General features: G+C 35.7%; 1 pseudogene; it reads left to right on the top strand.

Annotated features, from left to right (window-relative positions):
- The first annotated feature begins 19,037 nt into the window (after positions 1–19,037).
- LOC100630342 (small ribosomal subunit protein uS2-like) lies at positions 19,038–43,687 on the top strand (annotated as a pseudogene).
- The last annotated feature ends 28,402 nt before the right edge of the window (positions 43,688–72,089 follow it).

Here is a 72,089-nt window from a genome sequence, read left to right as displayed (position 1 = left end):
TAGCATATTAACGTTGGAAACTATGTCAAAGTTGGTACAAAATCTTCTTCTTGAGAAGGCAAAGAAGGATAAATCCATCCCCATGAACAATTTCTATGGGGATTTATAGGAACCTTTTTGGATGAATCTAAAGAAATGCCTCATCACACTACTGGATTACCAGGAAATTAAAATATCGTTTCATGTTCGAAAGTCAGGAGATAATTCAATAAATCTCAGTGAGGGAGCAGCCTTTTTCACAGTGACCATCAGTCATGTGTGGCTTATCTTCACTTAGATAGAGAAGGCCCAGATAGAGGTGAACCACAGATCATTGATCTCATACATTATCACACAAACAATTGTAACACTGAATTTAAGGAGATGATGAAGATGAAAAATCAATAAATAATTCGTCTGTCAATTCTATAGGCCTAGAGATTAGATTGAATACACATCACTACTGGAAGCAAATTATCTTAGTTTAATTGAATAAATTTGAGTAGGAAACTAGTCAGCAAATGAGTGGCATGTGAAGGTAAAGAGCATAGCAAGAAGTAAGATGACGTTTTGTCCCTAATTCCCAGATTTCTAGTTCCCTTCACCATTCTTGTCCTTAAGGCAAGCACTACTTCAGTTACACACTTACAAACATGCACAGTCACATATTAATACACCATTTTAACCACAAATAATGGTACACTGAATATACTCTTCTAAAATATTTCTTTTACTTAGTATAATGTGAAGATTGTAATATAGTTTAAGGATTGTTATTTTTATTTATAATTCTATCTACGTCCTTCTATCTCACATTTTAATAGCTGCATAGTATTCTCTTGCATGAGTTCACAAAACTTTATTAAATCAATCCACTAATCCACAAGTACGTAATGACGTCCAGATAATTTGTAGAAATTTTCTACTATAAACAGTGCTGCAATTAATTTTCAGGTTTATAATACAGCACATTTGTAAAAATATATAAGTAAGATACATTTTTGGAAGAGAAAATAGTGGATCAAAATGAGTGAGCATTTCAAAATTTGATAGGTATTACTAAATTGCTTATAAAGATAATGTACAATTTAAAATCTTAAAATATTTTTTCACTGAAAGTTTGTGATTTATTATCCAACCTAGAATATTGCCAAATCTTCATCTTTGCCAGTGGTACATGATTACGATATTCTTTCTATTTATTTTATTCACGAGTTATATGGACACCTATGAAGTATTTAAAAGCCATTTGAAGGTACTTTAGCTTCTGGCTATGGAGGACTAACTTATGTAAGACAAATGCTAGAAAAGATATTTAAAAAATATATATGCTTGAAGACATCAGAGATCTAGTAAGACACTGAGGACTTAAGAAATGAAGATACTAGAAAGAAGGGACATAAAGAGTTGTGAGCCAAACATTTTGTGACATGACTCATATGTCAAAGCAGCGCAGAATCTGAAAAGCTAAACAGATCTTTCATTAGTCTCCAGGGCCAGGAAGACAGAAATCAATTTCAGATCCTGTGGCAGTGGAAGGGACATGGCAAATGCTCCAAACTTTCAGATATGACCAATTTCCCACCAGGGGTAATGATGCATCGAAACAGACAAGCCCTCACAACTAAAACAGAACTCCGGATAAGTTTAATTCCTGATTGGAGTAAGCTACACTTTCCTCTGGAGAAATCTGTTATTATTCAGAGCCACACATTATTTCTACATTTTTTTTTACGTAAAAATACCGGCATCCAGTAAAAAGTTAACAGTTATACCAGGATTTAAGTTTCAATCACTGAAAACTAAAAGAAAAGAAAAAATAATACAATAAAAATGTCTCTCTACAGAAGAGTCGTATATTACATTTATTAGACCCATAAATAAGTACATAAACAAAACAGTGTCTCATGTGTTCAAGAACATTGATGACGAGCTGGAGACTTTCATTAGAGGAATTGTAATCTAGAGAAAACACAAGGAGGAATTTCAGAAATTCCTATGTAGCAGTTAAAATGGATGTTGTGAATCCAAATACACTGATTTGGAAAGATCTCGTGTACATTATTCAGTATAAAAAGAAAACGAAAACAAATTGAAGTACGTTTGTTTGCAATAAAAACATACACAACAATGTTAAATGTTTTTGGCCAGTACATGGATCATAAATGTAAATATATAGAAATAGGTTTGCAATTAACATGCCACAAACCACTAACAATGGCAAGTATGGGGAGGGGCCTTCAGTTGATGTTGGTCACCTTATTTTATGATTGATTTGTTTACAAAGTAAATGTATTCACTAATCACATATGTAATTAAAAAGTAATTGTTATACTAGAAAAACATCTGAATACAGCTTCCCTGTACTTCATTTCAGTACCTGCGTTTCCTTAGTCAAGAAAAAGACAATTAACCATGACAGGTCATGTGTTGTCCGTGTTCTCAATTCTAGTATATCCATAGAGAAAGATCCATGAGGTGAGAAAGATTTATGGAGTTTCATAGCTATGGTTCTGGGTGAAGTCCTTTCTCCCAAGATGGCTTGCTGATTTAAATAGAATTAAGGAGACTGTAAATATTGGCAGAAATTGACAGCTGTAGAAGATATAGAAAAAGAGTTGTTACATTTCAAATACTTAAGTAACATGCCTGTGATAGGGATCTTTGGTATTTGAAAACTGATGAGTTTCCGTAGAATCGTATGGGAATCAAATTTTAGTCAATAGAGAATGTGTGACACCAGGGTGCCCTGGGAATGAGGGAAGTCTGGGGAAAGAAAATACATCCTGAGCATGATCTCTCCTTGAGTCAATTTCTTAGCCTTGGGCAAGAAAAGTAACCATTCTGGCCTTTGTTTACTCATTTATGAAACGAAAGATAATTTGTGTTAATTGAAAAAAAGTAGAATTTGGAACTGAGAAGGAGAAATTTGGTAAAGTAGTAATAGAGCCATAATCTGCCTTATTACTTCTTAATATGTAAGAAAACAGATATAAGTCTTGGCCCTGCGTTCTTTCCCACTGAGGATGAGGGAACCAAGATTTTGATAGGGAGAGTTTGCGGACCCAGCTCATTTTTTCCTGCCATGTTGTACTGTGCTCTGATATCAAGATATCTTGTGTAGAACTAATATGATAAAATCTGTGTGTTAAAGAAAACTTGTCTCAAGAAACATCCTAAGTCCACATTTTGGAAAGGATGCACTGTGAAATACATGCACCAGAAGATGCAATTAAAAGAAAAAGGAGGAGGGAGTTTCATTTAAAATAAATTAGGTACGCTTTGAATGAATTTTCCTATTGAGGAGTCATAATACATGATCATATTAAAAGAACTCAGAAGTACTTAAATAGAGAACATCCATTTAACTGTGTGTGTAGCCCATCATTTTCTAAACATTTTAACAATTGTCTTTTTTAAATTAACTTTTGTTGATACATAATCTGCAAACCTACTACTTCAAAAAATAGTACTTTGTGAAACATTGTCCTGGCACAAGAATGCAATTTTCCCACTTTTATTGAGCTGCACCTGTTAAGCAGCCTATTCTAATCCATTCTCTCGGAGACCCCCAAGTTACCCTGAATTTCTGAAACGAAGTGTAAACAGGAGATAGAAACTAAGAGTCTGTTTATTAGTTCCATCCACAAACATAAATTGAGGGGAAACACTTGACATAATAATTCCTTTCTTGCAGAAGCTCACATTTTCCTGCAGGACAAATATATATGCCAACAACTGAAAAAATGAAAATGGTACAAATGTGAGATTTGAGAATTTCTCTGGAAGCATTTCAATATCCTTGTTCCTGGCAGTTGCTCCTCCCCACACCCTGTCTCCTTTGACATTGACCTCTAACTGTGCCTCTTCACCCTCTTTGTAAATCCAGGCTGCCCAAATAATGCGATTCCCAAAAATGATTTCTTTATTCTCGATAACATCCAGACTCTCCAACGAGTGGTTGCTGTTCTACCACAACCATTCATTTTGTTCCTTCTCCAAAACCTCCTATACTTCAGCAATCACCCCTCTAGCTGAACTCTAAACAGCCTCCTGCTGCTAAAATCCAATAAAACATTTCACCATCCTTTCTCAAGTTAAGTGTTCCTCTGGAGCTTTTTATGTTCAGCTTTCTAGAATAAAAGCTTATGCTAAGGGTGCTCTGGTTGACTTTCTTCCACTAATACTAGTAACATAGTGTATTATCAGGGTATAAGGAAAAGACAGATGTTAAACTCTGCCTTGGGGAATCAGAAAGTCTCACTCGACAAGGTAATGTTTGAGCATCATCTTGAGGGACGACCAGAACTTCGACAGTTGCAACTTTTCACAGTGCTTCTGTTTGGGGAGGGGGATGTATTGTAGGTAGTTTGGATGTTTTAAATAATTTAATTTTGAAAACAACATTTTGAGGTAGATTTTCCAAATAAAGAAACTAAGACAATCTAAGTTCAAGTAACTTGTCCACGGTCACACAAACAGTAGAAAGTCACATGACTAATACACAGCAGAACTTATCTAATTTATTGTGCTGATTAAATAAGACAGTTCGATGCATGTGTAGTAACTGCTCAATAAAATTTATTTATCATTGTGTATTATTATTATGAGAGGAATCCTATGAGATCTGTGAATATTGATAAATTGATTCAAACATAGGATGTAGGTAATAAAGAAATATTTTTTGTTGTTCATATCTCTGAAGTGGGCTCCCCATTTCCAGAAGGTAGTGAATTTAGCTATATCTAGAATTCTAAGTAATATTTTAAGGTAATGGATGATATGAGTACAACCTAATATTAAAAGTGTGTTCTTTTTGTCAGTACTAGCCCCGGCTATATATTTTGAACTAGATGAGACTCATTTTTCTTCTTTGCAATATGGTGATAGCAACAGTACCAGTTGCATTGTATCACATTGAATGTTTGTAACTAAAAAATAACATATATAACATATAAATATCTATCTCACTAATGTGAAGGACAATTGTTGGTTGTGCAAAAGTGCCGTGTCCCTTCATATTGTGAGAGGCTCCCTGGGGAGAGGGTCACCCATTTGGGCTGCTTGAGGACACTTCTGGCCGTGTAGTCCAGAGCAGTGTCAGCCACGGAGGTGGAAGCCTCTATCTGGACGTGTCCATGTTCTCCTCTTTAGTTACTGCAGTGCTCAATCACCTTGTAAGCCATTTCCTTGGTCGCCAGCCGTGCGATCACCATCTTGAGCATGTCCCTCAGTAGGGGGCAGTACTTGTCAGGGTAGACAGACACAAGGTTGTACAGAGCCCAGGTGGCCCAATGCTGGCTGACAGGGGAGATGCTGTGGGGAATGAGGCGAAGAATTGGCTCAAACCACCTGTGAAGTTCCTGTAAACGACCTGTAAACACCTGCAAAGCACCCAACACAGTTCCTAGTTATAGTTAGTACTCAGTAAGGACTAGTTATGATAGTGATTATTTTCAGAAAAACAGTAATTGCAAATATTGTTCCCTTCTGTATATCATATGTCCCAAATATCCTTTTCCATTTCAAGGAATTATTTTCACAATGCAGGTGTCTCCTTTAAAACGTTCAACAAAAGAAGCATTTGCTTGGCTCCCTAGGGGCAATCTGAAATGCCTGTAAGTGGTTCTACAAGGTTAATATTCGTCGAGTGTCTCTTGTGCATCACATCTTCATGAGTTCTTGATGAAAACATTTACAAATGCATAGATAATGAAGGAAATTTGACACTATTCATTTCAAAAGTAATCAGTCATTATTTTGGCAGCATCCTTATTTTCCTATATCAAAGACCAATTTCATAGATGTAACATATGGCTTCTAGAAGATTTGAAACCATCAATGTGAAAGACTGAGGAAATTATGAACTGATTTATATTCTATATTATTCAACACATTACTGAACTTGTTGTATATTATTATATACATCACATATAGTAATGACAATTGAGAATCAACTTAAATATACAAAAGAGAAAAATGGTTAAATAAATTTTGGATCAAAGATCAACTTCTACGTAATCATGAAATTAATGTTTTAAATAATTATTGAATGGCATATAGAAGGAATCAATGGTGAATTTCACATGGATGATGAGGAATAGAGAGATGCCATGAGTAATTCCTAACTTATTGATTTTCAAACTAAATGGATTTGGGTTTGGAGAAAAAGTTCTATTTTGGACAAATAAGTGTAACTGAATGAATTACTCAGGAACTAGAGAAAAGATCTGGGCTAGGAAGAAAATTCATGTCATCAGCATATACAGGATAACTAAAACCATGAGCGTGAATGAGAAAATCTAGGAAACAGCTTTACCACGAGAAGGAGGCCAAGAAGTCGCAAAGAACCTCAATTTATGGAAAAATTGAATAGTAAAATATATTTATTTTGATTAACTGGCATGTTGTCATTCACAAAATAAGATGCATCATTTCATAATGGATATTTATCTACAATTAGTATGGAGTCTTTCCTGGTCCCTGCTTGGCATGAGTTTGCTGGTTTGCCTCGAATGGGATTGGGAAACTGTTGATACACATGGACATAAGTTCATATATGCCTTTAACATCTTCTCTTCCATCCATGGCGATATTCCAGGCAGTATGCTAAGAGATAAGTAAATACATGCCACATCCCAAGATCTTGAATTCTCTCCACATCTTGTGCTGTTTGAAACTTCTCGCCCAGGATTGTTTGTTCAAATTTCCAGTGTGTCGTTTACACATGGATACTTCATCTATGCTGGGCCCAAGGGTTGAAGGTTCACTTCAAATGTCGCCTGACTCTCTTTATTGTTTCCCCTAGACACGAATTTTCCAGAATAAATGATCTCATCAGTCCAAAGTGAACTTGCATTATCAAAAATTTCATTTTTTCTTCTTTTTTTTCTTTTTTTTTTTTGAGGAAGATTAGCCCTGAGCTAACATTTGCTGCCAATCCTCTTCTTTTTTGTTGAGGAAGACTGGCCCTGAGCTAACATCCGTGCCCATCTTCCTCTACTTTATATGTGGGACGCCTGCCACAGCATGACTTACCAGGTGGTGTCAAGATCCACACTCAGGATCCGAACTAGGGAACCCTGGGCCATCAAATCGGAACATGTGAACTTAATCGCTGCACCACCATGCCTGCCTCCATTTTTTCATGGTGTTAATCTTTCTGGAACTTAAACAAAAAAAAAACTGAAGACAACATATTTGGATTTTAAAGGCACTATTGAAGGCAGAGAGGAGAAAAGAGGGGAGAGTCCCTGTGGATATAGAATGCCCTCAAATCTTTCTTTGCTCACTCTTGTCAGATGCAGTCTTGGTTTCTTCTGAGACTTAAATCACCAGCTCCCTCTGGCGGCCACCTCCCACATCCCCTCCAGGTCTCATTCCTCTGGACACATGGGACCTTTCAGTCTCTCCTTCCTCATTACTTTCTTCTGTTTCGCTCTCCATGAAATCTCAAATATTCTGGATGATTTTGAAGGGTCTTTGTTTTTTAAATTTCAGGAGAAAAAGTGCTAAAAAGAAGAAAAAAGACACACTGGGGACATGTTATAAAAATACAAAATAGCAATGGAATTCTATTTATTTGCTTCGTTTCTTCTTGTCATTTTGCTCTTTCAGTAACGAATCTCTTGTTTTTATATCATAAATGAGGTGTATCCTTTCACAGCATCCCATTTACTCCTTAGGCTGGTGACCTTTCTAAAATGTTTTCGTAATCCACTGGATCCCCAACTTCTTCTCTGTTGCTTTTGACTGCTCAAACAGAAGAACAGATATCACCAGCTACATTTATGGAATGCTTACCATGTGCTATACACATAAAAAACTTTATATGTGTCAACTAACTCAATCTTCATAATAAACACATTTTGCAAAGAGGAAATTTAGGTCTAGATTAAATTGCCCCCATTCATATAACTAGTGGTGATAAAACCAGAATTCAACTCTTGACCTCTGACACAAGTGACCTGGATTGAACCACTGCCTTCTGTTGTAAAAACAACCACAGGCAGTAAAATCTGCTAATCAGCTTGCACGGCGGTCTCACATGAGGTTAAACCACATTTCAGAGTAAATTATAGCCAACTTTTCCAGTGTATTTCTCAGAGCACATTCCCGTGGGCTATTAACAGGTATTACAAGGGGAAAAGAATTGCCTTGTCAAATAAGTTTGAAAAACATGGGATTAATAAATACTAAACAGTTTGTTTTCAGGTCTTTTAACACTTTTAACATGATAAAGTGCATTGTGACTCTAGCTTTGGGATAGTTTATGCATTGTTTAACAGATATATTTGACAATGAAACACACTGTTGAAAGAACATATATTTAGTAGGAGTTTAGACACCCATTTTCAAAAACTAATGTAAATTGTTTCTCCCTCTCTGACTATCTCAAGAAACTACTGTTTCACTCTGGAATAAATACTCTTTTAAATCATTTCCTCACATCAGGAAATTTGGTCCAAGATTTGAGACTTGGTTAGCTTGAATAAGAATAAAAACTTTACTTTTAATGCTTCCTAATTTATCTTCACAATATACAGCCAGAGTGTCTTAGATACGGTAAAACTAGCTGCTCTGACATATAGACGCTAATACCTCAGATAAAATAAAAGTATTTCTTGCTTATGTCAGAGTTCAAAGTATTGCTCCACGTGAGCAGATAACTCCTCCCATGTGATGATTCAGATGCCAGGCTTCTTCTATCTAGGGTCACGTTTAATTTAATTATAGCTGATGAAAAACAAAATGTAGGGGATGAATACCAGTTTCTTAAAAATCTTGGCCTGGAAAGGACACACATCCCTTCTGCTCATACTTCATTGTCAAAGGAAAAAACCAGTTTTCTACCCACTCCTAGATGCATGAAGGCTGGAAAATGGAGTGTCTAGGAAGCTACTTTTCAGGCATATTTCTATGAGGTATAAGTGGAAATGTAAAACTAGGGAGATGTTAGTCATCTCTACCACAAGCATGGCAAACATTGGCCAATATCGTCTCAACTTCTACATTTCTGTTTAACATACCAGGTCCCTAAAACAGTGTGGCAATTCACAAAATTGATTCAATGAAATGTTCAAATTCCCATCACATATAAAATGACCAGTAGTTATCACTACTATAGTACTTTTGTGAATAATGGATCATTGCTGAAAGATTATTTCCATTATATAGGATTTTCTGTGTGTATATATATGTATTTCTTGTTACCCATTATCTTTGGCTCTAAGTTTCCCAAAACTTTCTTTACTTTTTCAAACTTTTTGGAGGTTGGTTAAACTCTATTTCTAGAGGTTACTAGTAACATCAAATTAGTTTATTGCATGGTAGAATTCACCAGGATGTACATAACTAGGCATCTGTTGGGGAAGAGTGGAAGTTAGAATGAATAGAGGAGAATGGAGAACCAATCTCCTGAAGTCAAGGGCAAGGAAGGAAACTAAAGAATGGCCAGGGCTGGCTCGGCCATAGTTTCCCAAAGAAAATTCACTTTGAAGAGTACAATTCAACCTCTAGATAAACAGTTGAAATAAGAGATCAATATAATCAAAATAATTTCCTTGTCAACCTTTCACATAACAACCTGTTCTTGCTCTTCATATAAGTTATGACACATTGTGGTTGAGCTAGGATCAGGGATCCTATTTAGTTTGTCATCACTACACCTGGTAGCTGGCATAGTGGCTAACATAAAATAGAAGCTTGATGAATATTCATTGAAATATGAATTATGAATAAACAAATGAATGGATACAGTGAATGTGGATATTTAGTGAGCACATGAACACATAACCAAGGATCTGGAAAAAGCCACAGTGATTGTCCCAAAGAAGAAGACAATCAGAGTGGGCTCATAGTATCCCATTATTCTCTCAAATAACATCTATAACTTAATTTTGTGTAATTGCCCTTCATTTCACATTTTCTTTAACTTAAGTAGCAATGGAGTCATATTTGTCTTATTCAAAGTTATGTCTATAGAATCAAACAGCATTTAGCACATAAACCCAATTTCTTAAACAAATAAATTCTGCCTTGAGGTGAAAGGTCCCCACCCCAGTCTTGGGACTATGGATTAGGTTCTATTCTATGGAATAGAGTTTGAATGAGACCACTGCTGGCTTCTAGTCTTGAGACAGAGGCCTGACGCTAAAATGGCAGAGAGGAAAAGAAGGAGGATTAAGTAAGAGACGCAGAAAAACTCTTGCCCATCAGGAAAGGACTTAGACCCAAGACTTAGGAGCCATAATCAGAACCTGGGACCCAGTTCCAGCATCAGACTGGCCTCAGGTGTGGTTGGACACTCAGGCTCAAACTATAGAACTGAGATTGTTGAAATTCTTACTGTTTCAGTTGTGAGATATGAGAGTGGAGCTGAGCCTGAATTTAGGGTATCAAATAGTGTTACCTATGAGCCTTAAATTTTAAATTTTAAATTTTAAATACAGACAGTGCCAGAAAGTATTAGCCATTTAAATTATTTTATCAAAATATAGTCTCGACTAGTTAATACATTTTATTCTTGCAATTTGTTTCAATTCAACACATGGTCTCCCCAGATGCTAATGCTGATGCATGTAGTGAAAGTCAATTCTAAAATTGCTTCAACGGGGCTTCTTCAAGCAAACTAAGAATCGAAATGCAAGTCTAGAAATGCAAAGGAATAAAGATATGAAAGTAAAAAATATTACTCAGAAAATAGGAAAGAAAGTGAATGCAATTCAAATATTTCCTTTCCAGCAAATTATTGATCAAGATTAGTCCAAGGAAGATGGGTGGTTTTGCCATCTCTGTGGGTTGGAGGAAATAGCTACCTCAACAGTCCAGGTTAGATACACAGCTTAGAAATAATATGCCCTGCACTTCTGCTTCTAAGCTTAACTGATGTCTCAAAGTCCACTCTCCCAAGACTGTTATATTAGAAGGGAAGATAAGGAGAGTGCATCAAGGCAGAAAAATCACTATGATATTGGAGAAGTTATTTAACTTCTCAGAGCTTCAAAATTCTCATTAAATAAGGATTATTAGGATTTTGAGGGAGCCTGATGAATAGTTAGTTCTCATCCCAAGTGAATTTGCTAAAATTGGTATCCAGAATTAGGCAGAGTGAAGCAGTTACAGACAATGCTGAACTAAAAGATAGTACTTGTTTCCTGTAGGCAAAATGCTTCTTTTAGCCTTTGGTTGACAGGATAGGAATTAAACTAAACATTAAAGTTTTCACATCTCCTCATTTTATTTCTAGGGTGTACATTTTTTTTTGTCAAATACCAACTGCTCTATGTAGGGATTTTTAATTAACAATTATTACATAACCATTAAATCTTTTGATAATAGCATAGATGATTGCACCCAAGATGTAAATCCATAATTATCACATCTAAAACTTTAATAATTTTATGTTTATTTCATAATTTTACTTTTGTTAATGAGGTATTTATTGTTTTTTTTGTCCTTGGCTAATGGAACTTAAAAGTTGCGGATGCATCATAGTATCATTACCCACTAGGTACTTGTTGGATTGTTACCTTATTGATGAAATCACCTTAGGACAAGGTCTCCATAACTATACCTCACTGGACACCTACAGGATAAGTCTGCCTTTTTCCAAATTGCAGCACATAGTAGATTGTTTTGTAACATATCTCCTGCCTGTATCTCCTTAAGGTTAAGTGTTCTTTTATGACAAGCCAATTTTACAAGATATTTTGGCTTCTGTTGTATCATAGGAAGAACTTTGCTGATTGGCAATTAGTGTTTTCCATTTTTGCAGTCCATTTTGTCTTTTCTTAAGATCGCTCATGTTGGAAAGTGAAATGTATGAATTTGTCGTTGCCTCAGCAATCATGTATTGATCTATGTGTTCTCCTTCTGCTCATTTTCTGTAAGTCCAAATTGCTCAAGTCCTGAAAGCTCTCAAGACAGTGACCTGAAATCTTAACAGGTTACATTACCTCATTAAGCAAAAGAAACTGCTCTTATTCAAAGTCTGCAGATGCTGACATTGCATTTATTCAAAAAATTATTAATGTTCGCATGGAAGTGTGGTAGGAAAAACATTGTATATTTCCAGACTAAGGATTCTCTAACTTTTCATGGGTTATAACAATTTCACCCATTAGTTATTGCCTTTTCCTTGAAAAGTAAAGATTAATGATGCTAAACTGATACATTTTAATACAATCAGGTTACACTTCTTTCTAACTCTACCTCAGATGTTGATGATCTGGCACTTTTTTTTTTTTTTTTCAGAAATTCCACAAGTTCATTTGAAGGAGAAAGACAACCCTTAAATAACAGGGCAATTATTATTTTAATCAATAGCAGTATTATATATTAAATTAATCTTCAAAAGTCCCTGAAGCTAAAATTTCAAAACTCATTAATCAATTAAGCAAAATAGTGCACAGTCTTTCACAGCAATCTATTCCTGAAGGTTGTTTGAACTGTTTTCTGAGAATGAAAACTTAACGCTTTATTTTCATTTCCATTGGGTAGTTTTATTTTCCTGATAAATGTAATTACCCAATATGTAAAAATAATATGATGGTATAAATATGAACATTCTCGTGTATTTAAATAGTTCTACGTTGATCAGAGCACAGTTGTAAATCTGTAAAGCTGCTTTTGTTTATCAACATGAAGGATGAGGTGATTAAAACATCCTTGCTTTCTAAAATCATAGACTATCGGAAACTTTGCTGTTGAAATCACAGCAGAGAGAGCGGAACATGACCTTCTTATCTGAAGCATCTGGACCCTGTGGACCACTTTGACCCAGAGAAGCAGCCTTGGTTTCTAACCCAGGTGCAAAGCTTCAACAGCTTTTTCAGACATATTCTATGTTTAGTTTCCAAGAACATAGCGTATTGAGTCTGTTTCACAGCTCTGCTAGCAATCAGATTACAATATCCCTATGAGAAACTGAAATATTGAAAATGGGACACAACCAAGGTCACACAACCCTTCAACTTTTTGCTATTTTCTTAGTAATTTCTTGGCATCTCATACTCAATCCAGAGTTAATCCTTGCTTTCCTGGAATCCCACTGTACAGTATAAACGCAAACCCTTTAAAAAAAATCTCTTCCTTCTTACTGAGAAATCCAGTCCAGTTTCTCATGATGTTTTCTCTTCCTTGCTGCAGAAAGTTATAAATGTAATAAACTTTGTTTCACCATAGGTGTGTCCCTGGTGGTCTTCATCTGATGGACTTTGTCAGAACTCTTAAGTGAGCCCTACAGCTTGCAGAACACTGCTAAAACTGTTAATGCCAAATGTTTAGAAATAAAGGAGTAATTTAACTGAAGTGAAGTGAAAGAAGTGTGTAGACCTGGTAAATATCAGATTCAGTCACATCTTTTGGAACTAATCAAGGATCATTAGATACTACAGAATAAGTTGCCAAGTAAGTTTTTCTGCCTCATCCAAACTATTTAATACATGTGTCTCCATTTTGCTGTTTCTTGGCTATGGCTAAGTGATCAGGCTGCCCTTGAATTCTTTTTCGTAGCACGCCACATAAACCGGCTCCCCTCAGAGATCACATTTTTGCTCCAGACTTTTTCCAATACTCCCCGTATTCAAATATGCCTACGTTACCTTATTCTTCCAGAATATTCTTCTTAACATGAATTAATTGAGTTAATGTTTCAATTTGGAACTTTTATATGTCACAGAACAGGAAGACTGAATGATTCACTATAAATAAGCTTTACCAAGGGACAAATGATGTCATTTTATCTAGTCATTTCTTTTGAGGAAGATTAGCCCTGAGCTAGCATCTGCCACCAATCCTCCTCTTTTTGCTGAGGAAGACTGGTCCTGAGCTAACATCCGTGCCCATCTTCCTCTACTTTACATGTGGGACACCTGCCACAGCATGGCTTGACAAGCAGTACATAGGTCTGCACCCGGGATCCAAGCAGGCGAACCCCGAGCCACTGAAGTGGCATGTGCAAACTTAACCACTGCGCCACCAGGCTGGCCCTGATGTCCTTTTAGAATTACTCAATGAATAGCACAAAATTGTCATTTCAGGCACATTTGAGATAATACAGATTTTAAATACTTTCCAATATTCCTCTGGAAAAGTATGTGCAAATGTGGAGGCAAGAAACAGCTTGTCACCTGCTGTTGCTGGCATGTGGTGTGCAGGGAAGTGGCTGGTGAGTAGATTAGAGAAAAGCATAGAGCATGCCAAAGCATTTGAACTTCACTTTCAGGCACAGAAAAATGCTATTCATATCTGTAATGTGGAGAAAGATGTAAATCTGTTTAATGCTGTTGCAATGAGCAGAAGTATGACTAATGGATAGCAGCTATAGCTGAATTCTTGTTCAATATAAGAAATATTTTTCTAATAATTAGAACTGTCCAGGAAATAGGATGGGCAAATTAGGCTGAGTGCTTCGTACTTCCTAGAAGTAACCAAGGAGATACTAAATGTCTACGCCTCAGGAAGGCTTAAAAGCTAATTTCTGTTTTCAACAGAAGGTGAAACTTAGCTTGCAATTCTATGATTCCGTGATATTCTCTGTTGGGATTCTAATAAACTAATAAGTGTGAATGTTCAGATGGACACAATTGCGCCAACTTTACTAAGCAATGAATTAACACATAATGGAAGATTTTTAAAGTTACACAAAACAGTGACTAAGAATATCTGCTGCCTTCCCATGTGGCAAGAGAATAGGAAAAAGATTTAACATCGGAGAGATTTTTAAATGTGATATTGCTTCCCATAGAAGATTTCTTAATTGCATTATCATAGAAAAAGTATAAATTATGTTAATTACATTTTAATCATACATTATATAGTAATAGCTATTCTATTATAATCCAACCATAGATTTATTATTCTATCATGTAATATCATCCATAACAAACATTTTGAATGCCTACTGGAAACTAGGCACTCCAAGACATTTTACACATGTTGTCTCTAATCCACCAACCAACCAGAAAGATAAATATTATTCTAATTTTACGGATCACAAAACCAAGGCTCAAAAAGATCAGGATCATCACAGAGCTAATAATGGCAGATTGAGAGCTTTGTCTCCCAGCCCAATGGCACGTGCAGATAGCAGAGAAACCACGTAATTGCTTTAAAAGTGTTACTTAATCTTTCAAGACTTTAACATATTTGCCAAGAGGTTAAGATTAGCCTCTTACTATCATCAAGGAAGTGGAATTTTTGTTGCTTTGTTCAGCACTTCCCTTTGTAGTTACAAAATGGCAATATCCTAAACTCTCAACCCAATCAATCAAACGCAAATTGACTAATACCTATGTTTGGAAATAAATATCAACAAAAGCTCTGGAAAAAGAAGTATAAGTTAATAAAAATGAAAATTTTTTTTAAATAATTTTGTTTTTAACTCAATAAATTGAAATAACTGACATCTGGCAAAATTGGAGTAAAGATGTTAAAAACTCTCCCACAATCATTCTTTAAGACTTGCTAGAATGGCAACTGCTGTCACTTCCAATTTTCTCTGCAATGTATCTTCTGTTTTTCTTTAGTAGTCACAACTTGCGCTCTGATCCTGTCCTAAGTTCACCAAGTAGCCGCCTCTTTCACTACTCTTCTGAAGTGTTTGAATTTCTTATAATGCTACTTTTCAGATATTAAAATGATATATCTTAGGGCTGGCCCCGTGGCCGAGTGGTTACGTTCATGTGCTCCGCTGCAGGCGGCCCAGTGTTTCGTTGGTTCGAATCCTGGGCACAGACATGGCACTGCTCATCAAACCACGCTCAGGCAGCGTCCCACATGTCACAACTAGAAGGACCCACAACAAAGAATATACAACTATGTACCAGGGGGCTTTGGGGAGAAAAAGGAAAAAAATAAAATCTTAAAATGATATATCCTAGATTCGATTGAAATTTAGCCACTTGCATCATTTTTCAGTGTGACCAGCAGTTAAGATCTTTTATATGAAAAAAATGAACAGCAAAATGTAAATGAAGAAATAGAGTTGATTCACTGTGTGTTAATACACTATTGCGTTTGCAGAAATAAGAAGTATTATTTTAAACGTCAAATGTTACCAGCATTATTTTCTGGTGGTTCGATGATTTCTATTTCTGCACTGGAAATCAAAGATAGTCACAGAATATACAATGTACACGCAGAAGCAAGAGTCAAGCAAACAGAAATGAGTAAGGATGCAGCAATATCATGAGATGGCTGTTATTATTATAAAAGGAAATTTTATAAAAATGGATGCTGCAAATGAAATTAATTTTAGGATTAGAAAACACCTAAGTAAGTTAAATAATTCTAGCATAGTTTTAGTCACCTGAATTTTTAACAGAAGAAGTAGGCTACTGGGCAGTGAAAGGAACCAGTGTAATAAGGTGGGAAATGGTTTCTAAAGAGCAGCTCATTACATATTTACAAGTGGTGCACAACCCAGGAGCTTGGATGGATAACACTGTTGGCAAAAATAAAAAGCAAGTATAGATTTTAGACTGGAGTGAGCTAAAATAATACATCATTAACCAAAAAAATAATTTATTGTAAATTAATGCAACTGATTGTTTAGATCTTTTTCTTGGAAGAAGGAGAAAGTAAGATCTTGGGCAGGCTTAAATACAATCCTATAATAGTGGCGATGGGATAGAAGGAAGAATAGAAGGAAAGGAAAGGAAATGCAGTGAAACAGGAATATTTTTAACTTTCCTAGTCAGCTCCAAATAACACCAGGGAAAGAGAGTTATTTCTTGGAGCAGTTTATAAAAAGTAAGGTGAGGGGCCAGCTGTGTGGCGTAGTGGTTAAGTTCAGTGCACTCCATTTTGGTGGCCCAGGTTCACTGGTTCGGATCCCAGGTGCAGACCTACACCACTCATTGGCCATGCTGTGGTGGTGACCCACATAAAACATAGAGGAAGATTGGCACAGATGTTAGCTCAGGGTGAATCTTCCTCAAGCAAAAAGAGGAAGATTGGCCACAGATGTTGGCTTAAGGTGAATCTTCCTCAACAGAAACAAGCAAACAAAAAAAGTAAGGTGAGTTGCATGAATTTGAGTAGGTCATTACTAAAGAGATTGAAATACATTTATATAGAGAGAGTAGTGCAAGAAAGTGAATGAAAATGAGCTGAGATTTCAATAATTATTTTATTGAGCATTAACACTGAAACTTTTCTATAAGGACAATTTAGCTATTTCTGACATCCTTACGATATCCAAGACTATTTATTGTTTAACATGTGTGATGGTTTTGTGTTGTGTCTACTTGGCTAGGCTAAACTACATTCCCCAGAATTCTCGCCCCTGTATGTTTTTGGTTAGGGTAGTCTACTGGAGAATTCTTGAGGGGATTTGGAGGGTTGAAATGAAGCTGCAGCCATTTTGTAGCTCACACACATAGCTGCTTATCTGCTGGTTCATCTTGTTGGCATGAGGTAGCAACTGGGCGTGCAACAGCTCCGCCTTCCCCTTGATCTTCCTTCAGCTTTTCCAACCCCCTGGCCAGGCGTGTGTTTAATTTCGTGGTGAAAGGTCACAAGCAGTGACAGCCAACATGGACTCATCCTGTCTGTGTGGGTTCCAGCTTCCTCTTGCTCTCTCTCTCACTTTACGTCTATCTTGCCTTCCTAGCTACTGACGCTGTGGCCTTTCAATTTCAATCTCCAGCATGAAACATGAAGACGACAGCCCAGCCTCCTAACAGTCTTATAGAAACTATTTAGCCAGTTCTCAAACTTGTGTAAGCTCAGATCCCTGTAACACATCCCTTTGTGCATACGTGTGTGTATATTAGTTTGCTAGAGTTGCCATAATGAAGTACCACAAACCGGGTGGCTTAAGCAGCTGGAAATTATTGTTTACAGTTCTGGAGGCCAGAAGTCTGAAATTAAGTTTGCTTCCTTCTGTTGGCTCTAAGGGAACATTTGTTCCAGGCCTCTCTCCTTGCTTCTGGTGGTTTTGTGGCAATCTTTGGCATTCCTTGGCTTGTTGCTACATCACCCCATCTCTGCTTTCGTGTTCACATGGCGTTGTCCCCGTGTGCAAGTCTCTGTCCAAATTTGCCCTTTTTATAAGGACGTCTCTCAAATTGGATTAGGGGCGCACTCTACTTCAGTATGACCTCATCTTAAGTAATTACATTTGTAACGACTCTATTTACAGATACAGCAATAATCACACTCTGAGGTACTAGAGATTAGGACTCAACATATGCATTTTAGGGGAGGGCAATTCAATCCATAACAGTATGTAGGTATATAAACACTTACATATACCGAAATATGCATAAATATACATACATGCCCAACACACTTCCTAGTGATTCTACTTCTCTAATTGAATCTTTGATGATAAGCCATCTATGCCATATATTTTCAGACTTGCATACCTTTGTCGCGACTAGAAATATCTTCTTGCCATTTTCTTCCTAGAGAATCCCTACTCCTATTCCAAGATGGAAGTCAAAAGTCACCTACAGAATATTCCTTCCCCATTACTTTACTGGGTCAATATTGGGGGCAGAATTAATTATACTATGCGTACCTTAACTAACTAACTATATATATAAATTATATAATTATATAATCATTTATTGTATAATCATAGAATCTATAATTGTATAATCATTCAGATGTTGAATGGTATAAACCAAATCTTCATAAAATAAAGCAATAATCCAATACCATCTCCAATAATATTGTCAACATTTGGAGGATAAAGACTACAGTTTACTCCATTTGTGTGCATAGTACTTCCCATAGGGCAAGACATCACAAATACTTAAAAACAAAACAAAACTGCTGAATTAAATACAACTTGGGTCAATTGAGCTTTTCAAACTTCTGATTAATAAATTGCAATCATATCAATTTGTATCTGGATAATGCTTAACATTTTTAAAAACACTTCCACAGATTTAGAATGTCAGGGTTCTAGTCTTTGTTCTGATGTTATACAATTGAGCTGGAAAACCAAAAGCTATATTTCTCAGGCTCCCCACAGCTAGAATTCAACATGCGAACTAGATTGCACCAAGTAGACGCACTCGGGTAGCAGTGCGCAATGTGAGGTGATGGCTCCAAGTGGGGAGAGTGGGTCTTCTGGAAAGCATGAATATTCTAGAAATGCAGGCCCCCTCGGTAAGCTGATGGAATTTATAGCATCTATTCCCCGCTATCAGAGGCGCCGAGCAACAGCAGAATTACAGTATTGTTAGATACTTCCTTCAGCTGCTCTGTTTCCAGTTGGGTAACATTCGAGCTCAAGTCTTCAGCAAGAATTTCAGAACTACCTAATATCTTTCAGTAAATCCTTTCTGCTCCAACTTGCTATGTTAGACTTTTATTTTCTGCAAATAAGAATCTTGATAGATGATCTATGAAAAGAAACTTTTCTCTCTCAATTATTTGAATCAGGAGACATAGATACTCTTCCAGATGATGGCAGGTAAGCACTGTGGTTATACAGCCTCAGGAACTGGGGCGGCCATTAATGGATCATATTCAAGATGAGTTTTCAGGGGAAATTGTACAAGATAAAGAAAGGAACAAATTAACAGGGAAATGCAGACAGAGGCAAAAATATGAAACTGCCACAGCCTATGAGAAACAGAGAATAAAACATTTGCTTTACTTGCCTATTCTGGTTTCCGAAGAAAAAGTTTGAATTAGTTATTTATCTGTAGTTACTCATAAGATAATAATATAATATGTCCTGATGATACCCTTAACAATTAAATTCCATTTTCTCAAGCGAGCTTTAGTGGCCTAAGATCTTACAATCCAAAGAACCTGAACTAAACTATATGATCTATGATACCATCCTGACTCATTATTAATAACAGGAACTTGTATTTTCATAATAATATTTCTATACTTTATAATTTAACTCTAATATGCAAATTGTGAATATAAAGAACAATTTTACTTTCTCTGATAATGAGGAGAGAATCTCTTTCTCAGGGCTTATATGAATTTTAATTCCAACTGCATAGGAGAAATTCTCGAACCAGAGACATGTTTACTTTTTAAAAGTGTTGTATATTCTGCTTTTTAGCTCAAGGCAAATATGTAGGCCCATTAGGAAATATGAGGAAAAATATCTCACAAATGTTAAATGCTTCTGCTTGTTAAAAGAAAAAGTAGAAGCAGAAATAGAATTAGAAGCCAGGCATCAAGTATAATGATTAAGTAAATTGTGAAATACGTTCATAATAAGATATTGTATACAGCCATGAAAATGGATAAATTACCACTATATGCAATGGCATGGATGAATTTTGACAGCATAATGTTGACATTATAAATGCATAGAGTTTGACCATCTTTGCATAATGTTCAAAAATAGGCAAAATTAAACCACATTGTTTAGGGGAAACTTAGAGAAATGTCAAAGCTATGAAAAAGAAAGAAAATTATTCTCATAAATATTAGCATGCAAAAGTTACTTCTGGCAAGGAGGAAGGATAAATGGTCAAAAAAGAACCTTCTGGCTGCTGACAATTTTCTCTTTCTGTGTGGTCACTGGATACTACCATGGATGTCTGATTTAGAAATATTTGTCAGACTGTATATGTATACGTATATTTCCTACTATTGTCTGAATATGTTTTAAATGCTAATTAAAAGGGCTTAAAAAAACCCCTCAAAACTCCAAGGAATTGGAGTTCCTTGATTCCAAAGACATCTCAGAGATGTTAAAGCCTATAGTAAAGACTGTGAAAGTGAATTATTTCATCCAAATTTCAACTTCAGTGTTTTTTTCTAAATTTTATTTTTAAAAAATTTAAAATTTAAAAGATCTCCATCCTGAGGCGCAGATCTCAGTTTTCACTAGTCCCTGCCTTAGGGAGCATCCCCTCGGTCACGTGCTTTCTGTAACTCCTGTTACAATGTCTGGCTCTGCTTAGCTTTCTTTCCTACACAAAGGCTAAGTGTCCCCACAGCTTCTCCATCCTGCTTCACCCTGCCTGAGGCCAAGGCTGATTCCCTCAGCTGAGAGGCTGTGTTACAGGGTGGGGGATCAGAATTGGGCATCCCAAAATGTGCCTCTTTGGCTTGATTATTTTTAAGAACAAAAGATTCAGAAAGAAACTTTGACCTTCCCCGTGACTACCTAAAAGAATTTAAGATAGAAGGCCTGTGTTAGGAAGGAGCTAATACCAAAGATAACTGTATTGTAATATGAACTAGGTGTGGTAGACAGGGAGGAACCTAGCAAGGCCCATTTGATCAAAGTCCTCTCCATGTCCCATTGTCTCTGCAAGGCATGACAAACATTTGTTTATCAAACATTTCCTTTTCTATCTCCATGTGAATTGCCTTCATCCCCTTTGAACTCCCAAACCACTACCCCCAACATCCTCCTGTGTCTTTAGGAGAAGATGCTATTTAAGGTAGTGGCTTTGGCCATTTTGGCAAGCTACTCAGGTTTCCTGGGTTCCTCCCATGTATACATGTTATTAAATTTGTTTGATTTTCTCCTGTTATTCCATCTCATGTCAATTTAATTCTTAGACCAGCCAGAAGAGTCTGGAGAGTAGAGGAATATTCTCCCTCCCCTACATAAACAATAAAGAAAGGACTTCTGTGACATTCCTCCTTTAGCTCCACTCATCCCTACCCCAAGCTCTCTGGGAGCTGAGCTGGGACTCTACTGTGATGTTACTCTCTGTGATGTTACATAGGACCACACCTATGACTCTGAGAACTGAAAACTGCAGTTTAGAGACATATGACATATAGTCCTTCCAAAATTCAGAAGAGGTGCATGCCAACTTTTGGCATCATCTCTCTGTAGTACAAAAATCACTATGTCTCGCAACACTTTATTCAAAATATGTGATGAAGCTTTGAAGTAATTTCCCTGTTTCACTGGAAATTACCTCTCTCCTCTCTCATTCTCTTTTCCTCCATCTCTCATTCTGTCCCAATCTTTTAATTGTTCTTGTTGTTTTCTTATGTTTCAAAGGCCAGAAAAAGTGAAAATATCTTTATGGCAACAGCTTTAACTGGAAGTCTAACTAAAGCCCTGACATAGGGTCATCCTTCTTCTTTCATTCATGATGAAACAGAAGCTTAAAATCTGAGAGGATTAACATCACAGCCAACATATGGGAGAATTAGAGTTCAAAATTCAGGTCTGTCTCCATAGCCTGTGATTTTTACTACTATAGAGTATGATCGCCAGAGACTGAATTAGTACATTAGACCTCAAGGATCTACACTCACCTTCATTGGCATTATTGGCACATAAAAAGCTTCTTCAGTCACTGCTACATCTCCAGTGCACACATTGGTAAGGCTTAGTTGGTGTATGTAAAGAAGGAATATAGCACTTGAAGCCATGTGAAAAAAGCAGTGTTTAAACTACCAAGTAAACTCAAAAGAAGAGACTGTGTCCATGCCACTTGTGCTGTATAAGTAAATATTTTGGTTAGTTAGGAATCTGGGGGTCATCCTGGTCTCCACTCCTTTGTTCCTCCTCCACAGCCAATCTATCAAATCATGTCCATTCAGCTGGCTAATAGCTTTCCTAACCTGTCCAATTCTCTCCATCACCATGCACGCCCCTCTAAGCCAGGTGACACCAATTCCTGTCACTGCCTCTAGGACCTCCTTTTGTTTTTCTTTTGTGTTCCCTATGAACCCACTCTCCACATTGTAGCCAGATAGATCTTCCTAAAACATGGAAATCTCATGCCCCTCCCCTATTTAACACCTGTGAATAGATGCCCAATTGCCCAAGTGGAATAGCTCAAATGTACCTATGGCTTGTAAGACTCTTCATCACCTGGCCATGATTTCATGCTTCCACTTCCTTGTGTTTCTACCCCACTACTTCTGCCCTTTCACGCTCCCAGAGCTGCTGTCTGGCATTTCAGTTTTGGAAGTCTGCCATGCACAGTCTGGGCTCAGGACCTTGACAACGTGCTGTTTCTCTGACATGAACAGTGCATGTCCTCTCTCAGTGGCCTAATGCTCAGTAATACAATGGCTCATGTAATTATGCCTCTGCCAGGGCCTTGTTTATTACCCATCTTATGCCCTTTGCTACCAACAGACCTGGAAAGAACAGGGATTCAGTGAATGTCTGAGTTAAAACAGGAAATATTTTGTATACTTTTAAAAAATATGATTTTAGGGGGCAAGTCCAGTGGCGTAGTGGTTAAGTTCATGTACTCTGCATTGGCGACCTGGGGTTCACCAGTTCTGATCCTGTGCATGGACCTACACAGCGCTCATCAAGCCATACTGTGATGGCATCCCACATAGAAGAAGTAAAATGACTTACAACTAGGATATGCAACTACGTACTGGGGCTTTGGAGAGAAAAAAGAGGAAGATTGGCAACAGATGTTAGCTCAGGGCCAAACTTCTTCACCAAAAAAGCATACCCTTAAAAAATATGGATATGATTTTCACCTATCCCTCAGGTCAGTAAGGGAAAAAAGTGGCTTCATAATACAGGTAATAATTCGTTTTAAAATGTTACTGTACACTTACATTTTTATATTTGAAAATAATAAAAATTATTAATCTTTACTCTGAATGTTTCTGTGTTCAAAGAAGCTCCAGATCTCTTATTTAAACACTGCCAGTGTCAATCATTCTGCAAAGTATGAGCTGAAGATGAAAAAATTCTATAAAAATGAAAATGGTAACTCAGTTTTACAAACAGCGCTTTAGAGCGAAAGCATTCATCCTTGCTGACTGAAAAAAAAGTCAAGGAAAGAAGGTTTTATGACTTTCTATTTTTAGAAAACCACAAAATGTATGATAAACATGTAGAGGTATGGTGCATTTGCAAAAAGAAGAAGATTTGAAATAGTAGTAATAGGGCTGGCCCTGTGGCCAAGGGTAAGTTCACACGCTCCGCTTCAGCAGCCCAGGGTTTCACCGGTTCCGATCCTGGGAGCTGACATGGCACCACTTGTCAGGCCATGCTGAGGCGGTGTCCCACATAGCATAACCAGAAGGACCTACAACTAGAATATGCAACTATGTACTGGGGGCTTTGGGGAGAAGAAGAGGAAGAAGAAGAAAAGAAGAAGATTGGCAACAGATGTTAGCTCAGTTGCCAATCTTTACAAAAAAATAGTAGTAATAAAGAGAATAACTAGGACTCCTTTACCTTCCTATAATTATGGCAAATGAATAACTAGCTATTTACTTTGTTAGTAGAACAAAATGCACTTAACCTAATGATCTCTCCTCTTCACTGTAGTCCAGATGGGAAAATTCCTTTATTTATAATTAGCACTAGCTTGCAAGTCCTTCTGTTAATAGAAGCCATGTATTAGTCATCATTGAGCTCTTCACAGAGCTCAGGAAACTGCATTGCTCACTCTCACAGTCAGGAGCATCAACACTACAGGGGCCAGTCACTCACCCCAGAATTCTGCAGTCATCTTTGCATTTCCTCACGCTGAGGTCTTATCAGTCACTGAGTTCTGTTGCTCCTGCCTCTAATGCTTCTTGATTCTTGGCACTTCGCTGCATCTCCACTGGTACAATCGTCTTGAGCCTGGGCATCTGCAGTGGCCTCTGAATGGTTCTTCATCTGCTCTTAACATCCCCTTGTCTATAATCTTCAGGGAAAAGGTAGTATGATTTTGGAGACACAAATATTACCTACTTGGCTCTTTTTCTCCAGTCTCAGATGTGTTGATTTTCTTTGATACTCCATGAAGTACACCATAATTTGGAGCTTTGACTGACATAAGCTGAATGTTCAATTATCCCCAGATTCACATTTACTATAACTATGACATAGAGTTTATGCTATCCAGACTTTTATTAAATAATGGTTGGAAATAGTTATATTTGACCTATCCAAAACATTAGATTGTAGATCATTTATCATTCACAGATAACTGATGTTGCATAGATAACGTGACACAGGTTAATCAGTGGTAAAAGTATCATAATTAATGTTTGAGGAACATATCGAGTGGTTATACAATAGTCATGATGCATAGTCTGGCATTTAATTCTTAGCCTAATTGCAGATCTTTTTCAGTAAATGTGATTTGTTGCAGGATCTTATTCTTCACTAACTTAATTAAATAGAAAGATAGGACATGTGTGCAACTACTTGAGCTAATCTCTCTTCTTCGTGGTCATTGCTCCACTGATTTAGAGGTTTGTTTCTCTATAACAGATTAGCCTTATCTCCTGGTCCCTAGCATTTTTCTTGCTCATTCTAGTATCAATCGCATTTCAATAGCCGTGAAAAGACTTTCTTCCCATCAGGACCTCCAAATATTTATTAGGCTCCAAATGCAGTCTTGCCCATGAAGTACCTAAGGTCTTTTATTTCAATGTCTTTTACTATTTTTCTTGGTAGAGTAATTGATTAACACAATGTATTGCCCCAAATGTCTTATTTTACAAATAATCATCTAGTACCTCATAAGAGTTGGAGCCTCTTCCATCTCCCAGTTAGTTCCCTGGCCATGAACGCTTGCTCATGAGTTTTGGGAGATATTCTTTGTAAGTATTAATTCTAATGTGTCTTTACTTTTTCTATTTGAATATTATTAGAATTTTAAGAGACAAGATGGATTATTAAGAGTGTGAATTTTGGAGCCAGGATGCCTATATCCAAATCCTCACTCTGCAATTTTTCAGTTATTGTGAGACTTGAACAAGCCACTTAACCCCTCTATGACTCAATTTTCTCATCTGTAAAAAAAGGTAGATGGTAAGCAGCACCTAACTCACAGATTGTTGATTATTAAGTGTGTGAATGTAGGGATGTGTTTAGAAGAGTGCTTGGCATATATGAAATACTCCGTATGTGTTAACTATTGTTATTGTTATTGATTATACATGCAAGTAGGCAGTCAAACTCATAAGAAACCAACAGTTTTTAATGTAATAGCTATTTATTTTGTTTATCTAATTTTATAGAAGAATGCAAGGTAGGAAATAAGGCAAATACATCATCATTTCATTGAGAGTCCAAGCAGCTACCCAAGTACATAATTTCTCTTCCCGTGATGCATATGATGTATGTATAGCTGTCATGGACAAGAGCCATATGGTACAAATTGTATCCTCCACTTCCCACCAATCCTTAATACTGTTCTAGTCATGCAGGCCTGAGGCTCAGATCCAAACTCATACTTTCCTCAATGCAGGTGCTGTTTCATTTGACAAACGAGACCAACACAACATCCACATTTATTTTAGCTCTATTGTTTCCAAGGAAACAGTGGTATGGGAGTCTGAAATCATTCTAGAAAAGCCTTCATCAGCCCCAACCAGCCCAGGAATTAATCATTTATTCAAAATGTGTTATTTTATTTTGGAAAGAAATTCTGGTTAATATAGAAAATACGTTCTTGCAGAAAGTGGAGTAAATGTTTTTAAATTTTAGTTAAAAACTGAATCTTAGATGTAGAAAAATTGAGACAAATTCATATATTGGCCTTCTTAAGGACTCACTAGAAAGAATGTTCTAGCCCAGACCTTTCTCTGTTTCTCAAATTCTGATGGCTATAATATGTTCATTAGAAGTACATAATTAGGCTATAGGTATTGACCTATGTTAATATATGGATTATCTTGGAAGAAAGAAAACATTAAAATTCCTTCACCATTCATTAATATCTGATTATATGTTTTATGATATGGATATACAAATAGCACTCTTCTAACTAAAGACCTGAAAGCTAACTAAATGGATCATAAGTCAAGGAAGGTTTGATGAAAGAGGTTCCGATTATCTATTGCTGTATAACAAACTACCCTAAAACTTACTGTTTTAAAACAACAATGGTCTTATTACATCACATGGTTTTGTACATCAGGAATTCACAAAAGGCTGGGATGGATAATTCATCTGATCCATGTGGCATTGATGGACATCAGTGGTGTTATTCAATTGGCAGAGTGTCTGAGGCCACTTCACTAACAAGTCTGGTGTCTTGACAAGGATGGCTGGGAGGCTGTTTTTATTAAGGTATCATTAGAATCTTATGAAATAAAAAGTAAGCAAATTGTATTTTTATTAATTTTTAGTCAGACTTCTTACATGAAAGCTCAGAACTCCAACAGCAAGTGTTCCTGCAAACAATGTTGGAAACTACTTGGTTTTATAACCTGACCTGAGAAGACACATAGAATCTCTTCTGCCACACTCCATTGCTGAAGTATTCACAAGCCTGCCCAAACTTCAGGGGAGAGTATAAGGAGATCCTCTCTATGAGAAAAATGTGAAAGAGGTTTTGGCTGTGATTTAAAATAATAACAAGGGAATTATAAGAGATGTCTCACATATGTAGGACAATTTGGGGCAATATATTTGAGTGGAGTGTCCCTTGCCAGGAGAGAGGGAACACAGAGTACATTTTTTTTTGGTACACAGACCTGCATTCTAGGAAGTAGAAGTGTATGATTGACAAATTGCCCTTTCCAACTTCAGCTAGAGGTAAAACATACAGCCAACAGAAATGCCTCTGACTATTAACAAAACCAAAGCCAAATTCCAGAATTGGATAAATTGATATGGAAGTTTAAAAAGTGGAAAGCAAATGATTCAAATAATTAAATATTTTATTAACTCATTCATCTAAAGGACAGAATAAAATGTGTTAAGCTGATTGCATTGAGATTTTTATATTTTCCCCTCCTCAAATTTATGTGCTTTACCAAACGTAACAAATTCAACCCTCAAAGGTACCACAATGAATCTAATGTTTGCAGATTAATGCACAAAGGCTTTTGTAATCATTTGCTATTTCTCTGCAACAAACACGTTTTTATTTATGATAATGACATTTCTTTTTTTTTTTTTTTTTGAGGAAGGTTGGCCCTGAGCTAAAATCTGCTGCCAATCATCCTCTTTTTCTGTTGAGGAAGATTGGCCCTGAGCTAATATCTGTGCCTATCTTCCTCTATTTTATATGTGGGATGCCTGCCACAGCGTGGCTTGATAAGCAGTACTAGGTCCACACCCAGGGTCTGAACCGGTGAACCCCAGGCCACCAAAGCAGAGCATGTGAACTTAACTGCTGTTCCACCAGATCAGCCGATAATGACAATTCTTTAGTAAGCTATACTGTAAAGTATGGTTTTATAAAGAGACAAAGACTATATTTTAAACATTGAGAGTGCGTTTCAAGAACAATGAAGGACAAGGACAGATCCCAAAATAGTTAGGGGGGATAATACTCAGTGGACCTATCAATTTATCCACAAGTTAATTAAATAGTTTCCTTTCAGTGATACCCACAGCTAATAATATCCACAGCAGTAATATAATTTGCAAACTCTCAACATTTTTGAAGTCTTTAAAGTGAAGAACTAATAACAGTGTAAAATGATTAGGAAAAAAAATCACACTGGAATTTTGAAGACCCAGGTAGTCCAAGTTAATATATGTTATGAAAATTAATATAGATGTACACAAACAGGTATTTATATACATATATTACGGAATATTTATAATAGAATTTAATTTTAATCAATTTGTAATTATACATTTGTATAATTATATATTTAATCTTATTAAAATATAGGGTTCATAAAAACTGGGATTTTTTTCTGTCTGGTTCCCTGTTTCCTAGTGACTAAAACAGTGGCTAGTAGATACTAGGGCTCGGAAGGCATTTATTGAATTAAGTCTGATTTCCCCACCGTATCAACCTCAGGTCCTGAACACTGTCTGGTTTGCTTGCCCTGTAGGAAACTCAACATTTTAATCAATGAGCATGTGTGTATCCACAAAAATATAGCTCTTCTTTGTCGTAATCACTTACCTCCTTTTCATGTGTTGTCTTTACTTCTTTTGTTAATAGCTAGCAATGCTAAATGAGAATTAACTTTCCTTATGCTATTTTTATTGCAGCTGAACTGGAAGCTATTTATGAAACTTGGTTTTCAAATATTTTAGGAATTGACCAAACCAATTAAAATTTACCAGTTTAGGGGCTGGCCCGGTGGCACAGTGGTGAATTTCTTGCGGTCTGCTTCAGCAGCCAGGAGTTCACAGGTTTGGATCCTGGGACTTCACACCATTTATCAAGCCATGCTGTGACAGCATCCCACATAAAACAGAGGAAGATTGGCACTGATGTTAGCTCAGCAACAATCTTCCTCACATGAAAGAAAAAATTTACCAGTTTATTCCATTGTGTAAATATGGAACATATGCTATTTTCTGGATCAATAAAGAAGAATCAGTTGAACTTTGCCAGACATTTTTGAGATGAGGATAGATGTCCTGCAATGAAGAAGAAGGTTAAAAGGCCCTTAAATAACATACAACCTCTCAGTTGTGAGCTTGATATTCCAAGGCCATCTAAACATTTGCTGAGGCAAGTCTTTCCTGAATAGCCATGATGTATTCAACACTGCTGTAATCATTATGGCAGATGAAAACATACATTACAACTCTGAAGAGGACATTCCAGACACATAACTAGTAGAGAATGGTGTAAGACAGTATGCACAGATCAGGCGAAGAGTTCTGAGAATGGGGAGAATATGCAGGCTAGGAGGACTCAGGAAAGATTGCGAGAAGAAAAATACAGGACCTCACTGGGTAGAAGAGGCAGAGAGGATAATAAACTGATGCTTTAGTTTAAAATCTTATTACAATTACCATTCTCTTTGGGGGTTCAGGATTTTATACTTTCTATAAACATGAAAGCAACTATATTTAAAAAGTTTTGTTTCAAAACATGAAGTCAGGAAAATCCAGTTATGGCCTTATGGTCACCTTGCTCTGTCAACAAGCAAATTTCAAGCCTCTGTAGTTGCCTGTCGTTAGTCATATTCTAATTGTCCTCCAGAGGCCTCTTATGCTTCACTCTGCTGCTCCTGGTTTATCGTGAACGCATTCCACTGGGCCAGCTGTTGCCCATATTCTCGCGAAAGACTCCCTCGGTCCCTTTGCAGAATCTCTATTTACTTCCCATGTGATCTTTGCACAGAGGATTTCTAAGTGCCAGGAGGTAAGAGAAGATAGAGCAGAATTTTCACTCCTACCGCCATTTACGGACCATGGACATTTTGAGAAACTACTACTGATTTTGCTGATATCATCTGGCTACTTCTCATGCCGCCTTCCTTCACAATGTCAGACATTCCATGAGAACATTGACACTGACTTGCAGTCTTTTTCTTCCTCTGAATTCCCAACAGCCCATCATCCTTCATGCTGTGAAGATAAAAGAGAAGCATACCGGCCCCCTTGTTGTTTGCCTTCCATTCCTAGTTGGCCATTGTTTATATAACCCCACAACCACTTTCTACTGTTTTAAATTCTGTATTCTATTTTCTCACCACAATTACATTCTCTTTCTACTTCTTTACTCCTTCATACCTAAACTTAAGATAAACATCAAATTCTAAATGCTTGAAATGTTTCCCCTCCTACCTAACTTTGAATCAGACTCCCATTTGAGCATTAAAATACCACGGAAGTCCACATCTCTGTAAATTCTTTGACACTATTGACCTGTGTAGAATTAATGACGCCCTTCTGTGTAATCATATAGAATTTGGTTCAATTTAAAATGTATGTGTTTGTGCCATTACTCAGTTGGCAGGTGAACTTGACCTGCCACTTGGGCCTTATACATCTTTCAACACCACTAATCAATAGTAGTAACTCAAAATGTTTTATGAAAGCTTGATTATAGACTCAATATACTGAATTGTTTTGTTTCTATTATAATTTTGACATTGTTAGTGGTGAAAACAAGTAATTACATCAGTTGATATTATTATCGAGATATTGAGTTGATATGGCCTGATAATAATTTTACACGTTTTGTAATATTTATATTCCTACTAATTATTAGTGTAGGTTTCCTTCAAAAATAAAAAATAATAGGAATAAAATTCTATGTTCCCTTGTTTGTTAACACTCTTATTAGGGAATGTTAAAATCATCTCCTTTACTTAACATCTCCCCCACCAGCTGTCAGAGGAATAGAGAACAAAAATTGCATCAATTTTATAATTAATGCATTTTAGTCTTTCTTTACTTTTCCATTTCCGTGGAGGGGAATCGGCCTCCATATCCCAAACAGATGTTCCTCACCGGCTTGTGAGACTGCATTCCCATAACATGCCTTCTCGGTCTTATTCCCTAATGTCTGAGGCAACATAATTTTCCAGATTGCTAAGCAAGAATACCAAAAAAGCTGAAGATTAATAATTTTCGTAATTTTGATTTTGTCTACATTTCCTCTCCCATCACTTTTCTTTATTTTCTATTTCTAAAGTTTCAAATTTCTCGTGAATGATTGTATATATATATATATATATATATAACATATCTATCTCTCTCACAAATAAAGGAACACCATAGTTTTTAAACATAATATGCTAAACATTTCCAATTTCTTAGTACCAGGATTTAACACAGTACAGGAAATGGGTATACTAAAGGGTGCACTAAGGGGCTAAGGCATATTAATGCATTTTCTATCTAAGTTATTATGCAAAGATTGCCTAATAATGGGATTCAAACACAGAATCAGTGTGTCACATGAAATTTATGACTATGTATAAGCCACACAATTTCTCCTTCTTACTTCTGGTTTCTATAATACAAAATATCGCTCTATGCATGAGACATGTAATCTTCTTTCTAAACAAACACTGAATATTTTATATTTCTTAATTTATGTGACAAGAAGAAACTAGTGCCCAGCCTACCTAGTAAAATCCTGTTGTCTCGTCCCTTCTGAAGCATTGGCAACTCAAGGAAATTAAATTGCCAAATTTTGTTTTTATTTCTGTTCGGTGACATTTAAACTTCCTCCCGTGATACGCTATACAGGTTTTCTACTCAGGTAGGAGTCAAGGCCTCTGTAATCAGTATTCTGTTTTATTTTTGCAAAGATCATCTACTTATGGACACTCATTAAAGCATGATGAGTCAGATATGTTCTCAAGGTATATTTTAAGTTAATTATGTTCTGAACTCTTACCTTTACTGCTTGTGGCATAAATTAAAAGAATCTGAAATAGATTCTTTTGTATGCTCCGAAAAACTCTTTTTGAATTCACTTTAAAAGATATTTCCAGAGAAAAATGCATCTGATTTGAGATCTGAATATAAAGGAGAAATGCGATATCTTGCAAACACTTTACCACAGAAAAAATAACAACGATTTTATTATGGCAGAGGGTACATTTCAAGGTCGCTGCCTTGCTTTACTTCTGAAGTTTTTTTGGCAGTTGGGAGAATATACAAAGACTCAAATGCTGGCTTCTTTTAAATGACATTCAGGATAAAGTATTTGATCAGAGGAAGAAGTGCAAACTCTATAAGGAAGGCACATAATCTGAATTTGTAATGCTTAACAACCAAACATTTTACTGTAGTGTAAATAATATTATGTGTGCAGACTTTTCCTTTTAATGTCTGAGACCATGTTTTCTATTTAAGAAAGAATAACCAGTTAAATGCCAAGCCTACATTGAAATTCAAACTTCTTTCTTTATTAAGGAAACTCGAAGATTTGTTTTCCTATAGTGTATTGAGTTCCTAACCAGAGATAGTGAGGTTCAAGAAATTCAATGGTTTAATCTTTAGTCAGATAGTTAGAGAGTCTTTTATCTCAAGCCTACTTTTAATTTAGTTGCATTGAGATATCATATCAAATTAAATAAATTCATTAACACTGAAATACAACATTTCAGCAATTCACTAACCCAAATGAGGACAGTGTTCTAAGCACACAGTAAAGTCTCTCAGAAGAGGAGAAACTCATTAAATTAACATTACACCCTTCTCCTAGAATTCAGAGGGAGCAGGGAAGGAAAAGCTTTCTTAGTGATGTGATTTTAAAGACTGTTTTAGTCGAAAATATCATCCTCTTCTCTAATACCCTCTCTAAGCAGTGATGATATCTAAAATCTCCATGGAAAAACTCTTTGGGTTCAGGAATTTAAAGACCTCTTATGAGCTGTATATTTAATTTAATTGAATGGCTGAAGAACTAGTCATTGAGATCCAGGTTCCTGTCTTGTCACCAAGTAATCTTAGCAAAGGCACTCAGAAACTCATTATCTCAATGTGTAGTATGTGGTTGTATTAGATGATATCCGAGAATGTGTTTAGCTGTTTAGGTTTAAAATCCTGTGAATCTATGATGAGCCTAGCAATATCTAGGACTATTAGTTAATACATCAAGACTGCTTCCGTCATGAGCCTCATGAATTAAGTTGTTGGATTAGATTAGCTGAAGTTAGTTGTCTGGTGATATAGTAGACAAAGCATTAGTGACAGATGACGTTGCAGGAAACTATTAGCATCACAAAAGAAAAACAAGTCTTTTAGTCTGGGTCACAAAATGGTTTGGAAAAGAAAAACATTCCTTTTAATCTGGGTCACAAAAGGGTTTGGAAGACAAGACAATAATCATTTTATTGAGTTCTATATTTTAAATCTCTCTCTCTCAATATATTTTGATGTGTTGATGAGAACTGTATTTATTCCTTTTTTCCCATAAGGCATAGCCTGGATCAAAGTAAGTGTCCTTTAAATTAATGTATAATGGGATCAATCAGTCAATTAATATGAAAGCTTAGATGCACAGACATGCCTGAGTGAGAAGCCTAACAGACAAAGTTGCTGGTCATTTAACTGCTAAGTCCTTGAAATAATTAGGCTTTCAAGCAAGGAGCTTGTAGAAATACAGCAAGATTTCAAAAGAGAGAAGTAGTTCAGAAAAACATCTCTAAAAGTAAGATTCTCTTAACTGTACAAATATATCGTAACTTTATAAAGATCTCAGATTAAGAAAAAAAAATTACGCCAACAGTGAATGATGTTGTTCTGTGAAGAGAATAGCTAGAGATGAGGTAAGATGGCAGCTAAACCAGCTGTAATTAAAAGTATGATAAACTGGGATCCTCCCCCATCCTTTCTATGCTCTGCCTCTTTCTCCTTTTTCCTGGAGTCCTCTATAATCTGACAAGTTTCCATCTCATGTTATATACACTAAAGTCCTATCCATCTATTAAAAAATTTGACAGTGTGTTTGTGAAAGATGACTTGAATGGAGCCACATTAAAATAGAGCCAGAGCGAGGCGGGCCAGCCCGGTGGCGCAGCGGTGAAGTGTGCACGTTCCTCTTCTCAGTGGCCCGGGGTTCGCTGGCCAGGATCCCGTGTGAGAACATGGCACCGCTTGGCACGCCATGCTGTGGTAGGCATCCTACATATAAAGTAGAGGAAGATGGGCACGGATGTTAGCTCAGGGCCAGGCTTCCTCAGCAAAAAGAGGAGGACTGGCAGTAATTAGCTCAGGGCTAATCTTCTTCTGAAAAAAAAAAAAAAATAGAACCAGAGCAGCCATTTCAGAGGAATTGCCTTGCACATCTTGTCTTCTTTGTCTTCCAAACCGGACCAAACCACTGACATTCCAAGAAGTCAAAAAGGAGAAGAATATCCTGTTTGTAAAGACCGATGGAACTGACTTTGCTGCTGATGGAATCACAACTATCAATGAAATACAAGTCTAGCCTTTTGCCTGATGACTGGATCTCGAGCCAATCCATAAAGTAGATCGAACCTAGCCTTGCCTCATGTAGCACCAATGAACACTTCATTAAAACAACTCACCTCGTCTTCTTCTCTTTTCCCCATAAAAACCCTGATCCCCTCTCCTGTAATCCATACACTATTTGGATTTATACCTCAAGCTGTGCTCCTGAATTGCAATTCTTTGATCCCAACTTTGTCTCTTAAGCTGGTTTTTATTTTTGTAAGTTGACGTGTTTTGTTTTGTTTTGTTTTGTTTTGCTCAGGAAGAGTCACCCTGAGCTAACATCTGTTGCCAATCTTCTTCTTTTTTTGCTTGAGGAAGATTCACCTTGAGCTAGCATCTGTGCCAGTCTTCCTCTATTTTATATGTAGGTCACCACCACAGCATGACTGATGAGTGGTGTCAGAATCTGAACCCACCAACCTGGGCCGCCAAAGCAGAGTGCGCTACACTTAACCACTATGCACCAGGGCTGGCCCCAAGTTGACACGTTCTTAATTCATCTAGGGACATAGGAACCTATTAAAGACTTAAAAAAAATCTTCAATCCTGGAAATAATGACTCTCTAATTTCAGGGCCTGCAGAGTACCATTGATGGAAATATTTGGTGCAGAGAATCTTTCAATGACCCGGAAGATCACTGTATACCATAACTTACACTCACCTGGGCTATTCTCCATTTGAGAAGTGGATGTGAATATTGGAGGTTCCCAATTGCAAGGCAGGCAATATCATATATTTCTTTGTTAACACCAACAGTACATATCACATAGTAGCAACTCAATTTTCTATTGATTCCTTTCAGGTTATCTCTAGTGCCCATGGAGCAGTGTGGCAGAGAGCTGAGAATTCTGAGCAACTAATGGGCTATGTTCTATCTCATGTTTAGTTACTAACTTTGAGGCCCTGGACTGTCACTTAATCTATTAATTTTCTTCACTGAAAGTTTATTTATCAGAGTATTTTAAGGAACAAATAAGAAAATTCATATCAAAATTCTTCCACAAATATAAAGATATTAGCATTAGAGCTAGCTTTAGTTAAAATATCCCTGAATGATAATTATACTTTAGAAATAAATTAAATTCTAGAGTGGTGTCATCAAAGCCTTTTCTGTAGTAATTCTGCATGTAGTTTAAACTGAAATAGAAACTCTATACTCACCAGAGGAGCTGGTAGATAATACCAGTAGAATGGAGAGGAGAAAAGACAAGGTATGAGATAACATTGAATAAGATGACAAGGAAAAAGAAAGAGAAGAAACAGAGGGAGCAGAAAAAGAAGGGAATCCATATGGAAAATGTAAGAATATCTATTATAATAGACCTATGCCTCTAGTGATTTTGAAACTTCCCTTGCACAGCAGAGGCCAGGACCACGGAAGATTCATAAAGCAGAGCATTGCACAGAGGTCTCCAGCGCCTAAGTATACTGCTTAAAAGAGAAAGACTTTTTCTCTCTCCTTTCAAAAAGGGTACCGAAATACAGAAAATCACTTATTTTATTTGAGTCCACAGCAGCATAATATGGAAAAATGCCTTAACAATATATTAAAACAATCCAGTCAATGATTTTTTACATATATCTGATTCTACTGGGAAATAAAGAAATATGAATTTCAGGAGTTTCAGCAGTTTGCCTTGTGGTGCTATGCAGTGTTTAATATTTGATTAAAATGAAAATAGGAAATCCATATCAAAGGTGTTTTCATCATTATTTGTTTGTGTGCAAAAAATATCACTGTTGTAATGTGTCGAGAAGTAATACCGTATAGTGGTTACAACAGAATAGTATGGTGACTAGGACACAATTCCTGAGGCCAGGTTATGTAGGTTTTTTGATGGAGGCATGTGCTCACTGTATAACCTTGGGCAAAAATACTTCACCTCTTTTTTCCTTAAATTCTTCATTTTTAACATGAAGATTATAATAGCGGTGTTGTGAAATTTATCATATGAGGCAGTTTGTACAAAATATTTAGAAGATGTAAAGCTTAATAAGTGTTAGTTTTTAAATTTATTTTTAAGTGACAATATATGAGTAAGTTAGCATGGATTTTTATGGATTTTTATTATGTTTTGATACTTCAAGTGTGTTTTTAAACATTTCTCCCTCAAATAAATTTCAAAGTCTAGAATATAAAAAAACTAATTACCTAGGGTAGAAAGCACTCCTGGAAAACAAAAAGAAAAAGACTAATTAGTTTTCAGGTATGTCATAGTTTCAGTAAAGAAAGGTGTTAAGAGAAACGATGATATTCTTCTTCGTTTCTTTATTAATATTTTTATTCATGTACATTTAAAGATTAAGCATAGTTTTTAAGCTAAGAATCTTCATCAGCTACATGTCTGCAGCTTCTTCCCCATCTAGTAACTTGAATTAGTACATAGAATTATCAAACTCCCTCACTTCTTTAACTAATTCACTTCTCATTTTGTGTTGCATTGTAATTGCTAGATTTTCTTTTAAAAATTTCAGTTCTGATTAGTATTGCAAAGTCTTTGTCGTCTCATCAGATTTCATTTCGTACAGAATTTTAATACATAAATAGCATAATTTTATAAAAAGATATCCTTAAAGAGTATCTTTCAATACTGATTCTTTCTGTATACTAATGGCTAGAGTAATGAGAAAAATAAAAGATTAAGTGCCTCAGGATAAATCCTTTCATAGACTATTGAAATATAATCCGCAATACCAAAATTCAAAAGCTGGAAAAATAAATATAAAACAAATGCAAAATATGAAAGTTTCTCTTAATAAGCTATCAAAGACAGAGGCAAACAAGCAAAGGCAGCTTGTTTACCATATATGTCTTCTCATTGACTAAATCACGAGGTAGCAATATTCTTATAGGCTCATTAAGGATTACAATTTAAAGAAACACTGATTACAGATATATATGCAAAACATAATTGATTTCTGAAATGATATCTCTTTACTGATAAAACAAAAGCTGCTGATTTCCTTCTCTTTTTAACCATTCTTTTGATCTTGTGCTGTGTAAAGGAGGAAAAATGGTTTTACCTCTACCCTTCTAGATTTGTGGCAGGTACCCCCAAATAATAAAAGACAGATTAAAAGGAGGAAAGCAAATGGTTTAATAACATGTATACCTCCTGTATAAGTGGGAGATACCCAGAAAAACTGAATAACTCCCCAAAATGGCCTAAGCCATCACCTTAAATACCATCACCAACTAAAGACAAAAGAAGATATTGAGGGTGGGGAATCAATTATGGGAGATTACCAGGAAAAGCACGGTAAAGGAGGATAAGGTTGTTAGGCAGATTTAAGTTGTTGCTTTCTCCATTGATGAGTTTCTAGAGTTTTAGAATTGTTCTCCTCTTCCTAGTACACAGAGAGATACACCCTTAGAAATGGAGATTTCTCTTATAAATGTAGATGTCTCTTCCAAAAGGCTAATGTAGAGGAGGAAGAAATATTCATCCACCCTCTGGGTTCTTCTGGCTGGTTTAAGAATTGAATTGATGTAAGAAAGAATAACAGGAGAAAATCAAACAAATTTAGTAACGTATACATGGGAGAAACCCAGGAAAATTCAGTAACTTGCTAAAATGGCTGAAGCCACCACCTTAAACACTATCTTCTGCTAAAGACAGAGGAGGAGGTAGGGGGTAGTGGTTTGGGAGTTCAAAGAGGAGGAAGGCAGTTCACAGGGAGATGGAAAAGCAAATGTTTAGTAAACAAATGTTTGCCGTATCTGCAAAGACAATGGGACAAGGAGGGAACTTTGATCAAATGGGCCTTGTGAGGCTCCTCCCTGTCTACCACACCTAGTTCACATTACACTATAGTTATCTATGGTATGAGATCCCTCCCAGAACAGGGCTTCTATCTGGAATTCTTTTGGGCAGTTGGGGGGGGGTGAGGTCAAAGTTTCTTTCTGAGTCTTCTCTTCTTAAAAACAATCAAGCCAAAGAGGCAGATTTTTGGATTGCAAATACTGAACCCCAAGGTAACTTCTGCAACACATTTTCAGAGCTTTTCCTATATCTGCTGTTTCTTAAAAAACAATCAGCTCAAAATAATCCTTATGCCAAAGAATCATATTCTGGGGTGACATATTCTGCTCCCTTTCAGCTATTACTGACTTTTCAATTATTCTAAGTATATTAACCTTTACTCAAAATAAAGTGAAATAAAAGTACTTTTCAAATAAAGCCTATCAGAAAACATGTCTGAAGAATGAGGACGAGAAGTGAGAAAAACCAAACATTACCTAAAGAATGTGATTTTCTTCCTCAGCCCTTCTTACTCCCTCAATACGCAAATAAATTTGCCCAAATATCAAATTCAGTCCCACAGAATACAGCAGTATCAGGAAGAAAATAGGGTCTAGAGTCAGTTTTGCCAAAATATGCTTCCCCAGTAACTGGTGTTAAAAGCTTCAAAAGGACCTTGGCAATTCTCTTATCTGATTCTGGCCATTATTACAACTATCCCACAAACAAGAATACATATTCTACTGCCCTCACTCTGTTCTTTAGCTCCAAATGGACTACCCACAAGCATACTTTACTCTACTATGGTCGCAGTCTAGAACAAAGGTATTTCTTACCTGTTGTTAAACATCAGAAAGTTACCTGCTTGAGCAATGGTGAGATCCTTTCTAACAAGAACCCACCTACAAAAGGAAGTGAAAAGATTTTAAGACTCTAAATTATCCAGAAGATTTTATGAGTTCCCAATTGTCATAGTGTCATCACCAATAATGAGTCTACAGATAAGAAAGATAAGGTGAATTTTACTTGAACCAGGCTGAGGACTGTAATCCGGGAAGGACGTCTCCACAAAGGAAGAAAGCTTTTCAGAGAAGTATGCTGTTCAGTACAGTTTTATACCTTTGTAGAACAAAGAACTTGCACCAAATACACCCAGGACATGCGTTCATCAAACTTTCAAACAGATATTCAGTTGCAGATTAGCAGGTCAACATGGCCCTGATGTCCAGAAAGGAAACTTATCTTTAGGTGTACTGACACTGGTCTCCTAGGAAAGGAAGTATGCATCCTTATAATCAAAGAGTGCCTTCTTTTACATTAAGATAATGTTTAATGCATTCTTTACTTTAATGATTAAAGCAGATGTACCATGTATGTTTGATATGCCATAAGTCAGCTTTTCTAGTTCAACTTGAATCAGATTGAAACCAGAATAGCTAGAATAGCTACCCAATATACCTCAATATGTGAAAATTTCTTGTCAATACTAACACATTTGTTCATTTCAACATATAGAAATAAGGTTATAGAGAAAATAGAAAAGTAAATTGATTTGATCACATGTTTATATTTTCTGCCGTGTATTTTCCAACTTCTAATGTCTCTGAGTAAGGTTGCCAGGATATACTCCACATAATGGAATCTGGCCAAGTGGCTGGGGGTGAGAACCAAAAGATAGCTTTTGGTTTCCTTGTCAAACATGTCCTGTGTGATGTGGCTACATCTGCCCAGAAGAAAAGGCACATTTTTTTGCTCCCTTGATATACCCAAAAAGGGTGTCTTTTTGCAATACTTCAAGAGAAGGCTATTTTTTGTTCTTTGTTTTGCATATCAGTACCAATTGCACTAGCTGAGGCTCTACAAAAAAGAGCAGTTAAAGTAGATCAAAAAATGAATTTCTTTTTTATGAGGAGTATCTAGCTTAGTGTCTGAAATACTAAAGGGGAGCAGAAATTGCTACCCCAAAATATATCTCTTTGGCATAATAATTATTTTAGACTGATTATTTTTAAGAAATAGCAGACATAGTTAAAGCTATAAAAACTGAGTGGAAGTTACATTTTTGTAAGATATATTCATATCTATTAGGGAAATCTCCATTTGTAAGGGTGTCTCCCACTCTCTCCCAGGAAGAGAAGGATGACTGGAACTCTAGAAACTCCTATCAATGGAAAAGCAATGACCTAAATCTGCATAACAATCTTAAACTTGTTTACTGCGCTTTTCCTGGTAATCGCCCACAACGGACTCCCACTCCCAACCTCTTCTTTTGTCTTTAGCTGGGGAGGTTATTTAAGGTGATGACTTGGGCGGTTTGGGGAGTTACTCTGTTTTCCTGGGTCTCTCCCATGTATACAGGCAGTGTATGTGTTATCAAACCTTTGTTTGTTTTCCTCCTGTTAAACTGTCTTTTATTACATGGGAGTCTCTGCCAAGAACCTATAATAGCAGAGGGGAAATTGTTTTACCTCCCCTACAATACGTATCCATTAAAAGAGTAAATAGAAGATGATATTGAGACAGGAACCAGCCTAATGACACAGGGCCATATGTAAGCCCCTGGCCTAACAAGATAAGGCCCCTAACCAATCGTCAAACTAGGAGAATCAGATAGAGGCCACCGAGACCCACATTCTGCAGCTTCTGGACTTTCCTGGGCTTACGCATGCACCCTAGCATGCAGGAGTCCACTGAAGGTGACCCTAGCCCTATTAGCATAGAAAAAATCACACCCAGGGGTGGAAAGCTGGCATGCTAGTGATACATGCATTGCATGTACTGGCATGCTATGTGACAGTGTAGGTGCAAGCACAAGCCCCCTCCCACCACATGCCATGACAAGGACCTCTTCCTCAACCTTTGCCTAAGAAAAGCCCCACAATCCTGCTCCTTATGAGACAGTCACTTGCCCTTTCCTTTTTGCACAGACTCCCTTGTGCCACTCCTGTGCACAAGTTAATAAACTTTTACTTTTCTACTCCTGTTTGTTGTCTCTCTTTCTTTTTATCCTGAGGGACAATAAGAACCCAATGTTCTGGTAACAATATGAATGAATTAATAAATAAAATCTTAACCTTGTAAGAGTGAACAAGTGAAGAAATATTGAATAGATATATTACCCTCCTGTTGATGCAAATAATCTATAAACAATTTATAAATCAAAATTGGGGTGAGTTTATTATGAGCCAAATCTGAGGACCATACAGCCCGGGAGAGTCCTTCCGCAAAGGAATGGAGCACTCCAAAGAAGTAGGGGTGTACAGAGTGGTTATATACCATCGAGGAGCGTGTATCACATATGATTAGAAGATCCCTCTTCCAATAGTCAAGAGACTGCTTTGCTGGTACAGCAATTCAATGAACACAGTGGGTCACTAGTCTCAAGGTGCGTGGTCACAGGGCAAGAGCAGCAGGTTAGCAATCAGTGCTTAGTTTGGGGGGAGATGCTTATCCTTAAGGAAATCCCAATGTAGGGGAAGTTACATCCTTATCTTTAAGGGCATCGTTCTTGTCTTTGGGACGTAGTAAATACTTAAAGCATATATACAATGCATGCTCAATGGCTGAGTTCAGGCTGAATTAGTTTTACACCAAATGGCTTCCTCACATACTCCAACATCCTATTTCTTATCATTTGTTTATCATTCCAAACCTGGTTCCTTATCCTAGCTCTGAATATCTTTGGCAAAATGACTTCTAACAGGACATAATAATATATTCCTTATTTCACTGAAATATTTTGTCTTGTTTTTATAATTTCCTAACTAATTTTGCAATTGTTGCATAGAATATTCTTGTAGAATATTTTATAGAATAATTAGGTTGTTTAAAGTTTTTGGCTAATAACAACTTTGCTGAAATAAATATATCTTGTATATTTCTGTGATTATTATGAGTAGAGGACATTTGAGCTATGGAACTGATGGGTCAGGAAATATGTAAAATTTTTATTTTCACATATTTAATTATTCTGATAATTTTCTTTTATGAAGGTTGAACTAGAAATTATTAATGTTTTCAATGTTTGCTAAATTGTATAATGCTGTTTTGACTTGCATTTATTTAATTATGTATGAATTTATGCATCATTATGTTAATTTGCATGTAAACTTCTTAGTCATTTCTATTCTTATTAAATTATTCATATTTTTTCAAATATATTTATAAATGGCCCTTCCCCCAACCCTGGAAATGCTATAGGAAAAATGGGAAAGTTGTTAGCATCAAAGCTTTGTTTAACAACTAACAAAATTATGGTAACTCATGAAAGAAAGAAATAGGTGGGTCTTAGTGTTAAGGGTGGAGTCTCTGCTAACACTGTGATAGGAAATGAGAGGTTATTCATATTTAGCTCATTTTTAGCCTAGCTTATAAATATAGCAGGGCAAAAATAAATAAATAAAATTTAAAAAATGAAATGCAATGTAATAAATTACATTGGACTGCAACCCTTTCTGTCCTTAAGGGAGGAACAGAGTAAAGCCAGAATAAAAGAGAAATCCCTATGTTGTAAAAAACTTATTCCTTTGAGTATATACCAAACTTTCAGACAAAAGCAGATGAAAGACAGGAAAAACATTGTTTCAACCTTTGACACAAACATTTTTCAATGCCTCACTTTCATCGGACAATGTTAAAATACATAGCATGAAGGCACCCCATGCATCTGTTTTTGTAATTGGGTTGTTTTCTATTTGTTGTCTAGTACTTCCTGTTATATTCTTGATATCAATACTTTTTTTGTTATGTGCATTATAGGTATCTGTGTAGCTTGTCTTTTACAGAGACAGTTGCTGCTGTCAGCTCATGCCATTGTCGCCATCAAAAACCTGGCTGATGTCAGTGTCATATCCTCCAGGTATACTGGCCAGTGAGCTGTGCTGAAGTTTGCTGCCCCCACTGAAGCCACTCCTATTGCTGGTGGCTTCATTCCTGGAAAATTCATTAACCAGATCCAGGCAGCCTTCGTGGAGCTGAGACTTCCAATGATTACTGATCCCAGGGCTGACCACGAATCTCTCACAAAAGTGTCTTATGTTAACCTGCAAACCACTCGTCTGTGTAACACAGACTGTCCTCTGTATTCTGTGAACGTTGTCATCCCATGCATCAACAAGGGAGCTCACTCATTGGGGCTGGTGTGGGGGACGCTGGCCCAGGACATTCTGCACATGCATAGCACCATCTCCTGTAAACACCCGTGGCACGTCATGCCTGATCTCTACTTCTCCAGAGATGCTGAAGACATTAAAAAGGAAGAGCAGGCCACTATTGAAAAGGCTATGACCAAGGATGACTTTCAGGGTGAATGGACTGTGCCAGCTCCTGAATTGACTGCTACTCAACTCAAGGTACCCTCTCTGCCTATCCAGCAATTCCCTACTGAAGACTGAAGACTGGCCTGCAGCTCCCACTGCTCAGGCCACTGAACGGATAAGAACAACCACTGAGTGGTCTTAAGCCATTCTTCCATAGACTCTAACACAGAAATGGAAATAAGGGTAATGGAAAAGAAACAGTTTCTAAAAGGAAAGGAAAACAAACACACCACTCAGGTGATTCTCATAATGCATGCAGTGAATTCAACCACATTAGAAACCAGCTTCAGTCACCACGTGCCAGTGGGCTTCCACTTTTCATTTGCCTAGATTAGTGAGAAATTTTCTCAGATAATGAATAAAGTCACTAATGGTTATATCCACTTCATAGAAAATACTCAACATTTGTGTAAATAATTTAATTCTTATTATCTTAGCTACTTTTTATTTTGTTTTCTCCACATTTAAAGAAAGGGATCTATCTTACTATTAGTTCATGTATGATATCTCACAGTTATATACAAAAATGAATCTCTTTAAAAATATAAAGACCTAAGTAGCTGGAGGTATACCTCATATTAACATATAAATTGTAAAAGCTTTCTATTTTCTACATTCATTCCACAGTATTCCATATGGAAATAGTAGTGAAAGAAGTTCTTTTTCTTGTGACTTCGTTTTATCTGTGTAAAGGAAATGCTTTCTGAATTATTTGCTCCTTTTCCCTATTCACAGATTGACATGCCACATTTTGAAGCATGTCGTCAGGGCCATATTTATCCTTGGGTTTTACATACTGAGCATATATCTTCTGGTAAGTTGCACCTTTTGTTCTTTCTTTACGGCTTTTATGCATTGTTGTTGCATTAGTACAAGGCTAGCTATTGCTACCAATGCCCCACAGAGAGAATGTTTCAGTGACTTCCTTGACAATGCTGGAAAGTCTTTGTGTAGCATTCATTCTGCCTTCTAATTCTGTGCTGTTCGTGTCACCATGTTCCAGTTTAATTCAGGTTGGGTTATTCTTAGTCTCCCAGTCTCTAATCACTAGCTCTTCCACCTTTCAAATGTACAAATACGAGCACAGCTTTTGTCTGAACTCACACAGGCTTGATCCGTCTCTTGAGTTCATATCCAAAATAGTTTTTGACATTTGCTACAAACATTACTTCATTGTCAGCCCCAGAAACAATTGTCAGAAATTTACTGCATAATTTTGTAGGTTTTTGCTTAGAGTAAAATAAATTTTGTTTGGAATAGACCTATCAAAAAACATGCAATTAAAAAAAATAATTCAACAGAAAATAGAAGTATTAAAATAAATCCATATATTTTTATTATTATTATTATTATTATTATATATTATTAAAATAAATCCATATATTTATTTATAAATAAATCCATACAATTATTTAAGTGTAATGAGTATTTATTGGTGCACTAATTGGAAATTTGTGAAAATATGCACTTCAAGGCTTCCATAATTTCCTAAGGTAAATAAGAATACAAGAATAGTTGATAAAACTTTCTCAAAAGTAATGCAGTGCAAATAAGGATGATTTATAAGTGAAACTTTTCGAATTATTTACAATCAAACTTTGATATTACTATTAGTCTTTGATTATATTATATTCATTTGAAATTATAAGCTGTGTTTCTTTAAACAAGATGCATTTTGTAAACCCTACAGCAATGACAAAAAGAAAAAAACAAAGATATAATTACTAAGCCAATGATAGCAGTAAAACCGCATACTAAAAAGTATGAAATTAATCCAAATAAAGGCAGGAAAAGAGCAAATAACAAAAATAAAAATAGAAAATGAAGAGCAGATGGTGTATTTAAACTGAATCATGGTGATAACAGTATTATGCATAAACGGTTTAAACCGAGGGAGCAAGGCAGAAATTGTCATAATGGGGATAAAAGACTAAACTTAAGTTTTCCACTGGAAAATTACTTTTAAAATGAGTACATCATTTAAATATAAAAGGATAAAAAAGATACATTATGCAAACACTATACAAAAGCTACCCAGAGAAGTCACGTAGGTATTAGACATGGTAGAATTTAGGACAAGAAAAATTATTATGTATAAAGAAGAAAACGTTATAATGACAGAGGGGCAATTTTTAAAGAGGAGACAACAATCTTAATTTGTATGTACCTAACAAATATATTTTCTATAAAGCAAAAATTCATAGAACTGATAGGATAAATAGATAAAACTACAATTATAGATGAAGTTTTCAATACTTATTCTCAGTCCAATTTGAAAAACATTATACCACTACCCTTAAATTGTAGAATCTTACAAAAATGTACATTAATTTTCCCCTTCCTATCCTTTGCTTTGGACAACATTTCTTACATATTTAATGTCTGCTTGTGTTATAAACTACACAATACATTTTGAATATGATTTTATATATATTTGGAAGAGCTGCATAATTCTCTGGATCGATATATTATTAAATGACCAATGGAGGATGTTACAAAACCATTTATCTGGAAAAAATGCATGCAAAGTACAAAATAGACTAATGAATTTTAATGTAACAAATTGCAAAAAGTACATTGAAACAAGCTTCCATGTTGAAATTAACCTGTAAGCAGTTACCACTTGTCAAGTTTCGATATTATATCAAAGAAAAATATCCATAATTATCTGAAAAGGCTTTCAAAATACTCCTAAATTTTCAAATTACCTGCCTGTGTTAAGATCAGATTTTCCTCATATATTTGAACTATAAAAAACATAATGGACCTAATGCAGAAATAAATGTAAGAATTCAACTATCTTATATTTACACAAACATTACAGAAATTTTGTAATCTAAAATGCTGCCACTCTTTTCCTCACTATTTTATGTGTATAGTTATTTTTTTATTCAGGTGTAATTGACATGCAATGCTATGTTAGTTTCAGGTGTGCAACACAGTGATTTGATATTTGAATATATTGGGAAATGATCACCACAATAAGTCTAGTTAACATGTGCCACTATAATTGTTACAAAATTTTTTTTCTTGTAATGAGAAGTTTTAAGATCTGCTACCTTAGCAACTTTCAAATATAAAATACAGCATTATTAACTATAGTCACCATGTTGCACATTACATCTGCATGATTTATTTATTTTATAACTGGAAGTTTGTACCTTTTGACCCCCCTCACCCATCCTGCCCACCCCCAGCCCCTGACTTCTTTATCCATTCATCCATCGATGGGCACTTAGGTTGCTTCCATGCTTTGGCTATTGTAAGTAATGCTGCAATAAACATGGAGGTGCATATATCTTTTCGAGTTTGTGTTTTTGTTTTCTTTGCGTAAATACCCAGAAATGGAATTGTTAGATCATATGGTGCTCTATTTTTAATTTTTTGAGGAACCTCCATACTGTTTTCCATAGTGGCTGCACCAACTTACATTCCCGCCAACAGTGCATGAGGGTTCCCTTTTCTCCACATCCTCTCAACGTTTGCTGTTTCTTGTCATTTTGATAATAGTCATTCTAGACATGAGGAGATATCTCTTTGTGGTTTTGATTTGAATATAGTTATTTTTAATTAAAATGTTTATTTACATTAAGATATAGCAATATAGTGGATTTTTTATTAATTTCAGTTAATTAAATAGGTACTAACTTTTTTTTTTTTTAATTGTGGTAAGAGCACTAACTTGAGATCTACCCTCCTAACAAATTTTTAAGTGCACAGTACAGAATCGTTAAGTATAGGTACGATGTTATACGGCAGATCTCTAGAACGCGTTCATCTTCCCAACTGAAACTTTATACTTGTTGAAGAGTAACTCCTGATTTCCCCATCTCCCCATTGTCTGGCAACCACCATTCTCCACTCTGTTTCTATGAGCTTGACTATACTAAATACCTTTTATAAGTGGAATCATGCCAGTGGAATCCTTCTGTGTCTGGCTTCTCTCACTTAGCGTAATGTTCTCCAGAGTCAACCATGTTGTCATACAAGGCAGGATTTTCTCCTTTTTAAAGGTTGAGTAGTATTCCATTGTGTGTATATGCCAAATGTTCGTCATCCAGTCATCCATCAATGGACATTTAGGTTGTTTCTATATTCTGGTTACTGCAACACCACAATGAACCTGGGAGTGCAGATATCATTTGAGATCCAGATTTAACTCCTTTTGAATATATACCTAGAAGTGGGATTTCTGGATCACATATCAGTTGTATTTTCAGGCTTTTTGAGAAACCCCAATGCTCTTTTCCATAGCATCTGGCCAATTTACATTGCCAAGAACAGTACACAAGAATCTCTATTTCTCCACATCCTCACCCGCACACCAGCTTTTGGGTTTTTGATTACTGCTATCCTAACAGCTATGAGATAATATTCTACATAAACAAAAACTCTTTTATATCCTCAGTGATTTTGTATGTATGCAAATATGTCCTGAGATCAAAAACTTTGGGAACCATTGGTATAGATTCAAAGTCATCTGTTGTATTACGTTTTTTCTGTCTAAAGCACTTCCTTTACCATTTCTTGTATTACAATTCTGTCAACAAACCCTCTCAGCCTTTTATATTAGTTTTTGCCTGCAAGAGTGTTTATTTTGAAAGATGTTTTTCCTGGGGAGAGAATTCTGCTACCTTCTGTCTTTGAGTGTGAATCTGTACATGAATAGGTGAAAATTCCTGAGCTAAGCAAAGAATACCTGGCAGTGGAGAAAAAGGAACTGTTGGGATACTGTTTGTTTGGCTGTTTTTCCAGAGCTTTAAAAAATATTCCCTATTGTCTTCTGACTGTATAATTTCTTACAGTATAGATGTCTGTGAATTCTTATCCTTAGTATATGAGATGTCTTTGCCCTTTAGCTGTTTTTAAAATATTCTTTTTGACACTATAGTTTTTTAAATTTCATGATGATCTTAGGTGTGGCTTTCTTTGTGTTTATACTCCTTGCAGTTCATTGAGCTTTTTGTATCAATAGGTTTGTAATTTTCATTAAGACTGGAAGGATTTCTGGCATCATCTCTTCAGCTTGTTTTTTTGTTTTTTTCTGTCTCTGCCTGTTTGTTTGTTTCCACCTTCCTTTCCTACCCATATGATACTAAATCCATAAATGTTAGATAGCACAAAATTGTCTTAAATTACACTGAGGTTCTGTTCATTATTTTCCATCTATTTTGTCTCTGTGCTTCATTTTGGATAGTTTCTATTGCTTTGTCCTCAAGTTCAATGATCTTGTCCATGATCCAATCTATAGTTAATTACATCTAGCAAATTTTTATTTCAGACACCATAGTTTTTATTTCTATAAATTACCTTTAGTTCTTTTATTTTTTTCCTTTTCTCTCCTCATTGTGTTTAGGATTCTCTTTAAATCATTGAACATATTTATGATAGCTATTTTAAGGTCTCTGTCTATAAATTTCACCTTCTTTCTCAATTTTAGGACTATTTATATTGAGTCATTTACTTCTGGTTTTGCTCTTAATATGTTACTTCCTCACATGAGTAATATTTTTTTATTGAATGTCAGATATGGTGAATATCATGCTGTTGATTGCTTGGATTTTGTTGTGTTCTTTTAAAGAGTGCCTAAGTTTATTTAGCAGGTATTTACGTTACTTAAAGATTAAGCAGATTCTTTGATGCCCTTTTAAAAAATCTTTGATAATATGTATCTAGTGTACCTTTAAGTATAATTTTGTCCTACTACAAAGGTGTGACCATTTGAGACCACTGTTTACTTCTTCAAATATTTAATGAGATCTTTGACTTTGGCAAATGGAAAGCTCAACAGTTCCCAGTGGAACGGAATGATTCTTTAGTGTGTAGCTTCTTGACAATTGTTCTTTCCCTGACTTGTGGAATTTCACCCTATTTATCTGCAAATTGGTACTTAGTTAAATTTTTTAGCAAACACATGCATATTTCTGGAGCTCTTTCTCTGCATACCTGCCTCTTTTCTGGTACTTTGGCCCACAAATCCCAGCCACCTCTGCCTTCCTAAATTCATTTCTCTGCCTCCTTATTGCAGTACACTGTCCTCTACTTGCTCCTTGCAGTATTATCTGGAAAGTGCTCCCAGGCAGAAAGTCAGGGTAAACTTTTAGCATTCACCTAATGTGTTTTTTCTCTTATCAATCACAGTTTTGTGCTCCTTGTAGTCCCATGTTTGAAACAATTGTTTCATATATGTTTTCCAATCTTTAAACTGTTTGTGATAAAAGGAAAAATCTAATACCAGTTAATGGTTGGCTCGTTGTCAAATGCAGAAATCCTTGTTTCACCTTTTCCTTTCATTACTGTTTTCTCTAATTTACTTAAATATAGAATTTTCTCTTGAAATTAATTTTAACTTTGTATTAATTTTCCATTTAATAACATTTAGAACAAGAGGGAAAATAATGCATTGGGAAGTGTTTGCTGCATAACAATCTGAAATATCAATGGCTTAAAATAAGCATGTATTTTTCTTCACATACAAAACCGCAAATTAGGTGAGATATGTCTGCCTTAGGGTACAGGCTGGCTGCTTTTAGGTTCAGGTTTCTGTTTGGATTCAGATCTGTTCCATGTGTCTCCACATTTTCCTTGGACAAGTGGCTACCTGAGATGTGTTATTCTCCTGATAGACTACAAGAGCACAAGAGTGCAGGCCATCTTTCCCAGGCATATTCAACATCTCTTTTCTCATCATGCTCAAGAGCATTTCACTGGCCTAAATATGCAACATGGCCAATCTCAAAGTCAACCTGTAGGAAAGCACATTCCTCCTACCACGAAGTCATGGCAAAGACAGTGAAATATGATGCTGACACAAGACTCCAGCGAAGAATTGGAGATAACGTTTCCTAAGACGTTAATGGGTCTCTGCATCACCTAGCAAAGTTGAGACAAACGACACTCGTACACTCTTGTTATAATATTTTTCTCCATTTAGTTTAATGTGCATTAGAAAATCAAAAGTGTCTAAAAAGTGTTTAACCAATAGCTCCATTTGATAATAGAGAAACTTAAATACTGTGAGAATAGAGTCTCAGAGTATTTAAGCACTTTTCTAAATTTGTCAAAGTCATTGATACCTGACATAGAGATATCTGATTTGACAATGTTCCTTAATTCAATGTTACATTTACTTTCTCTTGCTATTCATGGTAACTGTCAATATTCCAATAAATTTCTATCAGACGGGGTGCAGGCAGGAAAAGATGCAATTTCTAAAGGATTTAAGAGAAATTAAACAAGTTTAAAGAGAGTTTAACAAAGAGATTCTTAGCAGAAATGGGAGCAGTTTCAAAGAATCCACAAGAAATGATAAAGAATCTGTTTATTAACTGCAGGAAGTTATCACCACCACCAGATCTGAAGGGGCAAAGGAGGAACAAGGTTCTAGAGACTAAAAGAGCCAAAGTTAAGGGGGAGGAGCTTTAGCCTTCACAAAATGCATCCCAGTAGCACCCCAGAATCCCTACAGTGAAAAAGGAAGGTATTAAGAGGAATAAATAAATAAAATTCTCTCTCCTTCTTCTTGCTCTTCAGTTTCCTGTCAGTGCCTCCCACTAGCTGAATCCAACTAAAAGCCAGCAGGCAATGGGGTGTCTGTGAGGCGGTCAGAAAGGCAAGCCTCCGTAGGCTCAGAGCAGAGGGAGAGGAGCAAAAAAATGACAGATGGGTGACAAAGAATAACCAGCACAGCCTTAATGCTTAAGGTTGTGCCATCTACAGAATATTGTGAAAGACGACGTGAGTGGAGCCATCTTAAAATAGAGCCAGAGCAGTCATTTCAGAGGAATTGCCTTGCTCCTCTTGTTTTCTTTATCTTCCAAGCTAGACCAAACCAACGACATTCCAAGAAGACAGTAAGGACAAGAATATCTCATTGGTAATGACTGGTGGAACCAGACTTTGCTGATGACCCCACTGTTAACCAATCAATGAAGAAGTCTAGTCTTTTGCCTGATGACTGAATCTCAAGCCAATCTATGAAGCATAAACCTAGCCTTACCTCATCTAGCACCAATGAACTCTTCCTTAATACAATTCACCTCATCCTCCCCTTTTTTCCGTAAAAACCCTGAGCTCCTCTCCTGTAATCGGGACAATAGTTGGGTTTCTACATGAATCTATGCTCTTTGAATTGCAATTCTTTGATCCCAAATAAACACTTTTCCTCTTAAACTAGTTTCCGTTTTTGTAGGTTAACAATATAATCATCAATTCATTTAACAAATGGTTATTGAAACCCTGCTATGTATTGGATTTGTTTCTAGGCATTGAGAAGGCAGTATTGAACAAAACAGATAAAATTCTTTCTTGGAACTCATGTTCTAGAGATGGATTCAGTTCATAAGGAAGATAAACTAGTATAATTATATTATATTAATAGTGATAAATGCCAAGAGAAAAATCAGGGAAGCGGAAAAAGAATCAGATCTTCTGGGACCTTGAGTAGGGTGTAAGACGATCTGACTTATGTTTAAATAAGAAAACTCTCACTACTGAGGTAAAGCTTAACTAAAGACGGGGAAGGTCTGATAAAAGTAGAATTTTATAAAATATTAATTACATAATAGATATGTTCCAGAAACATAGTTAATTTTTGTCACCTATTTAAATAGCTCAAAAGTAAAGAAAAATCTTTAAATCTTTTTAGATTTCAAATCTTCAGATTTTAGTGGCAATTTTTTGCATAAGTAAAATAATTGCATCCTAATTTATTTGTCTTGTAAATCCAGATTTTTAGATATTGGTTTCCTTGAAGTGAGACACCAATTAACTGAATATAAAGAATTCTTGACTGACATGAGCTGACGTAGGTTTGTAGATAGGCCTGTGCTACTTATAAACATTTACAAGAGATGAACTTTAAAGTAAATTATAGAAATTTGAAGAAATTTTTAAAACAGCAGGAGATAAAAAGATCCCTTATTTGGAACAGATGAGTGGTATATTACTTGGAAGATGAAATAAAGAAGTAGATAAGATTGAGTACATAGATATTTAGATATAAACTTTTTATATCTTCTGAAAATGGTGATTTGGTTCTTACTCTGTAAGCTAAAAATTATGCAATTCTCAAAAAATTACCTATTATTGATAATATAGAAAACATTCATTTGATTTAGATTTTTTCTTGTATGAAAATATTTCCAGCTATTAGATTTTCCAAGAAAATTAATACAATAAATAGCCTTCTAAGTAATTTATTATGTGATAAAATATTTTTATACGTTTTAAGAACAAAACCAGAGCTCAAAATATTTCACTGCAGCCTATAAACTCCAGTGCTAGGCTCGCTGGAATAAACACATGCAAATATTTGTTAGAAAAGAATTGACAACAGGCAACTCTCTGTGTACAAGGAGAGCATAATTCATGCCAATGCTAAAGACAGGAATGCCATTCGGTAAGCTGGTCCCATGACACTGAGTTAAGCATTGTTGTTTTGGGAGCAGCATGGGAAGAGCTGGAGCTCCAGCTTCACCGGATGCTGCATAGCGAGAGTTTTCCACAGAGAGCCAAAGAGAAGAGGTGAACAGCGGCTTCATGTCGCCTATTCTTCCAATTTAAAGGACCTCATGGTTTCACATTAAAAGCTCTGTCTTGGAACTCTGTGGATGTAGATAAGTTCTCACCCAAACAAGAATTTCATCCAGAGCCCTACCTGCCTGGGATGCTTAGTCCATTTGGGCTACTAGAACAAAGTACCATGGACTGAGTGGCTTATAAATAACAGAAATTTATTTTTCACAGTTTTGGAGGCTGAAAGTTGAAGATGGGTGTGCCATCATGGCTGGATTCTCGTGAGAGCCCTCTTCAGACTGCAGCAAAAGAGCTGGCTGGCTCTCTGGACTCTTCTTATAAGGGAACTAATCCCATTCATGAGGGCTCCACTCTCATGACCAGTTAGCCCCCAAAGGCCCCCACCTCAAATACCATCACATTAGGATTAAGGTTTCAACATACGACTTTTGGTGGGGGGGGGTTGGTGGGGTGGGGACACAGCAGACGTATTAAACTGAACTTAATAATATCCTTGTATACAGCTTATAGTGTATAAAAGTGTATTTTTCTTTTTATTTTTAAATTACAAAAATTCTCAACATACATTCATATAGATGATTGGAAGTTAATTATTCCACTGTGTTTTTCTGCTTTAACTTCTTGAAATCCCTTCATAATTCCACCAAAGAGCTCTTTAGTTTTAAATTTGTTTTAATAGCACGTTTCTCCAAATGACTCTCTCCTTTAAAAAAATAAACTGTGTTTTGGGGGTTGGGGGACACTAACTAAAGTTCTATCCAATTTACATTATTGAACAGAGCATAGAATTCTATACTGGTATGTATCGAATTAGTTTTATGTTGACCATGATTTTTATTTATATTACTGAATATATACTGAATATATATTATTGAATATCACTTTTTTTTTATTATAAACAGGGCATGATTCTACAAAAGCATCTATCATCATGCTTACAGAAACCAAAAATTTCCAGGAACTATCAAGGATCAGTTTTTCAAAGGAATAAAATGAAAATGAAAGTCATTCCTTATCTTCCACAGGAATCCGACTTGTCATATTACATTTGATTCTCTGTGTGGTTTTATACTCCCATGTCTGACAAAATTTTTCATATTTATTAATTTTCACTGGTTCCACAGGGCTAATTTTTACCTACAACATAAAAGCATTAATATTTCAGTTTCTACCAGAGAAGAAAATTTTGTAGTTGATCAAGCTTCTCTCCTAAATTAAGTACCCCCCTCTCTGTCAGTGCTCAGAACTTAATTGGCCACATTTTTGTTTGTTTTATTTACAATACAACAACATATCTCAATAACTAGTCATTTTAAGAAGAATCAACACAACACTACCAACAATAAATCATTTAAAGGAATCTTCTGGATTTGACTTTTCTTCTGAATGTTCCCTTGCATGACTTTTATTTCCAGGTTTACTATTTCTAGTCTCTTATCTGTATATGTTCTAGGGAGACATAATTTTCTTTAAGGTAGGAAAGTGGACTTTTATTTTCCATTTCCTCCAAAAAACAGTCTAACAACATACATACACACATTTTGGCATGATTATCATCAAGATAATCTCCATACCACTTCTGTAGGTGAAGGAAACCCAGAATCATATTTTCCTCCTTTGTATCCCTCACAATATATAGACTGGTTCTTCACATATAAAAGTCTTTCATTATATTCTTATTGAACAGAATTATGAACTGATGACCCATCAAACATTTTTGAGCAATGCCCATGTATCATACATGCTCTGGGAAAATTGAGCAAATTTTCCACAAATAATATTTATAATATAGATCAATACGTAAGTAAAGTTTACACTTCTCTTATTCAAACCATAAAGATTAGAAATATCACCTAAAATCTTGAGAATTCTAAGTTTTCAATATGAATTATACACAACACAATTCAAAATGTCTTATTCTAAGATTTAATTATGAGAGCTTTATAAATCTGTGTTTTTGATTGGATTCAGATCTACTCCGCTATCTATCTAATGTTTGCTAGTAAGAATTCTGAATATAATTCAACCTCTGGTCGATCCCCAGAAATTTGATTCTTGCCCAAGTAGAGTGTAATATTATGTAAATATTTGTTGTTGTGCCTTCTTGTGAAAAGACTTCACATGCCCTTCTACTGCCTTGTTGCCGCTACCCTACCCGTGAGAGGAATGAAATATTCCAACCATTGATGTTGCTGTCACCAGTAGACTGTTAGTTTATGGATTGCCTAGCCCTTAAAAAAAATATGTATACATTGGCCATGTGACTTCCTTTGGTCAATGGAATGAGTGGAAATGACGGATGCCTCTTCTGAAACTAAAGCATTAAGAATCATTATGATTTTCCTTCATCACTACTCTCCCTCTTGCCATAAGCCAGCATGTCTCAGATGTTGCCTGGAAGGAAGAAGTCACACAAAAGAGACCCAAAACTACCTGTAAAAGCATGTAATTTGACCTAGAAATGAATACTTCTTGTTGTAAGCCACTAAGAATTTGAGATTGTTTTTCTATAATAGCATATTGCTGCAAAAGATCACAAATATATTTTCATTTGTTTATACACAATAATTGGAAATGATATTACTTTGTGCAAACAGTATTTTAGAAGATACACATACATATACACATGTAAAACCATGTATGTGATTATGTATAATATATATTTAAATAAGTATGTATTTTATACATAGAGAAATTTAATATGCATTTTATGTATGATTATGTATAACTGTATGCATAAAAATTAAATACTTATTTCTTCCTCTAGTTAAGGGAAGAATTTTTAAAAATTGGTAATCGTTTTGCTAGTTGAGGGACAGTTTTGAAAATTTACTTTAAGAATCGATCATTAATATGATGACAATAAAAACAAACTTGTAGCCACACATCAAATAATATTTGTTACATTTCTGTTGTTAATTCTCCAAGTTCGTTTATGTTTTCTTATGTTATATTGGCACAAGTATGACTAAGACAAAATTCCTGAATATACAGTGCTGTACTTCTGAAAGGTTTTCCTTAAATTTGATGTTGAGTAGAATTTTGAATAAATCTATTGACACCAGCTGTCCATTTCACCTTGGATAAATTTTCTAACAACCCTGTTTGTTCAAGTATTTGCCTTCTTGTAGCTGGGGAAAAAAATCTTGTGATCTAATTGCTTAAAATAGTCTCTTTTTGTAACTGCAGTTTTTACTGGGATTTTAGAAGAGGAAAGAAAAGAAGCAGGATATAATAGAGAAAATCAGAGAATATCACATGTAGCATGGGTTTCATGGAATTTTGTATCCGTCGTGAGCATGTGTGTATTGTGCCAGGGTGTAAAATATATTTTCTACTGTGGGCTCCTCCTTTTGCTGAGGAAGCCTGGTCCTGAGCTAACATCCGTGCCCATCTTCCTCCACTTTATACGTGGGATGCCTACCACAGCACAGCTTTTGCCAAGCGGTGCCATGTCCGCACCCGGAATCCAAACCAGTGAACCGAGAAGCCGAGAAGTGGAACGTGCGAACTTAATCGCTGCACACTGGGCCAGCCCCTATCTATGTTGCTTATGCTTACCTAAAGCCATATCTATACATATTCCAATTATTGAAAACCTACTAAGTGTCAGGCTCTGTAGTAGACCTAGCTGATGAACACAGGCTCTGTTCACCAGATGTGCAGAGCTCGATGGGGGAGCGCTTCAGGCTGAAGGTCTTAGGGGTGTCAAGGTGCCAAACATGAAACTCTCTGCAGATGACTGACAAGCTTCTCTTTCTACACCGCATCACTCTCTCTATCCTCAATACCACGTTCCCAACTCCCTTCTCACCTTAGTCAAGTATTTATAGGGTGCTTCAGTGTATTACCTAAGATAGCTTTTTTTTAAGTGAACTTCTGATATTCACTAATTATTGAGAAGAACACTAGAGTGGTTAAAAAGATGGACAAATTCACTATTCACTGTGTGATGTTGGGCAAGTTCCTAAACCAATCTGTACCTCATTTACCATCTACCTCCCATATAAATGGGACGTAATAATACTGCCTATGGGGTTGCTATATTTCTCTCTTTCTGTCTATATATATGTAATATTTATAAAATACATATAAAATGTTTATTGATCTGCTTATCTATGTTTCCATATCTATATTTATTTATCAATCTTGTTTTATAAGTTTTTAACTTAGTAATACTATAAACAAATGCTTATTGACAATACTTTTATTACCTATGGTTTATGTATTACCTTATATTTTGTATGTACACACATGTACGTATTTCTGTGTATACAAACACATATATGTGTACAAATATATTGTCTACAATATATATTTTATGTTGCATATTTATATATTGTATACAATATGCATAATTTTTATACATTTATTCTATATATGTATATATCCAGTTTATAGAATATGTGTAATATAATTATTCTGTGTACATATACACATTCAATACACATATAGTTACTATATAAATAATTATTATATTCAAACTACAAAAGTAAAATTTCAAATTCATTGAATTTTACAGATGAAAAGACCTCACCCAGTCTCCTTAGATTACAGATAAAGAAATTGAAGTCTCCAAAATTGAAAGTATCGTTTAAAGTTAATAACAGGGATAAGCCTAAACCCTAAGTCCTGATTCTAGCTTGATGTTCTTGCCACTTCAACATCCTATTTCATCCAAGAGATTCTAATAAGCTGTTCCTGGAAACTCCCAACCCCAGTAGCTTTAAACTAGACGATTTGATTGTTGGCTGTATTTTAAAAGCCATCACTTTTGCTTGAGGTGTCACCTAACACAAATTATTTCTTATTGGAGTTACACAGAAAATAACGCATACTATAAAAATTGCTTATAGGTTGTTAGATTACACTAAGTAAAAAATGTGTGAGAATATTAACGTGCTTAATTGCTCTTGTGTTTTTAATCGTTCTGGCTTTTTAAATATAAAATGCATCATTTCACCACCACTACAATTCCTTGTCAGGCTAGACACATACACAGCTTAGTGGATATCCTGATGCTGAAAACGTACTGTAGAATTTTTTCGTTTAGCACATAATTATTGAGTGCTTGCTTCTTGACAGGACCTTATAACGTGGCAATATATGACAAAATTAATATTTCCAGTATTCCTCTAAAATTATCACTACTATAATATTCAAGTGCATTTGACTCATTAATTTGTGGAAAGTGGCACTTTGTATAGCCTGCTGTTTTTCTCTCAGTGACTAGGGAGGACTAAATATATTAACAAAAATAAATTAAGCCTTTTAAAATGCACAAAATCCCTGAGGAGTTTAAATCAGAGTCTCTAAAATATGATCTATAAAAGAGAATTCTGACATTCACGTATATGTCGTTATAAAATCAAAGCCTTCACACATGCAATTATGCCATTTTAAAATATAGACAACTTTTAGCAAAACTCCTTTTTCAGTCTTGCTTTTAACATGAATATATTATTTTATATTCATTTTACATAAATGTAAATATCAAAATAGAAGGAATGATATAAAAAAATTATATGATTTTCAGCCCTTGTGGAAGCTAGGAGAAAAATAAGCCCTTTGAAAATCTCAACAGTTTTCACAGTATTGTTTATTATAATCTCTAATGTCTTATTCTTTTCTCTATACCAGATATTCTTGTAGGGCAGTATTTTTCCTTATAACCAAATAAGATATATCTTTAAAACTCATTCAGCAATATTTACTGCTTAGTAACAGAATATGATCAACATTGTTAACATTTATCATATTACCTCAGATCTGTATAAATTAAACAGCTTTTCCTGAGATCCTGAATATTTCTTCACAAACTCTGACTTGTTTTAAACGACTTTTACTCTAAGTCTCCTAAATTGTCATAAAAATTAGACTGATTCTCTGCCCCTCTGAGACGAGGATATAAAGGCCCATCCATCATGGTGTATCTAATTAAGAAACTAAGTTAAGAGGTGTTTGAACAAGATATTTGAAAATCTCAGGGGACCAGACAATTGAATTGGTATTTCAGACATATCAAATTAGTTAATGATTTGGGAATCTTTATTCTGCAAGAGTATGTAAATTAAAAAAGAATAATGAAATTCATTAAAGCTTGGTATCAGGGTAGAAGAAGGACCCTGTGTACCACCGCATGTAATTATAAGCACCTGCTCCATTCAGATAGGACAGGAGAGCGGGGAAACAAAGAAGCAATTTGAACAGATTAACTTTCATATTGGACATAGATAATTACAATTATTTTTCTTTATATTTTTAGGGTATCTTTCTCATAATTGACAAATCCATATTTGGTAACCAGGCTTGTATTACAATTCCTCTTCACCATATGAACTTGTCAGATAAATGCCTTGCCATTCAAAATGACAACAGATATTGAATTTTCTCTTGAAATTTGACAAAATATTTTATTTATTCTGTCAGCCTATTTTGATACTGAAAGAGGCAGAAGAATAAAACCATACTCTTTATCCAAAAGCATGGAGTGAATGGAATATTAAATCTTACCCAATAAATAACTGGACTGGAATATGAATTCAAAATGCAAACAAAACCTCTTTTCACCTTCCAAAGCAGTGTACTCATGGTTCTTTTAAAGCAAATAAAATGAGAATGTAACCAATGATAATATAATTTTGTTAAATAAAGTAAAAACAATAATTTCTTCCATTTTGTATCATTTCTGGTTGCCCATCCAAAAACATTCATTTTGTTGTGCATCATTTTAGAAACTTAAAACTCTGATGACTTATAAAAAGTGTTTTCAAAACTTGGGCACTTGTAGGGGCTGGCCCTGTGGCCGAGTGGTTAAGTTCACACGCTCCGCTGCAGGCGGCCCAGTGTTTCGTTGGTTCAAATCCTGGGCGCGGACATGGCACTGCTCGTCAAACCACTCTGAGGCAGCGTCCCACCTGCCACAACTAGAAGGACCCACAACGAAGAATATGCAACTATGCACCAGGAGGCTTTGGGGAGAAAAAGGAAAAAAATAAAATCTTTAAAAAAAAAAAACAAACAAACTTGGGCGCTTGTAGAATATGCCCGAGTTATAAAAATAATCCTCTTTTCCTAGACTTTTGTGTATGTGAAGACTGTAGCATATAAAAACTAAATCTTAGTTTGAACCAGTGATACTCCACTTAAAGTTATAGTATTCCAGGGGGTTGTAGAATACTAGCAAATTCCCTCCCAATACCTCTCTCCTCCATTCCCCTACCTTGTTATTCCCTCCAATCCAGCAACCTCTTTGGTACATATTTGACTTTTATGAAATTTCTGCCTCTAATTATTAATCTTAGTAGCACAGAAAATTGTAAACATTTGAAAAATAGCATTTATTGTATCCATGAAATGAATATTGGAATCATGCAATCGTTATAGGTCAAAATCAAAAAGGATGAGAACAGGCTTAAGTATTCATGTCTCAATGGGATTCTCAATAAGATGGAATGCATTCAAAGGAACACATTAACAGTAAAACTGGAAACAAATATTCCAAAGATGATAACAGTATTTATAAAGGAAAAAATTTCCTCAAAAAAAACCCATAAAAGGCATGAACAAAGTTTTATGAGTAAAGATGTCCATTGCAGTGTTATTCCCAGTAGTGAGAATGATGCGAAAACAGCAGAGGGAATGCATAAATATACAGTGATAAATCCACCAACTGCAATATGCTAATTAAACAGGTTTTAGAAGAATGTTGAATGACAATGATGGTGTGCCAGCATCACATGCTTATTGCATTGCTCACGTTGCCTTGAAAACACTAGAATACATGTTTACCCTTTAAAGATATTATTTTCTTTGTGTTTCTTTGAACAGGTGATGTTTTTTCAAAGGGGGCAATGCCACCATGAGATGTGGTAATAAGATAAAGCTTTGTCAGAAGAATCTCTTTATTGGATAAGGTTAGCAAACTAATGCTGTCAGAGATTGTATTACACCATCCCTTGTGCATGCTTGTACTGCGATTTTCAGGAAAGATCATTTCAGAGAAGTAAAGAATAAATTGCTGCATTCTCTCTCCAAAATCCTTTTCGAAATAGATTTGACACTTGAGTGATTACATCTCTAATGGAGACCGTGATAGAATATGTGAGATTAAAAACTCAACAGCTTCATCCACAAGGCACTGAACAAAAGGGGTCAACAGAAACACGGAACCCCCCAAATCAAACCTAGATAACTAATCAACTTAACTCTGCCCTCAATATATAGAGGTTAAGATCTGTGCCTCCCACAGTCTTTGTTGTTCGGGTCTCAAAACCCTATAGTTTTTCCTCCTATAAAGATCTTATCATTTTGCTCAGGAACTTGGAGTCTAAAATTAGTAACATCTGAATGTAGGAAAGTATACTTGTAGAAATAAAACTTTCTGATTCTTCTTAAACTTCCAAAAGAGCTGTTAGAGGAAAATGTGCGAAGAATAGTACTTGCCAAGTTATTGTTTAATTTAGACTTTGAGATTTAGAACCTCAGAGGAGATAACTAAACAGTGAAATGACGAAATATCAAACACTAATATTGTATTCTATTATAATTTGCACATGGTTAGGCTCATTCCCACATTTTACTTTACAAAATTATAACTGCAAGCATGCATCCCATATGGGTAAATAAGACATGCCACAAATCAATTATCTTCTGAAAAGATACTCAAAGATTCTATTTCCCATCTAAAATTCTATCCTTCAGCTAGTTAGCCTTACAAATAAACATTATTAACAAATAGAATTTAGATAAAGAAACAAGATGTCCAGCAAAACGATTTAACTCAGTAATAAAAAATATTGCAATCTGTTTCTTGTTTATTGTGGTCAGAGTTCAGGTATTTTTATGTTCATTTCAGTATTTTGGTTGCCAGAATTCTGAAGAAGTAGAGTTGTAATTCTTTCTGATCATTGTTTTTATGCCCCTCCAGACACTTCTGCACACGGTTTCTTCTGAGATTACAACTGAAGGTATGCATACTAATTACTCCCAATCTTGTCTTTCATTGTGAGTATTAACCAAATGTATAATATCAGCCCTCCCAGTCTTCTCTCCCCAGAAAAGGTATCTTTTCTTCCATTAGAGCTGTATTTTTAAACAAAGACCTCACTTCGGAATGACGGGAAATATTTGTTTGTTTGTTTATACATTATAGATACCTAAGTACTAACCTTGACCTACCAAATCAGTACCTTGGATGGAGAGGGGCCAACATGTGTATTTTTCAACAATCCTTGGTTAAGAAATCACGCTGTAAAGAAGAGAGATAATTGTATGCTCTTCTTGGCAGCTAGAGTTTCCTGCTGCTGTTGTCTCTGTTGCAGCTTGCTCTGCTGCCAGAGTACCTCTTTCAGTAACAGGTATGGCAGGTCCACTGCTGGCAAAAGCTGAGACGAGTGCCAGCATCCTAGAGTTAGGGTCTTTATTGATGCTGTTGCTCTCTTCACACCATTAATTCTGGCCTGAGGCCAAAAAAGGGATCCTTTTAAAAAATGGGATAATTTTCAAAATCAAAGAGTATTAACCTCTCAGTCCTAATTTACAGTCTAACATCACAGTGAATAAAACTTGCCATCACACAGTAACAGCTGCTTGCTTGTACTAGAGTCAAGCATTGGGTCTACTCAAGAGAACAGGAAAGGAGGCAAATTTCCCACAAATGTCCAATAAGCAGTGAATGCTGAAGCCAAGAGTCATGACAACAGTCCACAGTGCAAGTCTGTGTGACTCAAAAACCAAAATGGGGAAACACACCAAGAGGAATGAGTCTAAGAGTGTTAGCCAGGTTACTATAATTGACGTTTGTCATATTCGTGATCACCTCTGAAATAGTGTTTCCACAACTGCAGGAATTTCTGTGAGTCTGTCTCTCACAAATAGAAACCAGATTTCTAATTCTCCGACTCTCTGGCAAATAAAAGGTGAATATGTGATCGCCACTCTGTCAATCAGACACGCAATAATTTGGTTTATAGTAGGTGACTGGTGGCAAAGACTTCGTGCAAAAATCCAGTGTTGCTAGGATGGTTGGTAACAGAGCACGAGAAGAATATGAGGAGTTGAATGATTGATTAATTTGCTGAGGCAGAAGTGGAATGGGTGCTGGGAAGTGGTTTTATAAAGGTGAACATCTTTCATTTACGCGTGATGATGGAAAGTGCAAGACCAGCTGTTTCCTCGAGAGGCTGGTTCTCTGGTGGGACTTGGAGAAGTGTGTCTGGAGGACGAGAATAAAGATTATTCCTGGGTACTTTCTATATATCGAGCTCTTCCGAATATTCTTTCATAAATCCCATTTTTACATAAATGAGGCAAAGTGTATTTTATCATTGCAAGTAAGTTCCCAGAGCATACATAAGTGGGATTGTAAGCTGTTACAGGTAACATATCTTCAATACATGAGAGAATTGCACTTGGTTATCTGGTTAGGTCAATCCTGAAGACAGTAAGAATTCGGCTAGCCTGAGACTATCACATGGCATACAATGGCAAAATAAATAAATACACTTCCTATAACCGCTTTGAATAAAATACATGTGGAGAACCAGGCTGTAGGGGGACCAAGAGGCTATTCAGATAAATTGTAGAAGAGTGATGGATTGATTTCATGCTTTTAATTGTGCAGGAAAACTTAGATAAAATGAATGATATACTCAAAACCCTAAATTCTAAGATCAAGGCATAGTCTGAGAACCATGAGATTTGTATAAGCATTCTAAGCAATCTCTTAATATTTGCTGCTGGAACATTAATGCAGCCAAAAATTAAACTAACATTTGATTCTGTGAATTGCTGGAGTTCAATTTATTTTTTATATAACCATTTACCAGATTTCTTAAGGGAAAGTTAGGTCATTTTTAGAAAAGAAAATATATAGTTGTATGGACTTTATGGAATGGAATGAAGACATTTGAGAAGATGCAGATGATTCGTTTCCCTGAATCCGCAAACTTCACTGAGCCTCCCTTGCTAACCTCTTGCTCTGCATTATGAAGATGTTCCTACCTTGTTTTAAGATCCTGTAAAAATCCCTGCCTGAGACAGTTACCTGGAAAGAGGAATCCAATTTTTCTTCTGTCCCACCCTCACCACCTCACCTTGCTAAACTGATAAATAGAGTCAAATCCCAGCATGAGCTTGGTGTGAGGGAGGTAGCGCTTAAAAAGGCAAACTAAGAAAAAGTTTTCACAGCAATATACACATTTGTAAGATTTTTCCAATCAGTTTGCCATACATCCATGGAAGATATGGGACAGTAGACTCTAAGGATGCTAGACACAAGAGGGAGAAATACAGTTTTAGATGAGATTGAATTTACTGATATGGATGCAACTGCCAGATAGTCTCAATGTGTTAGCACAAAGTTCTGCAAGTAATTGATTAACATTGCTTAACTGAAAGCTGAACTCATTTGTGACTTTGCTAAATGAAACTAAAATGATAGAATTCCTTCATATAATGTGGAGAGTTAGAAATGTTAGAATGGATGTATTATGTGCAACATTTTTCCCAACACTTAGCTATGGTCACAGAAAGCCACAGAAAACAGTTTTATCAAAAAGGCATTGATAAAAACATCAAAGAAGGGAAGAGTAGTATCCCAAAAGTACTATGGTGGCTGTTTTGTTAACATGAGGAAGGTAGATGGATGATGAGATTTCCACGGAAAAGGATTCTTGAGAACAATTAGCATGTTTTAACTTCAGAGTGAAGTGTGCTCAGTCACAGTAATAAGTAGCGGGGGTCTTTGGAAGTGTTCGCTTGATCAAGGGATCTCTATGATAAAGATGGATGGTCAGACGCTGAACTATTAATCTTTACCGCTTCCCCAAAATAAAACAAATAAATAAAAAACTATCTCTAGTAAATGGAAACCTCACTCAAACCACCAAGATAGTCACAATTTTTAATTTAATTTTCAAATGTAAGTCAATTCACAGAATAAAAATGCAATGAAAGAAAACTCTAATTTCAACTCTGACACGTACTGAACACACTACTAAATAAAACATGGGCCAAAGAAGAAGTCTCAAGAGAAGTCAAAAATACTTTGAGTTAAATGAAAATGAAATACAAGTTATCAAAATTTGTGGGATGCCAAAAAAGTGTTGTTTGCAGGCAAATATGTAACATTGAATGCATATATTAGAAAAGAAGAAAGATCTAGGATCAATAACTTAAGTTTTTACCTAAGCAAACTATAAAAAGAACAATTTAAGCCTAAAGCAAGCAAAAAAAAAAAACAATTAGAGTAGAAATAAATGAAACTGAAAAACAAGATATCAATAGAGAAAATCAATGAAACTAAAAGTAGCTTCTTTGAAAAGATCAATATAATGTATAGTAATCTAGCCAGGTTAACCAAGAAAAACAGAAAGAAGACAGAAATTCCTAATATCATAAAAGAAAGAAGAATCATCACCACTTATCCCTTTGATATTATAAGTATGATAAAGATAAATTATGAAAACTCTATGCCCGCAATGTGATAATTTAGAGGAAATGGACCAATTCCCTGATAGACATAAACAACCAAAACTGACATAGTAAGAAATATACAATCTGAATAAACCTATATCTAGTAAAGAAATTGAGCCAATAATTAATAACTTCCAAAAGAGAAAGCACCAGGTACAGATGGTTTTCCTGGTGAATTTTACCAAATATTTGAAAAGAAATGATACCAATTCTCTACAATTTTACCCAGGAAATAGAAGTAGAGAGCCACTTTCTAACTTCTTCTATTAGATCAGCATAACTCTAATGTCAACATGAGATAAAGACATTATAAGAAAGGAAAATCATAGAACATGTCTCAAAAAAATAGGAGCAAATATCCTCAACAAAATATTAACAAATCTAATCCAACCATGTAAAAAATGAATTTTATACTTTGCCCAAGTGGGATTTTTTTTTTAAGTATACAAGGCTTGTTCAACATTTGAAAATCAAGTAATGTAATCCATAGCCTCATGAGGCTAAAAAAATAAAAATAATATGATCATATCAATTAATGCCAAAAAAGTCATTCTACAAGATCCAACACCTATTCATGATAAAAATGCTCAGCAAATTGCACATAGAAAAGAATTGCCTTAATCTGATAAAGATCATCTACAAAACACATATATCCAATATCATCCTTAATGATGAGAAATTGAATGCTTTCCCGCTAAGATTGGGAACAAGTCAAGGATGTCCTTTCTCACCACTCCTATTCACCGGTGTAGGAAATCTGAAATAATGCATTAAGAAAAGAAATGATATACATACTTGGAAATGAGACATGAAACTGTATTTGTTCACATACAACATGATTACCTATGTACAAAAATCTCAAAGAATAGACCAAAGACTGAAATTAATGAGGAAATATAGCAAAGTTATAGAACATAACATTAATATATGTAAGTCAATTGCTTTGTCAATACTGCAGCAATGAGCAATTGGAATTTGAAATGAAAAACACAATACTGTTTAGATAGCACCAAAAAATGAAATGCTTTACTATAAGTCTAACAAAATATATCTAGGACCCAGATGCAGGAAACTACAAAGCTCTTATAAAAAAATCAAAGAATATCTAAATAAATGGAGAGACATTCCATGTTCATGGATTGAAAGACTAAATATTGTTAGATGTCAATTCTTCGCCAATTTTCCTATGTATTTAATACAGGCCAGATCAAAATACCAGTAAGCTATTTTGTGGATATTGGCAAACTGATTCTAAAGTTTATTTGGAAAGTGAAGGGGCCAGCTTCGTGGCTGAATGGTTAAGTTTGCATGCTCTGCTTTGGCAACCCAGGGTTTCACCAGGTCGGATCCTGGGAACAGAGCTAGGACCGTTTATCAAGCCATGCTGGGGCAGTGTCCTGCATAGCAAAACTAAAAGCACTTACAACTAGAATATACAACTATGCACTGGGGGCTTTGGAGAGAAGAAGAAAAGAAAAAGCAAAAATGATTGGCAACAGATGTTAACTCACTGTCAATCTTTAAAGATAAAGAAAAAGAAAGGCAGAAGGCCCAGAATAACCCACATGATACTGAAGAACAAAGTTGGCCGAATTACACGAACCTGATTTCAACACTTGCTACAAAGCTACATTAATCAAGACAGCATGTATTTATGAAAGAATAAACACATCAATCAAAGGAACAGAATAGAGAGGCCTGAAATAGACCCACATAAAAATAGTCAACCAGCTAAAATTGCAAAGGCAATTCAGTGAATAAAAGATAGTCTTTTCTATAAATAGTAGTGTAAAAATTGGATGTGCATATGCCAAAAAATAAAAATAAATAAGAATCTGGAAATAGACCTTATGCCTTTCAAAAAAGTTAACTCAAAATTGATCATAGACCTGATCGTAAAATACAAAACTACAAAATTTCTAGAAGATAACATAGGAGAAAATCTGGGTGTGCTTGAATTTGGCAATGAGTTTTCAGAAATAACACCAAAAGCATAATCCATGAGGGAAAACACGTTGAATGTATTAAAATTAAAAACTACTCTGTGAAACAGCCACTTTTGAAGACAGTTCTACCATGTTTTACAAAATGCATCATATTCTTATTATATAATCTGCTAATGGTGCTCCTTGATATTTACCCAAATGCGCTGAAAATTGATGTCACCACGAAATCCAACACAGGGTATTTATAGACACCTCATTCATAATCACTAAAAATTGGAAACAAGATGCCCTTCAATAGGTGAATGGTTAAACACACAGCACTTCCATATAAGGCAAGATTATTAAGAGACAAAAAGAAATGAGCTATCTAGACATGAAAAAACTTGGAAGAACCTTAAATGCATGTTGCTGAGGGAAAGAAGACAGTCTGATGGGTACATACCGGATGATTTCAACTACGTAACATTCTGTAAAAGGTAAAACTACAGAGGCCATAAAAAGATCAGTGGTTTCCAGGGGGTTAGCATAGCAGGGAAGGAAGGCAGGTGAAGCACTGATGAAACACAGGGGACTTGGGGGCCACTTGAAACTATTCTATACAATACTGTAATGGTGGACATTATGCATCTGTCAAACCCATATAACTGTATGACCCAAAGAGTGAACCCTAATGTTAACCATGGCCCTTGGTTAATAATACCAATATGTCAATACTGATTCATCAATTGTAATAAATGTACTAATGTGTGCAAAGGAGGTATATGGGAACTCCGTACTTTCTGCTCAATTTTTCTGTAAACCTAAAACTGCTCTAAAAAATGAATCTATTAATTAAGAAAAAAACTATTAAACTCAAAAAGATATGGAGAAACCTTAAGTGTACACTGCTAAATAAAAGAAGCCTGTCTAAAAAGTCTGCATAGTGTATGATTCCAACAAAACGACTTTCTGGAACAGTTACAACTATAGAGATAGTAAAAATATCAGTGGCTGCCAGGGGTTTGGGGGATGGTGGGAAAGAAGAAGAGGTGAGGCACGAGGGATTTTTAGGGAGTCAACTCTTCTTGAAGTCATTGTAATGGTGAAATCTGACATTATGCATTTGTCAAACCCACGGAAATTTATAGCACAAAGAGTGAAGCTTAATGTGTGCAAATTTAGAAGAACCATTGAGGAGTTTAAGGAATCCCAGCAAAGAATATAGACTCTGACAAGACAATTGAACTGTATTAGAAATTCATGAAACAACCTCACTGAAGGAAGTAGGAGAAAAGGTGCTGACCTCAGTAATCTTGGAAATGAATTGAGTCTGTAAGTGAAAAGCAAAAAGAACTGAGCATAAGCACTTTACTCTGACCGATAAAATATCCCAAGGACATATGGGTTAACAATTTTGATACTGCTATATATGTATACTGAAACTGAAAAATTATCTATATTGATGACAAAGTGGAAGCCAGATTTCTTACTTTTTGAGTTAGAATTTACAGATAAGCAAAGACAGAAGGCCAGAATGATCCATGAGGTGATGAGTTAAAGTTGGAGACATCATTATGAACTCATGTTTAATTTAATATAGATACAGATGGTTAGATTTAGATGTTTAGAGATATGTGTACATACATAGGTTAGTATACACATGTATTTTCTTGCTCAGGTAGCTGAGAAGACCTAAAAGAGACAACACCCCAGTAGCAATGAGCACACCTTTGATGAAAATTGAGTAAACAAATACAGTCTTCAGAAGATACTCCCCAGTGTTTATTTTTAGTTTATATTAAGGTTTCTATATTTATTCAAGTAAAGTCTAGGAAATGTCCCTTAAATCTGAGGTACTCCATACGAACGAATTTATTTCAATGGGTAAGCTTTAAATCCTGTATCATGATACCAAAAGAATACCATACATCACGAATAATAATATGATTTCCAATGAGGTAATAATGCTCAGTAGTTTATGTGCCAAGCACTGTGTTACTCACATGAAGAATGGGGATGAAACATAAAGAGATCGTACCCTCATCTAGTTTGCAATGAGTAGAGGAGACAAGAACACATGCATATAAAATTAATACAATAAAGAAAGTGGTAAATTAAATGTCAAGAAAAATATAGTAAAAAGCTATGGAAGAACAAAATAGATATAAATTACCTTCAGAAAAAGGAATCAAGGAAATCTTCCTTAATGGTAGTATTTGATCTGGCATTTGATCTAGTAATTATGAATGAGTAATATCAAGCTTGAGGATTTATTTTCCATCTTGAGTGTGATTACATCATTGTTTTCATTTTGTTACACATTCTATTGAAAGGCTTCTTTATCAGAACAAAATTCATGCATCGAGGTGTTTTGTTTTTGATCTATAAGATGATTCATTGTGTAACAGTTATCAATTTGCATAACAAACCACCCCAAAGTAAGTGGCTTAAATAAATACCTTTGACTTACCTCAGTGTTCTGTTGATTGGCTGTGTGCTTCTTCTGACCTGACCCAGCTTGGGTGATGGGCTGAGCTGTCTGATGTCAGCTGGTAAGTGGTTGGTGGCTAAAAGATCTGGATAGCCTCGCTCTGCCCAGTGGCTGGCAGGCATCTTAGTTCTCTTCTGTCTGGTGTCTTATCCACATCTGCAGGCTAGCTTGGCCTGATTCACATGGTGGTCTTAAGAATGTAAGCAGAGGAAGAAGTCCCTTTATTGCACAAGTCCTTCTAACCTTCCTTTGCATCACATTTTCTGATGTCTCATTGGCTAAAGCAAGTCACATGGTCAGACCAAAAATTAAGAGGTGGAGAAACAGACTTCACCTCTAGAAAAGCTGCCACATTGCGGAAACCATGAGCGTAAGAATGGGGAGAATCTGCGCCATTTTTGCAATATCATCACACAAGATTTCTTGGAAAATAATTGCTGAATAAAAAATGGAAAACTTGGGCCTGTATATGCTTTACATGCTCATATTTACTCTTGATAATATAACAAAAGGCTATTGAAGCTTTTAGAGGTATTGTGGAAAATAAATATGACAAATCTCCTGTATATAATAAATGAAATAACATGTTATGTTTGTGAAAAAATTACTTGAAAATATTAAATTCACCTCTGATTCTAATCTTACATGTACAAAAAAATAAAAACACTGAAATTAAAGATAAATATGATCAATATATTAATAATATATTCTGTCACTTAAATTTTGTTGATCCTGTTCTATGTGTCTATTGGAAATCACGTTAATGTACTGTCAAGGAACTTAGTTAAATATGACTTTTTACCTGCGAATTCTGAAAAGGCCTCTGTTCACTGTATGATGCTTTAATTTAGGAAGCAGAATCTTAACTCAGATCGTCTGGTCTAAATGTCAGCATTTAACAGTTCATCTGGAAGGTTCTTTAACTTAATATTTGATGCAAATATCAAAAGAATTTGTTGAAGATGATAGAATCTAATCTATTAAAACTTCCTAGTTCATAATACAGTTATATATAACAAAACCAGATATGCCATACCTTATCATCTCTAATTCTTCCAGCTGAACTGTGGCTGTGGGAATAGCATCTCCTGTTCAGTCTGAATTCACCTCCTGGTGCCCCGTATTGCTCTTAATCCAACCAACTGCTCTAGAATGTGAGTTTATCTGAAAGATCATTCTTTTTTTTGCGAGGAGGGATTCGCCCTGAACTAACGTCTGTTGCCAATCTTTCCTCTGTTTTTTTTTTCTTTTCTCCAAAGCCCCAGTGCATGGTGGTATATCTAGTTGTAAGTCTTTCTAGTTCTTCTATGTGAGTGGCCGCCAAAGCATGGCAACTGACAGACAGGTGGTGTGGTTCCAAAGTGAACCCCAGCCACCAAGGTGGAAAGTGTGGAAATTTAACCACTAGGCCATTAGGGCTGGCCCAGCAAGATCATTCTCAATTATTCTTGTTTGTGTCTATGCACTCGTTCAAAGTGTGTTCCATAAGTACTGAGTGCTGATCACTGGCAGGCTATGAGAGGGTTTATTCCCCTCAACATGTTATTTAAAATGTTGCTCATGGCCTTCAAATGGTAAACCTCATATCTCAGTGCTCTACAAACTTTTGATCACATTCCCTTATCCTAAGAAGCTTTTAGCATGTGTATATTTCATTTTTAGATTATATACATGTTCTACTGCTATTCGCTAATATTTCCATGAACACTACAAACTTGGAATATCATTCAATAATTATAATTTTAGAAGTAAAGTGATTTTTCTCATAATCTTCTCATTTTGTATGTTGTGGCTTATTTCTTGGCACCATTATTGTTGTCACCATCCAATGAAGGGCTTGTATTAGGTACAGGAAAGTGAAAATGTTGCCATTTTTTAGTTGTTTGTTAATACTCAAAACTATCTTTTTTTTGTCATTTCTTTCCATGAATCTTTTCAAGCACATGCCCATTTTGGGGGACCAGTTTAGTTAGAACCCATCTGATATGTTTGGAATATTTATTAGTTTTTAAATCTTTGTAGGAATCTCATCTCCTGCTTGGAATTTGAATTGAAACTAGAAATGGAACCAATTATTCTCAGTGCTATTTTTTGAACGCCTAGCATATGCTTCA

The sequence above is a fragment of the Equus caballus genome, chromosome 30, assembly GCF_041296265.1.
Source record: "Equus caballus isolate H_3958 breed thoroughbred chromosome 30, TB-T2T, whole genome shotgun sequence".
Lineage (NCBI taxonomy): Eukaryota > Metazoa > Chordata > Mammalia > Perissodactyla > Equidae > Equus > Equus caballus.
The sequence above is the reverse complement of the archived record's forward strand: the minus strand, read 5'-3'. Positions and strand labels throughout refer to the sequence as shown.